We start from the raw sequence: 72,089 nt of genomic DNA on the forward strand, positions 1-72,089 counted from the left end.
GAGCGGGCGCCGACTGCGGGGAGTAGGGAGTGGCCATTTTGCTGCCAGACTGTGACCGTCGCTGATTGGTCGTGGCTGTTTTGCCGCGACGAATCAGCGACTTGGGATTTCCGTTACAGACAGACGGAAGTGCCCCTTAGACAATTATATATATAGATACAGCACTTACTACTTCAGGAAGGACGTGAACAATCCGCCACAGATCAGAGTAACACTAGTAAAGGTACCTTCACACGAAAGGCTAGCGATATCGTTTAGTTTGACACGCAGCAGCGATCAGGATCCTGCTGTGATGTCGCTGGTCGCTGAATAAAGTCCAGAACTTTATTTGGTCGTCAGACCGGCGTGTATCGTCGTGTTTGACAGCAAAAGCAACGATACCAGCGATATTTTACACTGGTAACCAGGGTAGATATCGGGTTACTAAGCGCAGGGCCGCCCTTAGTAACCCGATGTTTACCCTGGTTACCAGCGTAAAATGTAAAAAAAACAAACAGTACATACTCACATTCACGTCCCCCGGCGTCCGCTTCCTGCACTGACTGAGCGCCGTAAAGTGAAAGTGAAAGCACAGCACAGCGGTGACGTCACCGCTGTGCCCTGCTACTGCTGGCGCTCACACAGTGCAGGAAGCGGACACCGGGGGACGTGAATGTGAGTATGCGCTGTTTTTTTTTTTTTTACATTTTACGCTGGTAACCAGGGTAAACATCGGGTTACTAAGTGCGGCCCTGCGCTTAGCAACCCGATGTTTACCCTGGTTACCCGGGGACCTCGGCATCGTTGGTCGCTGGAGAGCGGTCTGTGTGACAGCTCTCCAGCGACCAAACAGCGACGCTATCGCTGCAGCGTCGTTTCGTGTGAAGGTACCTTAAAGGCCCCGTCTCACGTAGCGAGATCGCTAGCGAGATCGCTGCTGAGTCACAAGTTTTGTGACGCAACAGCGACCTCAGTAGCGATCTCGCTATGTGTGACACGTACCAGCGATCAGGCCCCTGCTGCGAGATCGCTGGTCGTGTCGGAATGGCCTGGACCTTTTTTTGGTCGTTGAGGCCCCGCTGACATCGCTGAATGGTGTGTGTGACACCGATCCAGCGATGTCTTCACTGGTAACCAGGGTAAACATCGGGTTACTAAGCGCAGGGCCGCGCTTAGTAACCCGATGTTTACCCTGGTTACCAGCGTAAATGTAAAAAAAAAAAAAACAGTACATACTCACCCTCTGTTGCCCGTCAGGTCCCTTGGCGTCTGCTTCCTGCTCTGACTGAGCCGCCGTAAAGTGAGAGCACAGCAGTGACGTCACCGCTGCGCTCTGCTCTCACTGTACGGCGGCTCAGTCAGAGCAGGAAGCAGACGCCAAGGGACCTGACGGGCAACAGAGGGTGAGTATGTAGTGTTTGTTTTTTTTTACATTTACGCTGGTTACCCGGGTGCTGCAGGGGGACTTCGGCATCGTTGAAGACAGTTTCAACGATGCCGAAGTCGTTCCCCTGATCGTTGGTCGCTGGAGAGAGCTGTCTGTGTGACAGCTCCCCAGCGACCACACAGCGACACAACAGCGACGCTGTAGCGATCAGCATCGTTGTCTGTATCGCTGCAGCGTCGCTGTGTGAGACGGGGCCTAAGACTACAGCCGAGCAGCAGGGGGCGCTGGTCACAGGAGCGAGCGCTGAGGAAACCGCAGTGTGTGCACTGCTTCACTAGCGCCGTATACAGGGGTAGAATGAGGCCTCACTGTACAGACCGGGAGCCAGGACTGAGCAAAATGTGATTTTATTTACAAAAAAACAGCCGGACCGGCCATCACTACGGGAACCGCTCCTTCTCCCGGTGTTTGCTATCATCACTGCTTCCCGCGTTTCCCGCACGTGACAACCCGAGCGACAAGCAGGGAACGCCGGGAAATGTAGTCCCGTGACTGTCAGCGGCACGTGACGGCAGGGGGCGGGGCCTCCGGGCGGCTGCGCAGTAGGAGGCAGCACACTGGCTGGTGGGAGGAGCTGGAGCCGCACAGTGCGGTCAGGACACGGCAGGGATCTGTGCTCTCCTCCCGGGTGAGCCCTGGGCTGTATGGCCGCTGCCTGCCCTGGCGGCTTCTCTGCCCGCACTAAGGACACGCCCCGGAAATGACGTCACATCTGGGAGGAGCCGCACAGTCTAGTGTTAGAAGGGAGCTCCTTCCTCCCCGTGGGTTCCCGGTGTCCGGTGTGCGGCTCTACAGGTGCTGTCCTCGTCCTCCTCCATGTGGGGGATTCCTCCTCCTATATCGCCTCCATACTCCGCCCCCTCACTATAGCGCTTATTCACACCTGGCAGTCCTGGCTGTGTCTGTGCAGTGAGGGCGTTTTCCTCTTTGTCTCCACACAGTAATGTCCTCCCGTGTACCGGCCACTGTAAGAATTCTCCCTTCTTCCCCCACATGGGAATATTCCCCTATTCACCTATTTGGCCCTCGTGTGCCCCCGTATATTACTACTGGTCCCTGTGTGCCCCCATATATTACTACTGGTCCCTGTGTGCCCCCATATATTACTACTGGCCCTGTGTGCCCCCATATATTACTACTGGCCCCTGTGTGCCCCCATATATTACTACTGGTCCCAGTGTGCCCCCCATATATTACTACTGGCCCCCGTGTGCCCCCGTATATTACTACTGGTCCCTGTGTGCCCCCATATATTACTACTGGCCCCCGTGTGCCCCCATATATTACTACTGGCCCCCGTGTGCCCCCGTATATCACTACTGGCCCCCGTGTGCCCCCATATATTACTACTGGTCCCAGTGTGCCCCCCATATATTACTACTGGCCCCCGTGTGCCCCCGTATATTACTACTGGTCCCTGTGTGCCCCCATATATTACTACTGGCCCCCGTGTGCCCCCATATATTACTACTGGCCCCCGTGTGCCCCCATATATCACTACTGGCGACTGTGCCCCCGTATATTACTACTGGCCCCCATATATTACTACTGGCCCCAGTGTGCCCCCATATATTACTACTGGTCCCTGTGTGCCCCCATATATTACTACTGGCCCCCGTGTGCCCCCATATATCACTACTGGCGACTGTGCCCCCGTATATTACTACTGGCCCCCGTATATTACTACTGGCCCCAGTGTGCCCCCATATATTACTACTGGTCCCTGTGTGCCCCCATATATTACTACTGGTCCCTGTGTGCCCCCATATATTACTACTGGCCCCCGTGTGCCCCCATATATCACTACTGGCGACTGTGCCCCCGTATATCACTACTGGCCCCCGTATATTACTACTGGCCCCTGTGTGCCCCCATATATTACTACTGGCCCCTGTGTGCCCCCATATATTACTACTGGTCCCTGTGTGCCCCCATATATTACTACTGGCCCCCGTGTGCCCCCATATATCACTACTGGCGACTGTGCCCCCGTATATCACTACTGGCCCCCGTATATTACTACTGGCCCCTGTGTGCCCCCATATATTACTACTGGCCCCTGTGTGCCCCCATATATTACTACTGGTCCCTGTGTGCCCCCATATATTACTACTGGCCCCCGTGTGCCCCCATATATCACTACTGGCCACTGTGCCCCCGTATATTACTACTGGCCCCCGTATATTACTACTGGCCCCAGTGTGCCCCCATATATTACTACTGGTCCCTGTGTGCCCCCATATATTACTACTGGCCCCCGTGTGCCCCCGTATGTTACTACTGGCCCCCGTGTGCCCCCGTATGTTACTACTGGCCCCCGTGTGCCCCCATATATTACTACTGGCCCCCGTGTGCCCCCGTATATTACTACTGGTCCCTGTGTGCCCCCGTATATTACTACTGGCCCCAGTGTGCCCTCGTATATTACTACTGGCCCCAGTGTGCCCCCATATATTACTACTGGCCCCCGTGTGCCCCCATATATTACTACTGGCCCCCGTGTGCCCCCGTATATTACTACACACGCAAAAAAATCCATCATCTACAGTCGAGCTCTGAGGTATATTCGGATCTGTTCAGACAGCAAAGACAGGGAACTACAGCTGCGATCACTGAGGAATACATTCATACAACAAGGATACATCCACTGGTAATAGATGAGCAGATCCAGAGGCCTACAAGGATCCCAAGAAGCCGCCTCCTGGATTACAGACCGAGAGAGGATAACAACAGGGTACCTCTTGTGGTCACATACAACCCCCACATGAGCATCCTAAGGAAAATTGGTGCTGATCTCCAACCCATATTCCACAGAGACCACAAATTGAGACCTATTCCCAGAACTACCACTTCTCTCCTATAAACAGCCCCCTAACGTAAGGAATCTCCTTGTCAGAAGTGTCCTCTCATCACCATCTGTGACTGGCACATTCCCCTGTAACAATAAAAAATGCAAAACGTGTCCCCACAAATTACCGACAAATATAGTCCATGTACCAAACACAAATCAGGACTATAAGGTCATGGGTGCCTTCTCATGCACATCCTCCAACGTGGTGACATGATCCAATGTACGAGGTGCCCTGGAAGTATCTACAGTACAGAGTAAGGCTGGAGTCACACATGGCGTAAGACAATACGCCACGTATTATACGTCCGTACTACGCGTTCAATACGCCAAAATGTCTCCGTAAGCGACTTCCGTAGTTCCTGCGTTGCTTAGGTGTGGTCGCGTATTTTGCGCATGTGCTTGTGCGTGTGTGATCCGTATGTGATCCGTATGGCGTATTTATCACGCACCATCACAAAATGGACATTTAACGGTTTTCAGGCCTGCAAATCATTTAAAACATCATTAACCACACTTTTTAAGCCCTCTACAACAGGTGGAGCCCTCCCATCTGCCCTATATGTTCTCTAGCATATTTTGGCTGTGGTGCTTGGAGATTACAAACATGTCTGGCCCTGTGTATTTAAGCACAACTCAGCGGGTGTTGCTTCACTGGGTGTTGTCTCGTCGCTTTGGCCAGCCATATCCGGTCAATGTGGATCCGCGAAGGAGGAGACGAAGATTGTGGGTACATCCTCTATTGACCCAACGCCAGAGTAAAGGCCATTTCCAGAGACTATATTCAGCTTTGAGGGCACATCCAGAGAAGTTTTACCAGTATACTCGCATGTCCATCCGGACTTTTTGACATGTTGTTGGAGATCTTATGTCCTGGGCTCACCTTTCAGGACACCTGGATGAGAAAAGCCATCTCTGCTGAGGAGCGTCTGCTCCTAACCTTACGGTATGTATTCCACATTTTAAAATACTGTCTTTTTTTGGGGATTCTTGCCAAATGTGTGGTGTTCTACTAGGTTTAATTAACTTCACTTTGACATTAAGCCACAAGCACATATAAAAGAATTTTGGCAATATTCTAGTCTATTTCTTTTGTCAACTGTAAATTTGGATACTGTAAATAATGTAATAGTAAATGAAATATACACTTTTGGCTTATTCCTTTGTTCGTCGTCCTCATGTTTTGTTCTTTTACCTTTTTGTTGTATTGCAGCTTCCTGTCGACAGGATTGTCCTATGCGGGTCTACACCTGGAGTTTCTGATTGGGCGGTCGACCATTTCAGGCATTGTTAGGACAACCTGTTCCCAAATCTGGCAGAAACTACATGAAGCTGTGTTGCCGGAGCCAAAACAGGACGATTGGCTGAAAATCGCCACAGGTTTCCGAAATAATTGTGACTTCCCTAATTGCATTGGAGCTGTGGATGGGAAACATATCAGGGTGCGTAAGCCGCCGAACTCTGGTTCCCAATTCTACAATTACAAGCAGTTTTTCTCTGTAGTTCTGTTAGCAGTTGCTGACAGTAACTACAGGTTTGTAATTGTAGACATTGGGGCCTATGGGCGAACTGGAGACTCTAGGGTCTTCAATTCGTCCATAATGGGTCGGCGGCTACGTGACAACCAGTTGAACCTCCCACCACCACAACAACTCCCAGGCTCCAATGCGGAAGCAGTGCCTTTTGTTTTGGTTGGAGATGAGGCCTTCCAATTGTCGAGGCACGTCATGAGGCCTTACCCCAGGCGCAACCTTGACCACCGGCGGAGGGTGTTTAATTTGAGACTTGCCAGGACACGGAGACTGGTTGAGTGCGCCTTTGGGATTCTTGTGGCCAAATGGCGTGTTCTTCAGTCTGCCATCCAGCTGAGTGAGGCTACAATCAATGAGGTGATCAAAGCCTGCGTCATTCTCCATAATTTCACAAGAATACATGATTGTTCCTATCCAAATTTTGAAGATAACCTCATTAACAATGTTCCTAGGCCTACCCCATATGTCCCTCCTCCGCGTCGTCCACTTTCTGGACTGAGAGTTCGTGATATCTTTACAAATTATTTTCTGACTCCTCAAGGTGCTATTCCCTGGCAAGACTATGCCTTTTTTCATGTGTAATTAATTAGCTCTCTAAAGTATGTGTTAATCAAGTTTCAAACTGTGTGTGTTGTATTTTCTTTTTTCACATATGGTTATCAGCATATCATGTGTGTGTGATGGAAGAATGAATCCAGCGCATACAGACGGTGATTGGTAGTAATAAAACGTTTTACTGAATAACTTTTTTTACTTTCTAGGTTCTGTTTTGTTCTGAACCTTTTTTTGGCCTTATAAAGGCCTATTTTTCTTTAGAACAAAAAAACAGCGCAAACAACCACATTAAAACAGGCTCTGTAGTGGCAATACAAGCGTAAATATTGTATCCAAATCATATTAAAAACAAAAAAACAAAAGTTTAAAGTAACAAGAAAAAATAAACAAAACAAAAACAAAAAAATTACAAGTCCTGGTAGGTTGGGGCAGGAGAAGTAGGTTGCTCATTGTCTGCATCAGGTGGCATTTGTAGGGCCAATTGTCCAGCACCCTGTGCAGATGTTGTAGTGGCCTGAGGGACATTTGCCAAGCTATGATGCTGGGAACTTGGAAGAGTGGGCCGAGGATTTGGTAGATACCCCTGCTGGTGATAACCATATTGCCGGGAATCATAACCCAACCCAAAATGACCATATTGTCCATACCCAGGTTGGGACCAGCCTCCAGCACTGGGTGTGGACAAGTGGCCATATTGGGATGGTTGAAGATATCCCGCCATATGTTGCTGAGGTGGCCATTGTGTGTTTGATGGGGGTTGGGGCTGAGGTGTTGGCTGTCGTGGAGGGGGTGCTTCAGATCCTTGTTGAGCTGCCAGGCCTTGTAATCTCTGAGGCCGCAGAAGATTTTCAGGTGACATCTGCCACTGTTCAATCTGATGCATGAGATTGTATGGGTTATTTGGGGGGGTGCATGCGTCAACAAGGATCTGAAAACACCCTCTCACACGAAGCCTTAACTCACGCTCTAGGGACCTTAAGTAATGGGCCATGCTCCTGGTAAATCCCTCCTCCCCATCATCGTCTCGAACACGGGCCAAGTAGCTCAGGACCCCAGCATCCACGTTTTGGTGCCTTTGGAGCAATTCTCTTCGGCGGCGTGCACGTTGTGGTCTGCCTGTGGGGATGGAGCCAGGGCAACAGTTGGGCTGCTGCTATTTCCAGGGTCTTCCTGGCTAGGTGGTGGTGCTGCTGATGAGGCAAAATGCGGGTCCTCAGGGTGTGGGACGGAGGCAGATGGAGCTGCCTGACCAGATGAGGATCCAGGAGGGATGGAGCCAGAGGGAGCATCAGATGGACCAGCCACCTCTTCAACTTCACCAACTGGGTCAATGACAAGTTCCGAGTCAGACCCTGTCTCCCTGTCAGTGAGGTTAGACTGAGTTCTGAAAATGAAAAAATTTTTTAGCTCAAAAAAAAGACAAAAACCAAAAAAATTTACAAAAATATGGTTACTTACGGCCTGAGGTCCATGCTGGGATTAAGAAAGTTGAGTCGGTCAAAATAAATGTATTTTTTTTTTTTTGGGAGGTGCCCCGGCTCCACTTCTCTCCCGCTGCTGCCTCTCCCTCCTGTACTGGTCGCGGATACTCCGCCACCTTGTTGTAACATCACCCACTGAAACAACAAAAAAAACACACATTCTTTAGGCCATTAATCAGTGAGCTCACAAAAGGTGGAACTGACTACAGAGATTTAAGTGTAGCATCCAAATAGGCCTTTGTGGAGAAGATTTACGAATAAATATACCCAAAAAACACAATTAGCAAGCAAAGCCACAAGGACAGAGTCCACTAACCTCTATCACAGAAAGGACAAATAATGGGAAACACTGTTAGTAAGTAAAAGGGACACCTATTCTAAACATTAATGAAATCCGTTTCTCATGTACAACACCATGTATCTACTGGTGGGCTTTCTAGTTCATTCATGACTATTTACTAAATTCGTGAAGAGAAATTCAAAGTAGTAAGGGCCTGATAATTCACAAGAACATTACATTTCAAACATGGGTGTACTTACTTATCTGTCGCTGTGCCTGACGTGGCTGCTGGTCATAATGTGGGAAGAGGGCCACACACACACTCCTCCATGCTGCCTCTTTTTGTGCCCTGTTTGCATAATTAGGGTCTCTTTGGTCCCAGAGGACAGGCCTCTCTTGGACCAAAATTATGAGCATGTCCGCGTTGACAATGTTTGCCATGCTGAATATCACTCCGTGGAGGCGTGCAGCAGACTTCCGGGTTCACTGTCTGGCTTTTTCAGCTAATTAGCATGTCTCACCTGCCTGATTGAGGCCTTTGGACATTTCAGGACATCTGCCAGTAAATCCGTATTTCGCGCAAGGCACACGCATGGTCCGTAAGCATTCCGTATTATACGCTCTCCCATAGACTTGCATTGGCGTATTTTTTGCGCGATACGCTGACAAACGCAGCATGCTGCGATTTTCTGCGCCCGTACAACTCCGTAAATTACGGATCCGTAATATACGCCTTATAGGACTAGACCCATTGAGAAGCATTGTGCCGTATGTAATGCGAGTTTTACGGACGTAGTTTTTGCGCTCTTACGTACGTAAAACACGCATGTGTGACCCCGGCCTAAAAGTATGGACACCTTCTCATTTAAAGATTTTTCTGTATTTTCATGACTATGAAAATTGTCAATTCACACTGAAGGCATCAAAACAATGAATTAACACGTGGAATTATATACTTAACAAAAAAGTGTGAAACAACTGAAATTATGTCTTATATTCTAGGTTCTTCAAAGTAGCCACCTTTTGCTTTGATGACTGCTTTGCACACTCTTGGCATTCTCTTGATGAGCTTCAAGAGGTAGTCACCGGGAGTGGTCTTCCCACAATCTTGAAGGAGTTCCCGGAGATGCTTAGCACTTGTTGGCCCTTTTGCATTCACTCTGCGGTCCAGCTCACCCCAAACCATCTCGATGGGGTTCAGGTCTGGTGACTGTGGAGGCCAGGTCATCTGGTGTAGCCCCCCATCACTCTCCTTCTTGGTCAAATAGCCCTTACACTGCCTGGAGGTGTGTTTGGGGTCAGTGTCCTGTTGAAAAATAAACGATGGTCCAACTAAACGCAAACTGGATGGAATAGCATGCCGCTGTAAGATGCTGTGGTAGCCATGCTGGTTCAGTATGCCTTCAATTTTGAATAAATCCCCAACATTGTCACCAGCAAAGCACCCCCACACCATTACACCGCCTCCTCCATGCTTCACGGTGGGAACAAGGCATGTAGAGTCCATCCGTTCACCTCTTCTACGTCACACAAAGACACGGTGGTTGGAACTAAATATCTCAAATTTGGACTCATCAGACCAAAGCACAGATTTCCACTGGTCTAATGTCCATTCCTTGTGTTCTTTAGCCCAAACAAGTCTCTTCTGCTTGTTGCCTGTCCTTATCAGTGGTTTCCTAGCAGCTATTTTACCATGAAGGCCTGCTGCACAAAGTCTCCTCTTAACAGTTATTGTAGAGATGTGTCTGCTGCTAGAACTCTGTGTGGCATTGACCTAGTCTCTAATCAGAGCTGCTGCTAACCTGCGATTTCTGAGGCTGGTGACTCGGATAAACTTATCCTCAGAAGCAGAGGTGACTCTTGGTCTTCCTTTCCTGGGGCGGTCCTCATGTGAGCCAGTTTCTTTGTAGCGCTTGATGGTTTTTGCCACTGCACTTGGGGACACTTTCAAAGTTTTCCCAATTTTTTGGACTGACTGACCTTCATTTCTTAAAGTAATGATGGCCACTCGTTTTTCTTTACTTAGCTGCTTTTTTCTTGCCATAATACAAATTCTAACAGTCTATTCAGTAGTACTATCAGCTGTGTATCCACCAGACTTCTGCTCAACACAACTGATGGTCCCAACCCCATTTATAAGGCAAGAAATCCCACTTATTAAACCTGACAGGGCACACCTGTGAAGTGAAAACCCTTCCTGGTGACTACCCCTTGAAGCTCATCAAGAGAATGCCAAAAGTGTGCAAAGTAGTCATCAAAGCAAAAGGTGACTACTTTGAAGAACCTAGAATATAAGACCTATTTTCATTTGTTTCACACTTTTTTGTTAAGTATATAATTCCACATGTGATAATTCATAGTTTTGATGCCTTCAGTGTGAACGTACAATTTTCATAGTCACGAAAATACAGAAAAATCTTTAAATGAGAAGGTGTGTCCAAACTTTTGGTCTGTACTGTATATTGGGGAAACTATGCAAAAACTACAAACTAGGATGAATCTGCACAGACACACAATCGGGAATGAAATGGACACACCTGTGGGAAAACATTTCTCTGGAACTGGACATTGTATGACAGACTTAAAAGTCTTAATACTAAAAGTTAATTTTAAGGATGACGGAAAGAAAAACTTGGGAATTCAAACTGATACAGATGATCAATTCGTTGACACTAGGACTCATCACCTGGATTTATACCTCACTACAAGGACACAATTCACACCTCCACCAGACTCCAGATACCTAAGAACATCATTCTCCATTTGTATGAAAATGCTTAATTAGATTTCCTTGGCTTATCTTTAGAAGGCACCAAACTTTCCCACCCCCCTGAACAAATGTCCTGCTGTACTATTCTCTAAATGTTGTGCTTGTTATTAATCTATTTGTAATCTAGCCTGAAGAAGGAGCCTCTGTGCTCTGAAAGCTGCAAACATATTTTCTGGTTAGCCAATAAAGGTATCACTCCTAGAATACTTCTGTCATCATTGGGCAGAAAAGTATTCACATCGATTTTTCTGGCTAACACGGTACCACAATACAATTTGTTATTGCACATCGTGGAACGGGAAAGAAATTGAGCACGTTTATTGCCAGTGGTTAGTCGTACCTTCTGTTCACTTGTGGCATATTTCTGCTGTCATCCTTTTAGAGCCATCCTTGCAGAGACAGACCTGTGGCTCTGAATTTATAACAGGCTAAGTGCACATGAAATAGGCCAGGTGTGATCAGGAGGGAGACTAATCCCAGACACAGGAGGGGAGAATAAGAAGTCAGAAGGGAAAATGCAAAAGGAAATAGAATCAAATGGAAAGATAAAGCCAACTGTGTGTTAGCATCAAAGAATTATGGTGGGAAAACGTGCAGGAAGCATAATAATAATAGTGAAGCATCTATAGCAGGAGGTTATTTTTCTGGCATATTTCTGCTGTCATTCTTTTAGAGCCATCCTTATATATACAGACCACGGTGTCATGAAGTAGTTATTTCTCATGTCGCGTGTAATGAATATCTCCTGCAGTATTGCTAATGCCGATTCCAGGGTCGGTAAATGAGACGAGAATTAGCGTTATGGAAGATGAGTCTATGAGGAACGTATTCAGCTGCCGACTCCGAGGAAGAAACTGCTTGTTGTCTGTGGCCTAAATATATAGGATTTATTAGTAGATGTAAAGAAGGAAACTAAATACTGTAAAATAATAACTCTCCTCATATGTTTCCCTTATTATCTCCAGTAATTGTATTATTACAGGATTCTTATGATGTTACATCGGCTCATCTTCTCATTCAGGTCTCTACAATATCGGATCCTCTCAGTGAAGATCTTCTACAGAAGAGAATTTTCCTGATTTACCCATCACAGATGGATATGGACAGAGACAAGATGGCGGAGAGGATATTACACCTCACCCTAGAGATCCTCTTCCGGCTTACTGGGGAGGTGAGAGATTCTGATGACGTCACATTACATCATTCTTATCTATGGGAATAACAGATGGACAGAACTGGAGAGGTGAGGACTCTGGAAATGTCTGTAGTGAGATTTATTAATGTGTCTCTCCATTACCAGGATTACACAGTGGTGAAGACCTCTAGTGATCGCTGTCAGGACCCTGTGTCTGAGGGATGGGGAAGACCCCTGAGCCCAATCACGGGGCCTCCACCTCACCCCCTGATCCATGAGGACATCAATGACCAGAAGATCCTAGAACTCACCTACAAGATGATTGAGCTGCTGACTGGAGAGGTGACAGTGCTGGGAATGCTGGGACATTATACAGTAACACTATGAAGGGATCGGGGGGATGACGGTATCATTGTATGTGTCAGGTTCCTATAAGGTGTCAGGATGTCACTGTCTATTTCTCCATGGAGGAGTGGGAGTATTTAGAAGGACACAGAGATCTGTACAAGGACGTCATAATGGAGGTTCCCCAGCCCCTCACATCTCCAGGTAATAGACAGGACTAAATACACACGGCCTATAATTATCTGTATGTAAAGAATGAATTCACTCCCTGTATGTGTTTCCTCCAGATCTATCCAGTAAGAGGACAACACCAGAGAGATGTCCCCGTCCTCTTCTTCCACAGGACTGTAACCAAGAAGATCCCAATGCTCCTCAGGATCATCAGGTAGATGGAGAGAAGGTGTCAGGAGATCTCCCCTATGATGTGTAGACGCCGGTGAAGGTCTTGTGCTCAGTCTTGTTTTATCCACCAGTATTACCGTATATACTCGAGTATAAGCCGACCCCCTAATTTTGCCACAAAAAAACTGGGAAAGCTATACAGTCATGGCCAAAAGTATTGACACCCCTGGAATTCTGTCAGATAATACTCAGTTTCTTCCTGAAAATGATTGCAATCACAAATTCTTTGTTATTATTATCTTCATTTAATTTGTCTTAAATGAAAAAACAAAAGAGAATGAAGCAAAAAGCAAAACATTGATCATTTCACACAAAACTCCAAAAATGGGCCAGACAAAAGTGTTGGCACCCTCAGCCTAATCCTTGGTTGCACAACCTTTAGCCAAAATAACTGCGACCAACCGCTCCCGGTAACCATCAATGAGTTTCTTCCAATGCTCTGCTGGAATTTTAGACCATTTTTTTTGGCAAACTGCTCCAGGTCCCTGATATTTGAAGGGTGCCTTCTCCAAACTGCCATTTTTAGATCTCTCCACAGGTGTTCTATGGGATTCAGGTCTGGACTCATTGCTGGCCACCTTAGAAGTCTCCAGTGCTTTCTCTCAAACCATTTTCTAGTGCTTTTTGAAGTGTGTTTTGGGTCATTGTCCTGCTGGAAGACCCATGACCTCTGAGGGAGACCCAGCTTTCTCACACTGGGCCCTACGTTATGCTGCAAAATTTGTTGGTAGTCTTCAGACTTCATAATGCCATGCACACGGTCAAGCAGTCCAGTGCCAGAGGCAGCAAAGCAACCCCAAAACATCAGGGAACCTCCGCCATGTTTGACTGTAGGGACCGTGTTCTTTTCTTTGAATGCCTCTTTTTTCTCCTGTAAACTCTATGTTGATGCCTTTGCCCAAAAAGCTCTACTTTTGTCTCATCTGACCAGAGAACATTCTTCCAAAACGTTGTAGGCTTTTTCAGGTAAGTTTTGGCAAACTCCAGCCTGGCTTTTTTATGTCTCGGGGTAAGAAGTGGGGTCTTCCTGGGTCTCCTACCATACAGTCCCTTTTCATTCAGACGCCGACGGATAGTACGGGTTGACACTGTTGTACCCTCGGACTGCAGGGCAGCTTGAACTTGTTTGGATGTTAATCGAGGGTCTTTATCCAACATCCGCACAATCTTGCGTTGAAATCTCTTGTCAATTTTTCTTTTCCGTCCACATCTAGGGAGGTTAGTCACAGTGCCATGGGCTTTAAACTTCTTGATGACACTGCGCACGGTAGACACAGGAACATTCAGGTCTTTGGAGATGGACTTGTAGCCTTGAGATTGTTCATGCTTCCTCACAATTTGGTTTCTCAAGTCCTCAGACAGTTCTTTGGTCTTCTTTCTTTTCTCCATGCTCAATGTGGTACACACAAGGACCGAGGTTGAGTCAACTTTAATCCATGTCAACTGGCTGCAAGTGTGATTTAGTTATTGCCAACACCTGTTAGGTGCCACAGGTAAGTTACAGGTGCTGCTAATTACACTAATTAGAGAAGCATCACAGGATTTTTCGACAGTGCCAATACTTTTGTCCACCCCCTTTTTTATGTTTGGTGTGGAATTATATCCAATTTGGCTTTAGGACAATTCTTTTTGTGTTTTTTTCATTTAAGACAAATTAAATGAAGATAATAATAACAAAGAATTTGTGTTTGCAATCATTTTCAGGGATAAACTGAGTATTATCTGACAGAATTGCAGGGGTGTCAATACTTTTGGCCATGACTGTATATAAGCCTAGGGTGGAAAATGCAGCAGCTACCGGTAAATGTCAAAAGTAAAAATAGATACCAATAAAAGTAAAATGAATTGAGACATCAGTAGGTTAAGTGTTTTTGAATATCCATATTGAATCTGGAGCCCCATATAATGCTCCTTATTAAAATATGCCCCATATAATCCTGCATAAAGGGTAATAAGGGCCCCATAAGATGCTCCATAGACACATTTGCCCAATATAATGCTGCACAAACGTTATGGCCCCATAAGATGCTCCGTACAGTCACTGCCCCTTATAGTGCTGCACAATCGTTATGGCCCCATAGATGCCCCATACAGTCACTGCCCCTTTTAGTGCTGCACAATCGTTATGGCCCCATAAGATGCTCCATACAGTCACTGCCCCTTTTAGTGCTGCACAATCGTTATGGCCCCATAAGATGCTCCATACAGTCACTGCCCCATTATAGTGCTGCACAATCGTTATGGCCCCATAAGATGCTCCATACAGTCACTGCCCCTTATAGTGCTGCACAATCGTTATGGCCCCATACAGATGCTCCATACAGTCACTTGCCCCATATGCTGTGGCTGCGATAAAAAAAAAATCACATACTCACCTCTCCGTCGCTCAGGACCCCGTCACTTTCACCTGCTCCTCGTTCGGGTGCGGCTCCGTCCTCAGCACTGACGTTCAGCAGAGGGCACGCACTGACCACGTCATCTTGCCCTCTGACCTGAGCGTCACAGCCAGAGGACGCTGATGACAGAGCCGCACCGGAACGAGGAGCAGGTAAATATCGCGCAGCGCTGCGCTCCCCTCCCCGTATACTTACCTGCTCCTGGCGCGGTGCAGTCCCTGGTTCTCCCGGCGCTGGATATTCTTCCTGTACTGAGCGCTATATGTGAGCGCTATATGTGACCGCTCAGTACAAGAAGAATATGCAGCGCTGGAAGAAGCAGGGACCGCGCCAGGAGTAGGTGAGTATAATTAGACAGCCCCCGCTCCCCCTCCCCTGCCGACCCCTGGGTATGACTCGAGTATAAACCGAGAGGGGGACTTTCAGCCCCAAAAAATGGGCTGAAAATCTCAGCTTATTCTCGAGTATGTACGGTATATATTTTATACTTGTGTAATAAGATCGGTGGAGATGGCAGGATTAGAGCTGATCATAGATGTGACATCTCCATCTGTCGGTGACTTTTATAATATTTGTTTCACACAGTATAATGTTTCCACAGTAGTGGCATCACTCGTAAAAAAGGTATTTCTCCAGTAACCCCCCACGACAGCACACCTGGAGGATGTTATCCCTTTCCTAATAGGGACAGGAAATGACCAAAAGGTTAAATACCCCTCCCCTCATTGTTTTTTCCTGTCCCTACTAGGGATGAAGAGGTCATCCCAGGTGTACTGTACCGGCAGCGGTCACCGGGGGGGAATAGCATTATTGCCGGGCAGCGGGGGATCGGACTTACGTCTCTTCCCCGTGTGCTGCTCCCGTCTCCTCCGACTCGGGACTCTTTGCCACTATTCCACACCTTCAGGCAAGGTCTGGGGCATTCTTCATCTGGAGACCTCTCTGAGCTCTCCAGTCCTTCTCCTCCGTGCGCGCGCGTGAGGACTTCCGGTCTGAAGCCGGCGGCAGGATGTGACGTCAGACGCCGGCTGGCTTCAGTGAAGTGGATGGTTCTTTTGCGTTCCAGGCTGGAACGCAAGGTGAACGGCGTGGATTATGTCGGCTGTCTCCCCCCACATACATCCGGACATCGGAGGAGGAGGTCCTCTAATGAGGACAGGTGCTGCGGTCCAGTCGCCTATATTAGGCCCCGGACAGGAAGACATCTCAGGTAAGACCACTGTGTGGTGTAGACCATGGAGATGTCCGCTACCTCGCGCTTTGCATCTGCAGATCCCAGCACCATCCCGGCCCCAGTGAGTAGTCTTGTCCAGGGTTCCACTCCCTGTTGCGGGTTGTAATCTGATGATTCCTTCTCCCCTTCTTTTTAGGTGGACAAGGAACCCGCATCAGGAGGCAAATCTAAAACTACCCACAAATGCGCAGTTTGTATGACGAAGCAGTCCTCTTCATACAAGAAAGCATTGTGCAAAGAGTGCACAGAGAAAATGATCAGGGATGAACAGCCATCTCTGATGGAAGAGATCAAGGGCTTAATCCAGCATGAGATTAAATCCTCTCTGGCCACCGTTTCCCAACCTACACCCTCTCCTAGTGCCCCTCCTGAAGCTAAGCTAAGAAAAGAAAACTTAATCCACAGGATGATGGGCAGGACGAACCCCCAGAGGAAGGTGAATTATCCCTTGACTCAGAAACATTCCAGCAAGAGAGATATTACTTCTCTTCGACTGATATAGAAGAACTCCTCACAGCAGTAAGGAAGACTATGGAAATTGAGGAAGAGAAAACGGCTCAGTCAGTACAGGAAGAGATGTTCGGGGGTCTGCGTTCTAAGAAAAGACAGGTGTTTCCCATTCATAAAAATATCCGTGATTTAGTCCTAGAAGAGTGGGAAACCCCAGAAAAAAGGCTGACTACTCCAGCGGAGATTAAGGATAGATTTCCGGTAGATGACGAAACAGCTTCATGTTGGTCGGAGGTTCCAAAAGTGGACGTCCAGATTGCTAGGGTAGGCAAAAAAAACCACGCTACCATTCAAGGATGCCTCCCAATTGAGAGATCCTCTGGAACGTAAGATGGACGGAATACTAAGGAAGTCATGGGAAGCGTCGACGTCCTTACTGAACATCAATTCCATATCTACCTGTGTGGCCGGGTCAATGCATCGCTGGCTGGGACAGCTAGAAGAACACTTGTCCTCGGGTACTCCCAGAGAGGATATTCTAGCCTCCTTACCTATCTTCCAAAAAGCAACAGGTTTTTTAGGGGATGCCTCTGCAGAATCTGTAAGGGTGACAGCGAAATCATCTGCATTGTCAAATTCAGTAAGACGAGCACTCTGGCTAAGATTTTGGTCTGGCGATATGACTTCTAAGATGAGGCTGTGTTCTATTCCCTTCAAAGGAAAGTATATGTTTGGACCTGCCTTGGATGATCTTCTGGAAAAGGCCTCAGACAAAAAGAAGACTTTACCAGAACCTAGAAACCCTAGGAAAAGACCCTTCCGCACTCAGCAAGAGCATACTCCTCAATACAAGGGGGAGGGCAAGAGGGGATGTTGGAGTTATCCAAAAGGGGGGAGAGACAGGAATCTTTTTCTTCCCCAACCCCAAAATCAGAGAAAGCATTGACGCCATCACAGTGTGTGTGTGGGGGGGGGGGATCTCAAACTTCCTCCCATACTGGCAAAAGATCTGTTTGGATCAGTGGACCTTAAGATTGCTCAGAGAGGGGATGAAGATAGAGTTTGTATCATATCCCAAAAGAGGTTAAAGACAACAACTTTATCTACACCAAAGCTACAATCCACATTGATATTTTATAACAAACACTGACCTTGCGGATATAATTGTTAGTGATGTAATCCCTTCTACTGGAAGTGCCCATTGCACTCTAACTGGGAGGGGAAGGGGCAGAACTCCCATATACATATATACCTATAAACTACCAAGAGAATAATGCCCCAGAACAAAAATGCATAACATCATCAGTTTCATCTAAAACATGTAAATTTTATTAACAAAGTACAAAAAAGTGAAACAACAAATATTGAGGATAAGGTGAATGACTAAAAGGCACACCAACATAGAGATGCACACGTAAAAAGATTGTAAGGGTGCAATCACATGACTGTATAGGGTATATAGTATGTCACATCAAGCGACAGTGGTGCAAAGAGTGTGTATATATATTGCAACCTGCCCATAAAGTTCAAATGTAGCTAAGCCACAGATCATGTGTTGCGCTTACCCATGTGTGCAGTCTCCTGTCTGGGCTGTCAGCCCCCCGAGGAAGCTCTAAACGCGAAACATGCGTCGGGGCTATCTATAGGACACCCCAGACAGGAGACTGCACACGTGGGTAAGCGCAACACATGATCTGTGGCTTAGCTACATTTGCACTTTATGGGTAGGTTGCAATATGGGTGGGTGTTAGGAAGGACAGGGCAGATTCCTACTAAAGGGTAATTGGTTATTTAACCTAAGACCACTGTTCCCTTCCCCATCTTAATATATATACACACTCTTTGCACCACTGTCGCTTGATGTGACATACTATATACCCTATACAGTCCTGTGATTGCACTCTTACAATCTTTTTACGTGTGCATCTCTATGATGGTATGCCTTTTAGTCATTCACCTTATCCTCAATATTTGTTGTTTCACTTTTTGTACTTTAATAAAATTTACATGTTTTAGATGAAACTGATGATGTTATGCATTATTGTTCCAGGGCATTATGCTCTTGGTAGTTTATAAGTATAAATCCACATTGATAGCGGGAGTACAGGATCTCTTAGTCAACAATGTGATCTCCACAGTCCCGGAGAACGAGAGGTACAGAGGTCATTATTCCAACTTATTCCTGATAAAAAAAAACAAATGGAACCCATCGGATAATAATCAACTTGAAATCCCTGAATCAATATGTAACCTACAGAAGATTCAGGATGGAATCCGTCAGATCGACAGTACCCCTAATAGGACAAGATTTTGTCATGGCGACTGTAGATTTACAGGATGCATATTATCACATCCCAATCCATCCAACTTATCGAAAATTCCTAAGATTTGCAGTCACCAGAGGGAAAGACATAGACCACTTTCAGTTCTCCCGTTTGGTCTAACCTCAGCCCCAAGGATCTTCACAAAGATCATGTCCGAAGTAATGGCCTACATCTGAGGTCGGCATCTACTATATAATTGTCTACGGGTCACTTCCGTCTGTTTGTCCTTCTGTCTGTCACGGTTATTCATTCGCTGATTGGTCTCGCCAGCTGCCTGTCATGACTGCCGCGACCAATCAGCGACTGGCACAGTCCGGAAGAAAATGGCCGCTCCTTCCCGTAGTCAGTGCCTGTCGCCCGCATACTCCCCTCCGGTCACCGCTAACACAGGGTTAATGCCGCGGGTAACGCACTCCGTTACTGCCGCTATTAACCCTGTGTGTCCCCAACTTTTTACTATTGACGCTGCGTATGCGGCATCAATAGTAAAAAATGTAATGTTAAAAATAATTTTAAAAATAAAAAACCTGCTATACTCACCCTCCGTAGTCGCTCGCGCCGGCAGCCATCTTCCGTTGCAGGTTCCTGTGGCAAAGATGGTATAGGAGAAGGACCTGCCATGACGTCACGGTCATGTGACCGCGACGTCCTCACAGGTCCTGCGCTCATACCAACCCTGGGACCGGAAGCTGCCGTGGACTACAAGGGCTCCCTCGGAAAGGTAATAATAATAATAATAATAATTTTATTTATATAGCGCCAACATATTCCGCAGCGCTTTACAACTTATAGAGGGGACTTATACAGACAATAGACATTACAGCATAACAGAAATCACAGTTCAAAACAGATACCAGTAGGAATGAGGGCCCTGCTCGCAAGCTTACAATCTATGAGGGAAAGGGGAGACACGAGAGGTGGATGGTAACAATTGCTTTAGTTATTTGGACCAGCCATAGTGTAAGGCTCGGGTGTTCATGTAAAGCTGCATGAACCAGTTAACAGCCTAAGTGTGTAGCAGTACAGACACAGAGGCTATTAACTGCATAAAGTGTATGAGAACATGATGGAGGAACGTGATTATGTTGTTGTTTTTTTATTAATAGGCCACACAGGGATAATTAGGTTAATGCGTTGAGGCGGTAGGCCAATCTGAACAAATGAGTTTTTAGGGCACGCTTAAAACTGTGGGGATTGGGGATTAATTGTATTAACCTAGGTAGTGCATTCCAAAGAATCGGCGCCGCACGTGTAAAGTCTTGGAGACGGGAGTGGGAGGTTCTGATTATTGAGGATGCTAACCTGAGGTCATTAGCAGAGCGGAGGGCACGGGTAGGTTGGTAGACTGAGACCAGAGAGGAGATGTAGGGTGGTGCTGAGCCATGGAGTGCTTTGTGGATGAGGGTAGTAGTTTTGTACTGGATTCTGGATTGGATGGGTAGCCAGTGTAATGACTGGCACAAGGTAGAGGCATCGGTGTAACGGTTGGCGAGGAATATGATCCTGGCAGCAGCATTCAGGACAGATTGGAGCGGGGAGAGTCTGGTAAAAGGTAGGCCAATTAGTAGAGAGTTACAATAGTCCAGACGAGAATGAATAAGTGAGACAGTAAGAGTTTTTGCAGAGTCGAAAGTAAGAAAAGGGCGAATTCTGGAAATGTTTTTGAGATGCAGATAAGAAGAGCGAGCCAGTGATCGGATGTGGGGGGTGAATGAAAGCTCGGAATCAAGGATGACTCCAAGGCAGCGGGCATGTTGCTTTGGAGTAATGGTGGAACCGCACACAGAGATGGCAATGTCGGGCAAAGGTAGGTTTGTAGAGGGAGAGAACACGAGGAGTTCAGTTTTTGACAGGTTCAGTTTCAGATAGAGGGAGGACATGATGTTAGAGACAGCGGTAAGGCAATCACTGGTGTTCTAAAAAGGTCGGCGTAATAACAGGAGAAGAGGTATATAATTGGGTGTCGTCAGCATAGAGATGGTACTGGAAACCAAATCTACTGATTGTTTGTCCAATAGGGGCAGTATACAAAGAGAAGAGGAGGGGGCCTAGGACTGATCCTTGAGGAACCCCAACAGTAAGGGGAAGGTGAGAGGAGGAGGAACCAGCAAAAGATACAGTGAAGGATCGGCCAGAGAGATAGGAGGAGAACCAAGAGAGAACGGTGTCCTTGAGGCCGATGGAGCGGAGCATAGTGAGGAGGAGCTGATGATCCACAGTGTCGAATGCTGCGGAGAGATCCAAGAGAATTAGCATGGAATAGTGACCATTAGATTTAGCTGTTAGTAGGTCATTAGAGACTTTAGTGAGGGCAGTTTCAGTAGAGTGTAAAGAGCGGAAACCAGATTGAAGAGGGTCGAGAAGAGAATTATCTGAGAGATAGCGGGTAAGACGGGAGTGGACCAGGCGTTCCAGGAGTTTAGAGATGAAGGGAAGATTAGAGACAGGTCTATAATTAGCGGCACAATTTTGATCGAGGGAGGGCTTTTTAAGTAGTGGATGTATGATGGCATGCTTAAATGAGGAGGGAAAAATACCGGAAGTGAGGGAAAGGTTGAATATTTTTGTTAGGTGAGAGGTGACAGCCGGGGAAAGGGACTGGAGGAGATGCGACGGAATGGGGTCGCTGGTGCAAGTGGTCGGGCGAGAAGATGCAAGGAGCCTGCTTACTTCTTCTTCTGTAACTGGTTCAAAGTCAGAGAGTGAACTAGATGCAGTGGGGGAGGGAGGACAGTGCTTGGTATGAAGGTGACTATATGTTTATTTTTTAACCTGTGACAAACCTGGCTGGGCAATATACTATGTAGCTGGGCAATATACTACGTGACTGGCCAATATACTACGTGGCTCTGTGCTGTATACTACGTCGCTGTGCAATATACTATGTGGCTCTGTGCTGTATACTACGTCACTGGGCAATATACATCACTGGGCAATATACTACGTAACTGGGCAATATACTACATGGCTCTGTGCTGTGTACTACGTCACTAGGCAATATACTACGTCACTGGGCAATATACTACGTGGCTGGGCAATATACTACGTGGCTGCGCAATATACTACGTCACTAGGCAATATACTACGTAACTGGGCAATATACTACGTGGCTGCGCAATATACTACGTCACTAGGCAATATACTACGTAGCTGGGCAATATACTACGTGGCTGGGCAATATACTACGTCGCTGGGCAATATACTACGTCGCTGGGCAATATACTACGTAGCTGGGCAATATACTACGTAGCTGGGAAATATACTATGTGTCTGGGCAATATACTACGTCACTGGGCAATATATTACGTGGCTGGACAATATACTACGTGGCTGGGCAATATACTACTTGGCTGGGCAATATACTACGTGGGCTGTGCAATATATTACGTGGACATGCATATTCTAGAATACCCGATGCATTAGAATCGGGCCACCATCTAGTATATGCATAATCCCGTACCTCGACGACCTCTTGGTAGAGGCTCCCACAGTTCCAATTCTACAGGAGCATCTTCAAACGACAGTCCAGATCTTGTTGTCTCTAGGCTGGGTAGTAAACCCCAAAAAATCGGATATGGTTCCATCAACAACAAAGATCTTTTTACGAGTCCTGTTAGACTCTCACAACCAAACATCTTTTTTGCCCGAACAAAAACGGACCTTGCTTACATCAAAGATAAGAATGTTGCGGGACAAAAAGATAGTATCTTTAAGATGGGCCATGTCGGTTCTGGGGACCATGACATCATGCATCCAGATGGTGGCATGGGCACAAGCCCACACCAGAATACTCCAAACTCCTATTCTGTCAAACTTGGATGGATCCCCAGATTCTCTAGACAAAAAGATCCGAATACCACCGCAGGTAAAGTCCTCATTGACATGGTGGCTACAAAAGGAGAACTTCATCAGAGGAGTTCCCTGGTTTCAGGACCCAGCGGTGACTATAAGAGTAGATGCCAGCAGAAAAGGTTGGGGAGCTACGGTAGACCAACACATATTCCAGGGATACTGGCCAACCGAGATAAGCCAACGATCCTCGAATTTCAGAGAACTAAAAGCGGTAGAGGAGGTTCTCAAGGCAGCAGTAACTCTTGTTCAGAATTCACATATAAAAATATACTCAGACAACATGACAACAGTTGCCCACCTTCGCCATCAGGGAAGTACGAGACACGAGGATCTAAAAACAATATCATCCAGAATATTTTTGTGGGCCGAGGAACATGTTCTCTCTCTATCTGCCCTACATATAAAAGGAGAAATAAATATACAGGCCGACTTCCTGAGCAGGGCAAAGATCCATCCAGGAGAATGGAGCCTAGACCCGGAAGTTTTTCAGATACTGACCAGAAGGTGGGGACAGCCAGAAGTGGACCTGTTCGCAAACGATCAGAGCACAAAGGTGGACCAGTTTTTTTTCTCGCTAGATCCAACCAATCCGGGGCTAGGTGTGGACGCATTGGCCCAACCATGGACATTCACACTGGCGTATGCTTTTCCTCAATTACCAATTCTACCAAGAGTCCTACAAAAGATAAGGACAGAGAAAGTCAGGGTGATCTTGGTGGCTCCATTTTGGCCCAAAAGAAGCTGGTTTGGAACCATCATCAGCCTAAAAATAGATGGACTGATAACACTACCTCCGGTCAAGAACCTTCTCTACCAAGGGCCAATACTTCATCCAGATCCCGAGAGATTACACCTGAATGCCTGGCTTCTGAATTCTCAATTCTGAGGACCAGAGAGCTATCAAAGAACGTCATTAAAACACTACAAAAAAGCCGAAAGACAGTAACCAATTCAGTCTACCAAAAAATTTGGAAGACCTTTATCACATGGAGTGCTCCTGAACGGCCTAACCCAGACCGGCCAAACCTAGCCAGGATCCTGGATTTTTTTCAGGATGGGCTGGAAAAAGGTCTCAGACCCAGCACCCTCACGGTACAGGTGGCAGCCCTGAGCCCGTATTTTGACCAATCTTTAGCCGAGATGATTTATGACGGCGGCATCCCACATGTCTCCAAGACCCATAAGCATAGTCCCATTCTGGGACCTCAATATAGTCCTGAAGTGTCTTACACTTCCACCTTTTGAGCCCTTGTCATCAATAAGTATGGATAAACTCGCCTGGAAGACCACCTTCCTGGTAGCAATAACTACAGCCAGAAGAGTAGGTGAACTACAAGCCCTGTCAATCAATGAGCCCTACATGAAAATTCTACAACAGGCTTATCCTGCGATTGAATCCATCCTTTCTCCCAAAAGTCGTCTCTGATTTCCACAAGTCACAGGAGATAATTCTTCCCTCCTATCAGGAACCAAAGAATGAGGAAGAAGAACAATTCCATACTTTGGATGTTCGGAGAATAATACTTTATTATCTTCAAACTTCAGAGAAAATTAGAAAGGATCAGAATCAGTTTATTCATCTTCTCGGCCAGAATAGTGGGAAGAAGACTTCCAAATCTTCAATTGCGAATTGGATCAAAAGAGCAATCTTGGAGGCTTATCAGATTCAAGACCTTCCACTGCCAGAGAAATTCACAGCTCATTCTACTAAGACAACAGCTGTCTCCTGGGCCGAGAAAGCCAGTGCTTCCATTGAGCAAATATGCAGAGCTGCTACGTGGTCCTCGGTCCATATTTTTTCCAAACATTACAGGCTGGACCTGATGTCAAAAGAAGACTTGGCCTTCGGAGAAAAAGTCCTTAGAGCTATAGTCCCTCCCTAAATGTTACTCTTGGGTACTGCTCCAGGTGTGCCATTGTGGGGGGTTACTAGAGAAAATAAAATTATTCTTACCGTTAATTCGGTTTCTAGTAACCCACCACGACAGGAGGAGTAATCCCTCCCTTTGCTTGATATATGTTCGAGAAAGAATAAATATAATTTGAAGCATTACTTCTCCTGTGGTCCTTTATAATAACACTGAGGGGGAGGATGAGGGAGGGGTATTTAACCTCTTGGTCATTTCCTGTCACTATTAGGAAAGGGGTTAACATCCTCCAGGTGTGCTGCCGTAGTGGGTTACTAGAAACCGAATTAACGGTAAGAATAATTCTATTTTTCACACTACCGCCATACCCCACACATAGCATAATGTTCCTACAGTACCTCCATCCCACCACACAGTATAATCTTCTCATAGTACCGCCATACTCCCACACAGTATAATGTTCCTACAGTACCTTCATTCCACCACACACAGTATAATGTTCTCATAGTACCTCCATACCCCCACACACACAGTATAAAGTTCTCACAGTACCTCCATACCCCCACACACAGTATAAAGTTCTCACAGTACCTCCATACCCCCACACACAGTACAAAGTTTCCACAGTACCATCATCCCACCACACACAGTATAATGTTCTCATAGTACCGCCATACTCCTACACACAGTATAATGTTCCTACAGTACCTTCATTCCACCACACACAGTATAATGTTCTCATAGTACCGCCATACCCCCACACAGTATAATGTTCCTACAGTACCGCTATACCCCCACACACAATATAATGTTCTCATAGTACCGCCATACCCCCACACAGTATAATGTTCCTACAGTACCGCTATACCCCCACACACAGTATAATGTTCTCATAGTAGTACCGCCATACCCCCACACACAGTATAAAGTTCTCACAGTACCACCATACCCCCACACATTATAATCTTCTCACAGTACCGCCATACCCCCACACAGTATAATGTTCGTACACTAGCGACATATCCCCCCCACACAGTATAATCTTCTGATAATACCGCCATACCCCCACACACAGTATAATGTTCCCACAGTACCATCCCACCACACACAGTATAATCTTCTCATAGTACCGCCATACTCCCACACACAGTATAATGTTCCTACAGTACCTTCATTCCACCACACACAGTATAATGTTCTCATAGTACCGCCATGCCCCCACACAGTATAATGTTCCTACAGTACCGCTATACCCCCACACACAGTATAATGTTCTCATAGTACCGCCATACCCCCCACACATTATAATGTTCTCATAGTACCGCCATACCCCCACACACAGTATAATGTTCTCACAGTACCGCTATACCCCCACACACAATATGTTCTCACAGTACCGCCTTACCCCCACACACAGTATAAAGTTCTCACAGTACCATCATACCCCCACACAGTATAATCTTCTCATAGTATCGCCATACCCTCACACAGTATAATGTTCGTACACTACCGCCATATCCCCCACACACAGTATAATGTTCTCATAGTACCGCCATACCCCCACACACAGTATAATCTTCTCACAGTACCTCCATCCCACCACACACAGTATAATGTTCTCATAGTACCGCCATACCCCCACACACAGTATAATGTTCCTACAGTACCTCATCCCACCACACAGTATAATGTTCTCATAGTACCGCCATACCTCCACACACAGTATAAAGTTCCTACAGTACCGCCATACCCCACACACAGTATAATGTTCCTACATTACCGCCATCCCACCACACACAGTCTAATCTTATAGTACCGCTATACCCCCACACACAGTATAATGTTCCTACAGTACCTCCATCCTACCACACACATTATAATCTTCTCATAGTACTGCCATACCCCCACACACAGTATAATGTTCTCATAGTACCCCCATACCCCCACACAGTATAAAGTTCTCACAGTACCTCCATCCCACCACACACACAGTATAATGTTCCCACAGTACCACCATACCCCCACACACAGTATTTTGTTCCCACAATAGTGGCTTCCCACAGACACAGGACAATGTTTCCACGGGACTGGCATCTCCCTCACACAGTGTAATGTCCCCATAGTACTGCCATCCCCCCACTTTCTAATGTTCCCACAGTACTGCCCCCTACATGCACAATATGGTACCATCCACCTCACTGACTACCTCCGACCTCCGACAATTAATAAATACTAATGAACCCAGGATCTATGAGATATTTACCATACAATAGTTGGATAGGCAGGAGTGTATCATCCATAAAGGTAGCCCACTCGGTTGCTATGATGCCTATGAATTGACAGGGCTCGGTGGGGTGTGGTATTGGTCACCCTCTCCTTCCCACCATCACAATTTCAGCGATATCCACATTCCTGTCGGGGTCGTCACGACAATAACCCTCATTCACCAGTCATTCCAAATTAAAGTATGAGCCAAGCATCTGGTACTGAGTAAGAATGAGTCAGACAGGAGCTGGTTCAATCTTAGTTGATGCTCGTGCGTCCACAAGTGTTGGCAGCGATTACAGCAACTGCGTTTATTTCAGAACACACAGTACTATATCGAATGTTAGGGGAAGGCGTGCATTAGGCGGGGTTTAAGCAGTGTATGTCTAGTGTTCAGTCTCCTGATTTGTCCTGACATCTCCTGGCGAATCCTCCTTTCTTCTCATTCCTTAAGTTTCGATTTCAGAAGAAATGATACTTGACTCCTCGGAAACGAAACTAGAGCAAAGGTGAACACTAGCAGCCATTTTAAATACAGTTTCATTAATATCTGCAAGCGAGGGAAAAATCTTATTGTTTCACAGTATAAGATATATATAAAAGTGCAAAAAGTATATAAAGAAATATATTTTCACCTTGACATTCCCATGACGGTGATACTGCTGAATAGATTAGTGAATCAGGGAGTCGAATGCTCCTGATCCACCATTCACCATATACCCATCTTACACATCCTCCTTCCCATAGTCCAGTGCCCATATACCCATCACACATCCTCCTTCCCATAGTCCAGTGCCCATATACCCATCATATATATCCTCCATCCCATAGTCCAGTGCCCATATACCCATCATACATATCCTCCATCCCATAGTCCAGTGCCCATATACCCATCATACCTATCCTCCATCCCATAGTCCAGTGCCCATATACCCATCATACATATCCTCCATCTCATAGTCCAGTGCCCATATACCCATCACGCATCCTCCATCCCATAGTTCAGTGCCCATTTACCCATCATACATATCCTCCATCCCATATTCCAGTGCCCATATACCCATCACACATCCTCCATCCTATAGTCCAGTGCCCATATACCCATCACACATCCTCCATCCCATAGTCCCGTGCCCATATACCCATCACACATCCTCCATCCCATAGTCCAGTGCCCATATACCCATCACACATCCTCCATCCCATAGTCCAGTGCCCATATACCCATCACACATCCTCCATCCCATAGTCCAGTGCCCATATACTCATCATACCTATCCTCCATCCCATAGTCCCGTGCCCATATACCCATCACACATCCTCCATCCCATAGCCCCGTGCCCATATACCATCACACATCCTCCATCCCATAGTCCCGTGCCCATATACCCATCACACAATCTCCATCCCATAGTCCCGTGCCCATATACCCATCACACATCCTCCAACCCATAGCCCCGTGCCCATATACCCATTACACATCCTCCATCCCATAGTCCAGTGCCCATATACCCATCACACATCCTCCATCCCATAGTCCCGTGCCCATACACCCATCATACATCCTCCATCCCATATTCCTGTGCCCATATACCCATCACACATCCTCCATCCCAGTCCCGTGCCCATATACCCATCATACATATCCTCCATCCCATATTCCTGTGCCCATATACCCATCACACATCCTCCATCCCATAGTCCAGTGCCCATATACCCATCACACATCCTCCATCCCATAGTCCCGTGCCCATATACCCATCACACATCCTCCATCCCATATTCCTGTGCCCATATACCCATCACACATCCTCCATCCCATAGTCCCGTGCCCATATACCCATCACACATCCTCCATCCCATAGTCCCGTGCCCATATACCCATCACACATCCTCCATCCCATAGTCCCGTGCCCATATACCCATCACACATCCTCCATCCCATAGTCCAGTGCCCATATACACATCACACATCCTCCATCCCATAGTCCCGTGCCCATATACCCATCACACATCCTCCATCCCATAGTCCTGAGCTGGGTGGCGCTGAGCAGGGAGTTCCTGGAGATGTGCTGTTATGTAACCTGGCAGTGCGGCTCTGTGTGCGGCCGCTGATGATGCGATTTTCTACGCCGGTAACAATAGAGCGCGGCAGTAATAGAGGGGGATTCATTTCTGTCATGTGCTCTCTGCTCCTTTCTGGGGGGCAGACAATGGCTGGAGCTTATGTTCCCAGGGATGCGAGATTTCTCCCACCCGGTCAGTGTCTGCTGAGGTGTTGTGGAGCGGGAAAACTGTTACTCATAGCAACCAATCACAGCTCAGTCTTTATAAACAGCTCTGGTGAATGAAAGATGCTTAGTGATTGGTTGCTATGTGGAATGGGTGTGGCTTGACACACACACATACATACATACACTCAGCTTTATATATATAGTTTTTTTTCTTTACATTGTAGGGCCCAATTCCAGCTGTTGCTGTCGGACCTGTGATTTCTATCTCCTCCACTGTGTACAGGATAATAGAGTATAATAAAGCAGTTATGGACGAGACGTAACTAACATTGTGCAGTGACGCTGCTTTCCATATAGTGATGGATATTTCTTGTTGTTAAAATTATGATGGTTTTCACTTAAACAATTGTTAAACCCCTCTGATAAGTGCGATCATACAACATACAAGCCTCTGATGGCTCCGGTGATGCCCTGTACTACTGTAACGTGATAGCAGATTACAGTGCGGGGAAGACGGGAAACCTTCATATAGACGGCCGGTGGTGATGGAGTCAGTGACCGACTCTGGCCACATATGTCTCTAGAGCCGTAGTAGAAGATGAAGATGTCGTCCTCATCATGAAGTAGTTATTTCTCATGTCGCGTGTAATGAATATCTCCTGCAGTATTAATAATGCCGATTCCAGGGTCGGTAAATGAGACGAGAATTAGCGTTATGGAAGATGAGTCTATGAGAAACGTATTCAGCTGCCGACTCCGAGGAGGAAACTGCTTGTTGTCTGTGGCCTAAATATATAGGATTTATTAGTAGATGTAAAGAGGAAACTAAATACTGTAAAATAATAAATCTCCTCATATGTTTCCCTTATTATCTCCAGTAATTGTATTATTACAGGATTCTTATGGTGTTACATCGGCTCATCTTCTCATTCAGGTCTCTACAATATCGGATCCTCTCAGTGAAGATCTTCTACAAAAGAGAATTTTCCTGATTTATCCCTCAGAGATGGATATGGACAGAGACAAGATGGCGGAGAGGATATTACACCTCACCCTAGAGATCCTCTTCCGGCTTACTGGAGAGGTGAGAGATTCTGATGACGTCACATTACATCATTCTTATCTATGGGAATAACAGATGGACAGAACTGGAGAGGTGAGGACTCTGGAAATGTCTGTAGTGAGATTTATTAATGTGTCTCTCCATTACCAGGATTACACAGTGGTGAAGAAGACCTCTAGTGATCGCTGTCAGGACCCTGTGTCTGAGGGATGGGGAAGACCCCTGAGCCCAATCACGGGGCCTCCACCTCACCCCCTGATCCATGAGGACGTCAATGACCAGAAGATCCTAGAACTCATCTACAAGATGATTGAGCTGCTGACTGGAGAGGTGACACTGCTGGGAATGCTGGGACATTATACAGTAACACTATGAAGGGATCGGGGGATGACGGTATCATTGGATGTGTCAGGTTCCTATAAGGTGTCAGGATGTCGCTGTCTATTTCTCCATGGAGGAGTGGGAGTATTTAGAAGGACACAGAGATCTGTACAAGGACGTCATAATGGAGGTTCCCCAGCCCCTCACATCTCCAGGTAATAGACAGGACTAAATACACACGGCCTAAAATTATCTGTATGTAAAGAATGAATTCACTCCCTTATGTGTTTCCTCCAGATCTATCCAGTAAGAGGACAACACCAGAGAGATGTCCCCGTCCTCTTCTTCCACAGGACTGTAACCAAGAAGATCCCAATGCTCCTCAGGACCATCAGGTAGATGGAGAGAAGGTGTCAGGAGATCTCCCCTATGGGTACCGTCACAATAAGCGACGCTGCAGCGATAGCGACAGCAATGCCGATCGCTGCAGCGTCGCTGTGTGGTCGCTGGAGAGCTGTCACACAGACCGCTCTCCAGCGACCAACGATGCCGAGGTCCCCGGGTAACCAGGGTAAACATCGGGTTGCTAAGCGCAGGGCCGCGCTTAGTAACCCGATGTTTACCCTGGTTACCAGCGTAAAATATAAGTACATACTTACATGCGTCCCCCGGCGTCCGCTTCCTGTAATGACTGAGCGCCGGCAGTAGCAGGGCACAGCGGTGACGTCACCGCTGTGCTGTGCTTTCACTTTCAATTTGCGGCGCTCAGTCAGTGTGGGAAGCGGACGCCGGGGGAAGCATGTGAGTATGTACTGTTTGTTTTTTTTTACATTTTACGCTGGTAACCAGGGTAAACATCGGGTTACTAAGCGCGGCCCTGCGCTTAGTAACCCGATGTTTACCCTGGTTACCAGTGTAAAATATCGCTGGTATCATTGCTTTTGCCGTCAAACACGGCGATACACGGCGACCTAGCGACCAAATAATGTGCAGACCTTCTAGCAGCGACCAGCAATTTCACAGCGGGATTCTGATCGCTGCTGCGTGTCAAATACAGCGATATCGCTACCTAGGACGCTGCAACGTCACAGATCGCTGGCGACGTTGCTTAGTGTGACGGTACCTTATGATGTGTAGACGCCGGTGAAGGTCTTGTGCTCAGTCTTGTTTTATCCACCAGTATTATATGTTTTATACTTGTGTGATGAGAACGGTGGAGATGGCAGGATTAGAGCTGATCATAGATGGGACTTCTCCATCTGTCGGTGACTTTTATAATATTTGTTTCAGGGTGAAGATCTGACCCATATTAATACTACAGAGACATATGTGAGGGGGGATGAGTGGTGTAAAGAGGAGATTCCCACATATGACTACCCAGGTGAGTAGTGACCACTAAATGCAGAGAAGTCACAGATTCTTCTCATCACCGGCTGTGGCTGCTTTATCGGTGGTGTAGTCTGGCCGTATTACCATGATCACCATTTTGCCTTAGACCACAACATTCTCCTTCTATACACTGACCTGAGAGGCTTCCTGATCATCACTGCGCATGACAGGAAGCCTCTCAGGTCTGGAGCCCCAGATGTCATCATGACTACATTGGGTCTCCATGGCAGCGATCGAGACCACGCGTCACACCACTGGGTCTAGGATTCAAAGGCAGAGGAGCTGTCGGCCCATGTAGTGAGGGACCAGCGACCTGTCATAAGCCAATACGAATGCATATGTAATCAGCGCACCACATAAAGCCCCGCCCCAAAGCACCACATAAAGCCCCGCCCCAGAGCACCACATAAAGCCCCGCCCCAGAGCACGAGAATCTCATTAACTGAAAACTACAAATACAGATTAAACAACAACCACAAGACGGATTTCATCACCAGGTATCAGTGTAATCAGTATAACAGCACCGACCTGACAGTGTCTGTAGTCACTGAGCACAATCCTGCTGACAGGTTCCCTATAAGACATCTCCGCTCCGCACTATTATACACAGTTCTCTATAAATGTGTAATATTTCTTCTTGAAACTCATCTGACAATGTATTGGGAGCACTGTTCATGGTCAACTGGCAGCTCAAAAGATCTACACCATGAACATGCTTGGCACTATCTTCTCTGCTCTCCATATCACAAGGATTGCCTTGCTCATCGCCCTTTAACACCATTACATGGATCTGGACTTACACTGGGACCCCTAGGCTTGGACCATGGTGTTACCTGCTATTCTGTGTTATTAGATGGCAAGAAGAATAGTCAGGTAGCTGTGACCGAACCGGAAGGACAGAATACAGAATCAGAAGACACAAGAGTAGTCAGTAAGGCTACGTTCACATTTGCGTTGTGCGCCGCAGCGTCGGCGCCGCAGCGCACAACGCAAACAAAAACGCAGCAAAACGCATGCACAACGCTGCGTTTTGCGCCGCATGCGTCCTTTTTTTCATTGATTTTGGACGCAGCAAAAATGCAACTTGCTGCGTCCTCTGCGCCCGGACGCGGGCGCTGCAGGGACGCATGCGGCGCAAAACGCAAGTGCGACGCATGTCCATGCGCCCCCATGTTAAAGGGGCGCATGACGCATGCGGCGACGCTGCGGCGCCCGACGCTGCGGCGCCGACTGCAAATGTGAACGTAGCCTAAGCAAGTCACAGTCACAACAGGAAACAAATACACAAGCCGCAAGCTGAGCACGGAGGACAGAACCAGAGGAGAACAACGCTGATTCTGGCAGATTCCGGCCATGTGCTTTGAGCTTTAGTAGGGTGTGGTACTTTCCAATTGGCTGAAGTAGGGAGCAGATTACTCCAGCTGGACAGCAGGAACAGATCCCAGATGAGATTGGACACACCATATGCAGAAGCCCTAATATGACTAAATGGCAGAAAATCCAGAAGAGTTGAAATCCCCATAAAGTGATTGCATTTTACAAATTAATTCACTGAGGGTTATAATCTATACATATGTGGTCAAAATTGTTGGTACCCCTCGTTTAACGACAGGAAAACTCACAATGGTCACAGAAATAACTTGAATCTGACAAAAGTAATAATAAATAAAAGATCTATAAAAATGAACAAATGAAAGTCAGACATTGCTGTTCAACCATGCTTCCACAGAAAAAATAAATAAATAAAACTCATGAAATAGGCCTGGACAGAAATGATGGTATCCCTGAAAATAATGTGACAAAAGGGACATGTTAAATCGTGGTGTGTCCACTAACTAGCATCACAGGTGTCAACAATCTTGGAATCAGTGAGTGGCCTGTATATAGGGCTACAGATACTCACTGTCCAAAAAGAGTTATTTCATAAAAATAACAAAGTTTATTGAAAACATATTACAGGAAAATCACCAAACAGTCATGATAAAAACAGCTTATCAATGACAAGGCACATGGAGAGCTTCTGTGTGAAGGACACAAAAACCGTGGCACTGAGAAAAAGCAGACTGGACAAGCAAACAGAGGTCATAAATCTCCACCTCAATAGACTTCAATGCAATAGCAAAAAAGTGCATAGTGCAAATAATGTGCAAACATTATACCAATTATCCGAAAACTAGAGGGCTTAATGTGGGACAACATACATCACTGTAAATAAAGCCATTAGCCAAATATCACTACCCTAGGGAAAAAAGTGACAATCAAACAAAGTCCTGCTTACCCATGTCGCCTGTCAGCATGTGTCCAAGGCAGCTCCTACGCACGTTCATTAGGCAGCCTCCCGAAGAAGCCCACACGAAACGCGCATCAGGGCTGCCCTGGACACACGCTGACAGGCGACATGGGTAAGCAGGACTTTGTTTGAGTGTCGCTTTTTTCCCTAGGGCAGTGATATTTGGCTAATGGGTTTATTTACAGTGATGTATACTCTCCCACATTAAGCCTAAAAAAGTGGGCTGAAATTCTCGGCTTATACTCGAGTATATATGGTAATTCTTTTTGGACATTTACTCTGTGTTTGTGCAGGAATTATCTACTTCTTTATCGCTTCATTGGAGAACACAGGTAACCATGGGTGTATGCTGCTGTCACTAGGAGGCTGACACTACGCAAAAAAAGGAAACTAGCTCCTCCTCCGCCGTATACACCCACCGACAGGCACAAAGTACCTCAGTTTAAGCTTAGTGTCTGAAGGAGGCAGACCTGGATCTGATCCCAGATCCGTCTTTTCCTTTTCAGGTCACCTGTTGTGTTTTATTAATCTTTCTCCGTTGTCTTTCAGGTTTCTTCGTCTTCAGGGTTACAGGGTGTAATGTCTCACCCTGTTTTCCCACACTTATGTGACCGAGAGAGCAGTGTGGTGTCACCCTCATCACCCACTCTCGGACCCGCAGGCAGGACTTTATCCCCTGTCACCTTTACGGGTGTTTCAGGGTGATTACTGGTGGCTCTTCCTTGCCTTTTCCCCTCCTCACCCATCTCCTTGGGTAAGGGGTTGATGCCGTCTTCTGCACCGTCCTGAGATGGTACGGGAAGGAGGATCCCGGATTCCAGTGATCCTCACCCACCCTGAGGGCTCCTGATGTGATCCTCGTCAGTGAAGAGGGATTCGGGACTCGCCTTTTACAGGTATGTCCCTTTCTCTATCCCCGGCAGCTACCCGCCTGCCTCACCGTGTACCCGCCAACGCTGCAGAATATGGCGTCACTGAACGACAACTGCCATCTTCAGCTAGTGCTTCGTTAACGCCCCCCGCATTAAGCACGCGTATTTATCACACGCTTTTCTCCCTGTCAAGGGGCCTCCTCTCCCTGCCCGGTGCACTCCTCTGGTGCCACAGCCAATAGGAAGGACTCCTGACTAGGACCTTCATTAATGCCATTTCCGGTCCTGTCACTGCGGGTGCCGAGGCTTCGCATAATTCCATGTCCTCCATTTATTTAGCCAATGGCTTTGGGCCCCTGATACCGTCAGACGTGGCCAACTTTCATACCGGACTAGGACCTTGGTTAATGCCATTTTCTGGTCCTGTCATTGCGGGCGCCGAGGCTTCGCATAATTACATGTCCTCTGTTAATTTAGCCCCCGTCTTTGGTGCTGTCTCCCGGACTCTGTGTAGCCACACCTGCTTACTGGGCCCCGGCCAATAAGCGGTCGCCCTCCGCTTAGCCACGCCCCCTTGCTGGACTCTCGGCTCATTAGAGCACGCCGTACGCTGAGGCTCCGTCTCCTGGCCTAATAAGAGAGTGTTTTTTCTCTATCCCTCTCTCCTGGGACACGCCCCCCGCAGGGGGGACATAGTGTGTCCCTGCCTGCAAAGTTTGTGAAGATTCGAAACCGTATGAAGAATTGTGCAGTCACCGTTGTCTCCCAAAGGGCACAACAGGCGTCCATTCTGGATCTTAAGAACACTGCAACCTGAGCAGGACAGCGCCGTCTCTGTTATCAGGTAGGACCAGCCCAGGCTGGTTAATTTCTCTCTTCATAAGAGCTTAGCTCTCTCTAGATGTAGCCCTAGTCTATCACTTATGCTCAAGCTCAGGGAGGCCTATTCCTGTCCCTATAATCCGCGACGCCTGTGCCATCTGTAAAACAGAAGTGGCATTCAGAGAAACCCTCCAACGCCCTGGACAAGAGCACATTCCCTCCATCCGGAGTGGGCTGTTGCCGTGTCAGTCGGACTCAGATCTGACTAAAGTCCCACAGTCCCAGGTCCAGGTCCTGGAACGACATCTACATTCGTATTCTGCCACCAGTGCTCCGAACACCTCTCACGGTGATTCGCACGCACCTGACCGCGACCTTCACAGGGACAAATTGGGTATAAAGCAAAGGAACCTGCGGTTCCCTATACTTTCTCCTGGATGCACTCCTCATCCCATACCCCTCCTCAGAGGTCGGCTTTTGGGTCAGATATGGATTCCCTGTCTGTCTGAGTTCGGTACGGACCAGACCTGGAAGATGCAAGATATGCTCAATAGCCTCATCTTGGCAGATTACAAAAATTCTGAACCTAAGGGAGGATGAGGCACCTGCTCAGGAACACTCCGTTACTTTCAAATGAGTAAAATGTCCTTCCCAGAGTTTTCCCTAATCACAGGGAAGTTGTCATAATTATGTCTAAACACTGGGAACATCCTGAAAAGCGCTTCCTGGGTAGGAAGACGCAACACAATAAATGGGCAGAATCCCTAATGTGGATCTGCCGGCTTCTCGCCTGTCTTCCAAGAAAGCCTTGTCTTTACTGATCAGTGCATCGCTTAAGGATTCTTCAGACAGACAGATTGAATCCTTGGCTAAGTCAGCCAGATCTGGCAGATAAGATTGCCATGCCGGCATATCTCTCGTGATCGCTCCGTTTTGATGCGGCTGGTTCATCCACCACGGCTACCAGCAACATCATTGCTATACGCCGCACTCTCTGGCTTCACTGGCTTTGCTTTCCAAGGCTGTAGACCTTTTGGATCCGAGCTGGGTCAAATAGTTTTGGATGCCACCGGCGGGAAAAGCACCTCGCCTTCCCGTTCCAAGTTTAAATGTCCTTTTTAATAGGAAAAGGTTGATTCATTCTCAAGAGATATAGCCGCTACGGCTGCCAGCAACATCGTTGCTATATCCCGCATTCTCTGGCCTCACTGGCTTTGCCTTCTAAAGTTCTAGTCCTTTTGGAACCAGGCTGGAACAAATAATTTCGGATGCCACCGTTGGGAAAAGCACCTTGCTTTCCCGGTCCAAGTCTAAATGTCCTTTTAATAGGAAAGGTTGCTTCAATCTCGAGAGAGATAGCGACTTTCGGCTACAAAATCGACCTTTTTTCTTCTCCAGGAAGAAGTTTCCTTCTGTTTTCCCCCACCAAGACATACATAGCAGGCTCCAGGAGTTCTTGAGGCTGTCCTTTACCCTATCTTTTCAGGACAAAGTCACATCGTTCAGTAATTACTTCTATGGACTTGGGAGAATTTCTTCACATCCTTTTGACCTAGCCTCTGCTCCCAGACTATTGACGTCATGGCAGCGGTCAGGGATATCCTTCTCTCCAAGGTTTTTTTTTTCCTATTTCCAGCCGTCCCGCCAACACTGCAACCAGAGTCTTCAGTTTACTCTAGGTATCCTGGTCCATCTCAGCTAGATTATAAACAGAGAGAAGTTCTCCCTCACCTTTGCTCAGAACCGGGGTATTCTAGTTATAAGGTTCGACACGACCCAAGCCCGTGTCTTCTTTCCAAAGGAGAAGGTTTTCATTACTGTGCCAGGGGTTCCGTACTCTAAAGCTACCAGTTTCTCTCTGATACGGTCCTGCATATGAGTTCTAGGGGAAAGGGATTGTCGCCACGGAAGCCATTCCTTTTGCCCAGTTCCATACCCATCCTCTTCAGTTGGCCCTCTGGTCATCTCCCCGGATGATCCCGTGCTTCTACCTCTCAAGGTGAGGCAGTCCCTCACCTGGTGACACTGACGGCATCAATCCTATGAAGGAAGTCCTTCCTTCTCTCTGGTGGCAGGTCTTTGCCACCAACGCCAGTCTCCTCATTTTTTCTTTGTCACACAGCGCAGGGCCACTGGAATGTCAATCTCCTGGAGATCAGGGCAATTTTCTTTGCTCTTTACCACTGGCATTCTCCCTTTCCGAGACAGCCAGTCTGGACAACACCACGGCCGAGGCTTACATCAATCATCAAGGCGGAACTCACAGCAAATATGCTGAAAGGGGCTCTTTGGACGTCATCCTCATGGCATCTCGGATAAACCACGAGGTTCCTTGGTTCGTAGCCAGGTCCCGGGACCAGCTACCCATCTTATTTAGATGCCCTAGTAATATCGTGGTCACAATTCCAACTGCCTTATACTTTTCCGTCTCTCCCCTTGTCTCAAGAGTCATGAAAAGGATAAAGGAAAAAGGGGTCCTGAGAGTCGTGAAAAGGATAAAGGAAGAAGGGATCCCTATATTCCTGATAGCTTCGGACTGGCCAAGAAGGGCCCAGTGAACATGTTCAGGGATGTCCCCTGGAAGCTTCCAGGCCGTCCAGATCATCTCTCTCTCAAGGTTCCCTCTTCCTCCAGAGTTCATAGTCTCTGGGTTTAACAGCATGGCCGTTGAGGCCATAGTCCTGAGGGAGGCTGTTTTTTTCCCATCTGGTCATTCAGACCATGATTGGGGCCAAGAAACCAGCATCCTGGTGTATCTACTACAAATACTGAAAGGCCTTCTTCTAGTGGAGTATGGACTGGGGTTTGGTCCCTATGTCCTATTCTTGTCTTTTACGCGCTGCAGCGCGCCACTGTTGAGTCCGTTCAAGGCATCACATTTTTTCTCTTCTCTGGGACAGTTGTCTTCTTAGTTAAATTATGTCCATCAGGAGAGTTTCCGAGTTAGCGGCATTTTCCTGCCGTTCCCCGCCCCTGATTCTATATCAGGACAAGGTAGTTCTCAGGCCTGTTCCTCCCTTTCTACCCGAGGTGGTATTTTCATTTCTCATTGATGAAGTTTGTGTCCTTCCTTCTGTGTCTCTCCGGTCCATCCCCTGGAGACGTCCCTCTACAGGCTGGATCCCGTCACAGCTCTCCGAGTCTACTTTCAAGGGCTGCTCCCTTTTGCCACTCTGATGCCCTGTTCGTCATCTCTGAAAGTTACTTTAACCCCTTAGTGACGGAGCCAAATTTTTAAAATCTGACCAGTGTCACTTTATGTGGTAATAACTCTGGAACACTTCAACAAATCTCAGTGATTTTGAGATTGTTTTTCGTGACACATTGTACTTTACAATAATGGTAAATTTAGGTCGATGTGTTTTGTGTTTATTTATAAATAACATCAGAAATTTGAGAAAAATGTAAAAAAATTAGCAATTTTCAAACTTTGAATGATTATCCCTTTAATCCAGATAGTCATACCACAGGAAAATATTAATAAATAACATTTCCCACATGTCTGCTTTACATCAGCACCATTTGTAAAATGTTATTTTATTTTCTTAGCATTTTAGGAGGTTTAAAAATGTAGCAGCAATTTTTCATTTTTTCAAGGAAGTTTACAAAATTTATTTTTTAAGGGACCTAGCCAGGTTTGAAGTGCCTTTAGGGGTCCTATATAATGGGAAGCCCCCAAAAGTTAAACCATTTTAAAAACAGCACCCCCTGACATATTGAAAACTGCTGTCAGGTAGTTTATTAACCCTTCAGGTGCTTTTCAGGAATTAATGCAAAGTGGCATGACATAAATGAAAATGTGAATTTTTACCACCTAAATGCCGTTAACTTCTCAACAGATTATTATAGCCGTCAGACTCTAAGGCCGCTATTTGGTCGTGAATTGCCATGGCAAACATCAGGACCACAAAATCATGAACTGAGGGCACCAATTGGGATAAAGCGGAAGCCCCTATACTCTGTTAATTATTTATGATGATGTAGTCACTATTGACAGCAGAATCTAAGGGGTTAAATAGATATGGATGGTGCAAACACTAATCGTGGCTGATGCAGCAAGTTGTTAGCTATAGTGTACAGCCGACAGCTGCTGGCTTGTCACCTGTATGGGGAGGCTATTCTCTTATATCTCAGGTCAGTTAAAAGACGTATTGGCTGTCATTAAGGGGTTAATGGGCTCCTAGCTTCTAATTTCACTATTGATGTGAGGCATTCTGCGTTCAGGACAAACAGCCTCTTCCGGCGGTGCAGGCTCACTCCGCTCTGCGGGGGGGGCCTCCTAGGTTTTTTTGTCACCAGGTTTTGGCTTCCAGATTGTAAGACCGCAACCTGGTCATCTTTTTCCTCTTTTGCGAGTTTTTTTGTGGGGTTCATACCCATGCCTCGTCTGATGCAGGCCTGGGAAGGAAGGTGCTGCAGTCGGCTGTTTTCCACCGACCAACCTGAGCCCATTTATTCCTTGGATCTTCCTGTTTCCCACCCTAGGGACTGCTTTGGGACGTCCCATGGTTACCTGTGTCCCCCAATGAAGCGATAAAGAAAGAGGGATTTTTGGTACTTACCGTAAAATCGTTCTTGGAGCCTTCATTGGGGGACACAGCAGCCTCCCTAGCTGTTCGTACCATTATTTGGTCTATGTGCTTTTGTTGTTGGATTGGTACATATGTTGAGCTTTTAGTTGCTTCTCCTACTGCTTTAACACAAACTGAGGTACTTTGTGCCTGTTGGTGGGTGTATACTGCGGAGGAGGAGCTAGTTTCCTTTTTTTGCATAGTGTCAGCCTCCTAGCGACAGCAGTATACACCCCTGGTTACCTGTATTCCCCAATGAAGGCTCCAAGAAAGATTTTATGGTAAGAACCAAAAATCCCTCTTTTGGAGTGTCCTTGATCATATTGATCTAGTCCCTTGATAAGGTATGTAATCGGACCTGTTTAATTAGTATGTATCAGTGGTTTTTGTTCTCAGATAATCATTGTGCTCTCTGGTGACATGGACCAAGGGAAGCGAAGGAAAGACTTGTCTCCGGAGATTAGTAAGAAAATTAAAGACAGGCATGTTAAAGGTAAAAGTTATAAGACCATCTCCAAGCAGCTTGATGTTCCTGTGATTACAGATGCACATATCACTCAGAAATTTAATATCCCTGGGACTGTAGCCAACCTCCCTGAACGTCGCCGCAGGAGGAAAATTGATGGCAAATCAAAGACGGATAATACGAATGGTAACAAAAGAGCCCAGAAATACTTCTAAACCGATTAAAGGTGAACTTCAAGCTCAAGGAACATTAGTGTCAGATCACACCATCTGTCGTTATGAGTCAAAGTGGACTTCATGGGAGACAACATTGTTGAAAAAAAATCTTAAAAAAGCCAGACTGGAATTTGCCAAACTACATGTTGACCAGCCCCAAAGCTTCTGGGAGAATGTCCTATGGACAGGTGAGACAAAAATGACCTTTTTGACAAGGCACATCAGCTCGATGTTAGCAGATGGAAAAATGAAGCATATCAAGAAAAGAACACAGTCCCTACTGTGAAACATGGAGGAGGCTCTGTTTTGTTCTGGGGCTGTTTTGCTGCATCTGGCACAGCGTGTCTAGAATCTGTCCAGGGTACAATGAAATCTCAAGACTATCAAGGGATTCTAGAGAGAAATGTGCTGCCCAGTGTCAGAAAGCTTGGTCTCAGTCGCATGTCATGGGTCTTGCAACAGGATAATGACCCAAAACACACAGCTAAAAGAACCCAAGAATGACTAAGAGGAAAACACTGGACTATTCTGAAGTGGCCTTCTATGAGCCCTTACCTAAATCCTATTGAGCATCTTTGAAAAGAGCAGAAACAAGCCGTCTGGAAAAGGCAACCTTCAGAAACGAGACAACTGGAGTAGTTTGCTCCTGAGGAGTTGGCCAAAATACCTGTTGAGGGGTGCAGAAGTCTCATTGACAGTTACAGGAATCGTTTGATTGCAGTGATTGCCTCAAAAGGTTGTGCAGCAAAATATTAAGTTAAGGATTCCATCATTTCTGTCGAGGCCTATTTCATGAGTTTTATTTTTTTAATTCTGTGTAAGTATGGTGGAAAAATAATGTCTGACTTTCATTTGTTCATTTTCATAGATTATTTATTTATTATATAATACGGCACTCCGGAGTGGAGCGTGCGGCCGCATAGCAATACATGGAGCCGCACACTCCGCTCCGGACTGTAGGCGGCAGGGCCTGGTATTAACATGCAAGACTCGCCCGTATATCTCGCATGTGTGATCCCGGCCTAATATTGCTAAATACAGGGATCCTAAATGTTGTTTGAGCACACTGCAAGACTCTGAAGTGAGAGCGGATTTTGCTGGATTGGCTTATAGAAACTGGTACTTTTCAACAGCCTTTTGAGCCACTAAGTAGTTCGGGAACCTCTGTTTTTCCATTGACAGATGATGGACCTGTGTGGGATGAGAATTGGCATTATTTTCGCCTACATAACATTGATTGGTTTCTTTTTATTCTATATTTGGGAGGCAGAAAGAACAAACAAACAGTTGAACACCACACACTACTGGCTCATCCAACAAGGTTTTCTATTGGACTGTGAACAGTCCTTGTCTTGGTTAATAACACCATGGAACACAATCTTTGTTCCTGGCTTCCAAGTGTAATATTTCAACTGCTTATGTTTAAAGACTATGGAAAAACGACTACAGTCAAAAATCTCTCAAAAAGGTTCAGAAATGAGTAGGTGTTCTAGATTTGCGAGTGTACTGCAAATCGCTTTCTCAATGAAGCCCCCAAATGTAGTCCCCCATCATGTATTCGTTATACTGTCCTTGGTAACGACGTTCAAACTCTAATATATCTAGATGAAAGCACTCGCCTTGCTCCTCTGAGTTTTCTTGTTCTCCTTGAACTTGTCAAGATGATCATCAAGTATATGGACTTTGAGAGACATTCTGCATCCCATTATGGCATAATTCTTTGAGAGTCTGAACCAACTGCACATAGTTTTCAGCCTTGTGATTACCCAGGAAGCCATGAACCACTGCAGCGAAACTGTTCCAAGCCGTTTTCTCCGTGCTTCTGAGCAGCTTGACAAACTCATCACATTCTATGATCTTCTTGATTTGCTGTCCAACGAAGATACCAGCTTTGACCTTTGCCTCGGACAGCTTTAGGAAGAGAGTTTGGAGATACTTGAAAGCTGCTGACTCCTTGTCAAGTGCCGTGACATATTGCTTGGTGAACCCTAACTTGATGTGCAGTGGTGGCATCAGCATCTTGAGAGGTTCTATCAGCAGCTCCCACTTAACGTTGCTCTTCCCCACAGAGAACTCGGTCCGCTGTGGCCAGTCCTTTCTGTGATAGTGCGCCTTTGTGTCATGGCTGTCCCAGAGGCAAAGGAAATTTTGTGAAACCGTACTAAATCTAAATAATTGAAATGACACAAAATAAAGCACTGCCATTTAAATGAGCAGCAATTGTTCACCTTACCTTCAAGAGTTTTCTTGCAATATTCACATGTGAAATGAGGTGCCCAGGACTTGTCTTGATCCACGACAGGCATGCCGAAATATGCTTTGTAGGCCTCGCACATCTTACGACATGCTTTCATGGAATACTTTCTCACTCTTGTCTTTATAAATTGTCCACACACATAGCAAAATGCATCTGCTGGGCGCAAACAACCTCTTGATGCCATCTAAAAAAAATAATTGCTCTTTAACTACTATTTGTTATTCTCTTACCCAGCAATAACAAACCGAAATGTTGGTTCGAGTCACCTGTGCTTTTATACTTGCATGACTACTATTGAACAGTCCTAGAATGTTCTTGAAAGTTCTAAAAGTTTCTAGAAACTTCTAGATAATTCTGGAAAATTGTAGAAACCTCTGCACAATTCTAGCAGTTCAAAAATATTCTAGAAGACTACTCGGTATTGAATAAGAATCGAGATTTTTACAGAAAACAGAAAAATTTCAAAATTTCATTGTCTTGATCACAGAAGCAAAGTTTTGGTGGAACAACAACTATTTTCTATTTGTTTTAGGGTTAGGAAAATACACTGTCGAGGGGGCGTGGCCTAGGACTGCTATGGAGTAGTCGTGTGGTCCTGGAGCTCCTGAGGGACACCTTCTAAAATCAACATCGTTCCTCAGAGCAATCCTATCACCAAGTTTTAGGTGGGATCGCATCCAGTGCCTCATCTGGGTCACTGAGAGGCCTAAATTGCCCTATTTAAGAATATAAATCTTAAAATATTGCCCTTCACAAGTTGGGTCCTACAGAGCACATGGCAGAGACCGTCCTGCCTTAGGAACTCAGATCCACAGTTCCGGGTGCTTTTGCAATCAACATTAGCACTGAAGACCTCTACATCAGATTTATTCTGAGGATCACAGCCTGCTCCGTTATCCTAATTCAAGAAGAGCTCAAGAAATCAGCCACAGCGGCCCCCTGCAGCAGAGTGAGGTCACTTTTTTACAAGCGCCACATAACCGGGCAGTCAGCGGGGAGGCATCCCTGAAGACGCGGTCACATCCCCGTCCTAGAGGCGGCTGCTCCCAGCTTAGTGAGAGGCGCTGCTGACATCCCCCTGCTTACTGCCGACATGCGTTCGGCAAAGACCGGCGGATCCCGACTATCAGATCAAGCGCTGCGGGGAAGATCCTTGGACAGCCATTGCCGCAGGAGCGGCAGAAGAGGCCGCGGCGGGAGATCCATCGCGACAGAGGCAAGCTCTATTGATGACAGCGCGGCGCGGACCTACAAGCAGGTCACAGCTCCACTGAGGCTCGGAAATCGCCCCGGAGCCCCTGCACAGCCAAGCCAGGCAGGCTTCACATTCACTGACTAGCAGAACAATCGAGGTGAGACCCGATGAACTTCTGTTAAGGTCGACTCTATTTAAAGTGTCCCCAGAACATCATAAGAAGGGGGACATTTTAAGTTTAATTGCAACCACGGCAGGCTTCACTTTTTGTACTATAACGCTTTTACGCATATCATCAGTCCCTTTGAGTATCTTCAAGCTTCTGTTTATTATAGTTCCTATAATTCAGACTTTATACCTTATATAGACTGTATACAAAGAAACTTGGAGCAGTTTTTCTTCCTTTTTGGCAGTGGCTGACTCCAGCTTAATACAGGGACAATAGCTTTTTCCCACTGTCAGAATATCCCGAGTCTCTCTATCATTACGAACCATTTCAGTCTACCCTCCTGGATAGCAGACCTGTATGGTCTGTGATATTTCATACGCTATTGTTTGCTTAAAGTTATTACATATTACGTGATTTATTGTTCTGCTTATTAATCTATTGATACATAGATACCTCAGTGCTAAAAAATTATAGGTAGCTGGTACATTTCTCATCTAAACACCTATCAATAGGGTTTTGCAAAACAGTTTACCTTAATTTACTCTATTGTTGGCTTACCATACTGTTCTGTAGAGGTGAATGAAAGTATTGTATCCTAATATTATTGAGGAGAACAATTTTATTAGTGCCAACTACCAGTTTTATCCTACTTTAAACAAATTACTGCTTCATTGGTTTAAGGGGAAAGTATAACTCACTCCCTATTATCTGAGACTAGCATAGCTACTCATTTGCTTAGTGTTTTATTTAGCATGCTCTACACTCTCGCATATTAGCCTTTTTGACTATTTTGGCCGCCTGGGCAAACCATTTTGATCCAGTCACTTACTGTGAAACTATACAAGCTACTTGCTGATACAGCGAATTGCTTGATTATATGCTGATAACTATTACTGTTACTTTTACAATTATATTACCATAATTGATCTCCTTCTTGACAATTAAAGACAGAGGGTCCATTCTTATATCTTTAAGCCAGCATTAATATTGCTTGGGACCACTTTGTGGGGATTTCTTACATATCAGAGCTAACCTTATTAGTTTCAGTTCCCTGAAAGAAAAATTTTAAATTCCCTCCTCCGCTTTTTTTCATTATATATTACTGAAAGAACAAGCTCAAAATGTCATTATTAAAAAAAACAAAAAACTCTTTCAAGCTACCATTAACTTACTAAAAAATCCTAAATCCTAAAAATGTAAAACCTGTCCATTTATAATGACCACGGACATGATAAAGATCCCCAATTCACATCAGGACTACAACGTACCAGGTACTTTCTGCTGCGTCACTTCTAATGTGGTGTACCTAATTATATGTACTAAATGTCCAACTGGGGGTCTGTATGTGGGGGAGACCGGGCAAAAGCTTAGAACAAGAATGAATTCTCACCGCCACACAATAAGAGAAAAAAGAATGGATCTATCTGTGGCAATACATTTTTGTCTCCCAAATCATAACATTATGGACATGAAATTACTTGTGTTTAAAGGTAGCTTCAAATCTCAGAGAGACAGAAGAGTATGGGAATATAAACTGATGACGACCTTTGACACTCTCAGCGAAGGAATGAATGTGTCGCATGGATTTATGTCTTTTTACATCAACTAAGGAACTTGCCCCTCAGACTATGAGGGGTCATCACAACAGAACCAGACCCCAATAAAACAATCCTTATCTAAGAACTGGCCCAATATTTATGGACATAACTGTTTATCACTCATGGTAATTGTGCTTCATGTCACCTGTCTTATCCATGGTCTGTCTTATCCATGGTTTTTCCCTTTTTTTTCTGTGCTATGTTGTGCATAAATATGTGATTCTTCAGAATTTGTTTTAGTCTTTGCCTGATGAAGAGACCTGTGTAGTCTCGAAAGCTTGCAATTTGTTACCATCTTTTCAGTTAGCCATTAAAAGGTATCAACCACTGAGGAATCTCAATTCTAAATATTTTTCTATCTACTGGCTAACACAGTACCAAGATATATTTCTTTCCTTTATCAAAATGGAGGATACCAGAATGTACCGCATCTTTATGGAACTAAAACCACTTCTGAAGAAACGTGCACAAATGGACAGCGACATTTTTTTCCTATCTAAATGCAAAAAGGAGAATCTAATTCCCAAAGGACTCTGGATTACAAACCCATTTCTTCATACCTACAATACCCATTATGCACAAAACCTGTGTCACAGGTCTTCTGAGAGATTAAGGAATCATCTTTTGAATGTGCTACGGCATAGAGTAAAGTCCAAGGGCAACTTGAAACTCTGAGGAAGACACTTACACATGACACAGAGCAAAAATTTCAACAATACTGCAACAAACTACGGGCCTTTCTGATTCATATCAAGGAAAAGAAACTGCACAGATTGCGCCTCAATTCAGGACTCTATGCAAACAGATACAAAACAAAGCCAAAACCTGACAACTTGGACACCCACTCCATTCCAGACACAAAAGCATCTATCTGTGTCATTAATCTCTCAGATTATAAACCCAACAAAGTGGAACTAGCCATGCTTTCCAGAGGACTCTCATTTTGTCCTACTAAGGCCCTGGATAAAACTGAACTCTGCAGTGATATGGAACATTTTTTCAGGAGACTGCACCTGAGGGAATATTTCAATGATGCAGAAGATTTAGAACCCACCTGGACTGAAGGAAAAGGGATCCTAACAACAAAGAAGAGGTCAGACTGGACACCTCCACCTGGACGCAACCCTCATTTGGATAACTATATAGACTCCTTCAGACATTTGATAAATCCACCATCATAGATACTAACAGGACACAAGCTTCCAACATCAGTACCCAGGAGAGAAAGGCCATACAGTCTCTGAAAACTAACAAAGAAATCATCATCAAACCTGCTGACAAGGGAGGTGCAATAGTCATGATGAACACATCAGACTATATGAGGGAAGCAAACAGACAACTTATGGACACACGCTACTACAAAAAATTGGAGTCGGATCCTACACAGGATTATTACAAGGAACTAAACAAGTTGGTATCTTGTCTGCCCGACGAATCCATAAGAGCCAATAACCTGATACCAGAAAGTCCAAGAACAGGGACATTCTACATGCTTCCCAAAATCCACAAATCTGGAAACCCAGGAAGACCAATTATCTCATGTGTGGGCACCCTTACTGAGCAGATATCTGGATGGGTAGAGGGTATTCTTAAACCCCTGGTAAAGGAGACACCCAGCTTCATTCAGGACACAACTGACCTATTGACTAAACTATCAGCAATAGGTCCTCTACCAGAAGGAACCATCCTGGCCACCATGGATGTGGAATCTTTGTACTCCAATATCCCACACCAGGATGGATTAAGTGCCTGCAAATTCTTCTGGAAAACACAGGGACTGATGCAAATTCTGTGGTGAAACTTATAAAATTCATCCTCACCCACAATTACTTTGAATTTGACAAGAAGATCTATCTACAGGAGACTGGCACAGCAATGGGAAGTAAAATGGCCCCACAGTATGCAAATCTTTTCATGGCCAAGCTTGAAAGTTACTCTTTGTCCTCATGTCCCATCAGGCCTCTGGCCTACTACTGCTACATTGATGACATTTTAATCATCTGGACGGAGTCTGAGCCACAGCTAAAGACATTCCATGAACAGTTTAATCAATTTCATCCCACCATCAACTTGACACAACTACTCCAGCACTGAAATTAACTTTCTGGACACCATCATTAAGCTGCAGAACAATGAAATAGACACATCCCTGTATCAGAAGCCAATCGACCGTCCAACATACCTTAAATGGGACAGTTTCCATCCAAAACACATAAAAAACTCCATTGTCTACAGCCAAGCCATCAGATACAATCGTATATGTTCCAACCCAATGGATAGGGATAAACACCTTGGTTGCCTCAGAAAGACCTTTTTGAACCAGGGCTACCATCCAAGAACAATTGAAAACCAGATCACAAGAGCCACCAGAATATCAAGGAATCACCTTCTACATTACAAAGCTAAAGAAGAAAATAACCGGGTGCCTCTAGTGGTCACCTACAATCCAAATCTGGAGGCGCTAAGGGGAGCTGCACGGAAATTACAACCTTTACTGCAAAAAGATGCCCGAATACAATCCATATTTCCAGACCCCCCACTACTGTGTTTTAGGCAGCCCCCAAATCTAAGAAGCATCATTTTCAAGAGCTCCCTGTCCTCTCCAACAGCTGCAGGTACCTTTCCTTGCAACCAGAAAAAATGTAAAACCTTCCATTTATAATGACCACGGACAAGATAAAGATCCCCAATTCACATCAGGACTACAAGATCCCAGTTACTTTCAGCTGTGACACTTCTAATGTGGTGTACCTAATTATTTGTACTAAATGTCCAACTGGGGGTCTGTATGTGGGGGAGACAGGGCAAAAGCTTAGAACAAGAATGAATTCTCACCGCCACACAATAAGAGAAAATAGAATGGATCTATCTGTGGCAATACATTTTTGTCTCCCAAATCATAACATTACGGACATGAAATTACTTGTGTTTAAAGGTAGCTTCGAATCTCAGAGAGACAGAAGAGTATAGGAATATAAACTGATGATGACCTTTGACAGTCTCACTACAGGAATGAATGTGTCGCATTGATTTATGTCTTTTTACATCAACTAAGGAACTTGCCCCTCAGACTATGGCCCAATATTTATGGACATAACTGTTTATCACTCATGGTAATTGTGCTTCATGTCACCTGTCTTATCCATGGTCTGTCTTATCCATGGTTTTTCCCTTTTTTTTTCTGTGCTATGTTGTGCATAAATATGTGATTCTTCAGAATTTGTTTTAGTCTTTGCCTGATGAAGAGACCTGTGTAGTCTCGAAAGCTTGCAATTTGTTACCATCTTTTCAGTTAGCCATTAAAAGGTATCAACCACTGAGGACTCTCAATTCTAAATATTTTTCTATCTACTGGCTAACACGGTACCAAGATATATTTCTTTCCTGTAAAAAATCCTAAACATTATTTATTCTGGAGTAATAAATTTATAAGTGGTTCAATAATGACACAGAATTTGATAAATTACCTTACATGAGTAAATGGGAAAACGATCTGAACACGACTTTTATCCCAGAACAATGGGAAAATGCTATTCATTTTCCTTACTCATCAAATATTTGCATGACACTGCAAGAATTATATTTTAAAATCCTCACAAGATGGTACTTCACACCGACTCATCTCTCCCACCTACCTTTGGGAGGGTCTCCCTTGTGTTGCAGAGAATGCGGAGAATATGGGAGTTTGTTACATGTTTTGGAAGTGTCCAAAGGTGAAACCCTTATGGAGACAGGCCACAAAATTAATTAATAAAATACTAAAAGACAACATCGTAGTCACTCCAGCAATGGCCTTGTTGTCTTTACAATGGGAAAATGTTAGCACAAATGCGAGACCTATTACAATTCATATACAGTGGGGCAAAAAAGTATTTAGTCAGTCAGCAATAGTGCAAGTTCCACCACTTAAAAAGATGAGAGGCGTCTGTAATTTACATCATAGGTAGACCTCAACTATGGGAGACAAACTGAGAAAAAAAAATCAAGAAAATCACATTGTCTGTTTTTTTATCATTTTATTTTCATATTATGGTGGAAAATAAGTATTTGGTCAGAAACAAAATTTAATCTCAATACTTTGTAATAAATCCTTTGTTGGCAATTACAGAGGTTAAACGTTTTCTGTAATTCTTCACAAGGTTGCCACACACTGTTGTTGGTATGTTGGCCCATTCCTCCATGCAGATCTCCTCTAGAGCAGTGATGTTTTTGGCTTTTCGCTTGGCAACACGGACTTTCAACTCCCTCCAAAGGTTTTCTATAGGGTTGAGATCTGGAGACTGGCTAGGCCACTCCAGGACCTTGAAATGCTTCTTTCAAAGCCATTCCTTCGTTGCCCTGGCGGTGTGCTTTGGATCATTGTCATGTTGAAAGACCCAGCCACGTTTCATCTTCAATGCCCTTGCTGATGGAAGGAGGTTTGCAATCAAAATGTCACGATACATGGCCCCATTCATTCTTCCATGTACCCGGATCAGTCGTCCTGGCCCCTTTGCAGAGAAACAGCCCCAAAGCATGATGTTTCCACCACCATGCTTTACAGTAGGTATGGTGTTTGATGGATGCAACTCCGTATTCTTTTTCCTCCAAACACGACAAGTTGTGTTTCTACCAAACAGTTCCAGTTTGGTTTCATCAGACCATAGGACATTCTCCCAAAACTCCTCTGGATCATCCAAATGCTCTCTAGCAAACTTCAGACGGGCCCGGACATGTACTGGCTTAAGCAGTGGGACACGTCTGGCACTGCAGGATCTGAGTCCATGGTGGCGTAGTGTGTTACTTATGGTAGGCCTTGTTACATTGGTCCCAGCTCTCTGCAGTTCATTCACTAGGTCCCCCCGCGTGGTTCTGGGATTTTTGCTCACCGTTCTTGTGATCATTCTGACCCCACGGGGTGGGATTTTGCGTGGAGCCCCAGATCGAGGGAGATTATCAGTGGTCTTGTATGTCTTCCATTTTCTAATTATTGATCCCACTGTTGATTTCTTCACTCCAAGCTGGTTGGCTATTGCAGATTCAGTCTTCCCAGCCTGGTGCAGGGCTACAATTTTGTTTCTGGTGTCCTTTGACAGCTCTTTGGTCTTCACCATAGTGGAGTTTGGAGTCAGACTGTTTGAGGGTGTGCACAGGTGTCTTTTTATACTGATAACAAGTTTAAACAGGTGCCATTACTACAGGTAATGAGTGGAGGAAAGAGGAGACTCTTAAAGAAGAAGTTACAGGTCTGTGAGAGACAGAAATCTTGATTGTTTGTTTCTGACCAAATACTTATTTTCCACCATAATATGCAAATAAAATGATAAAAAAACAGACAATGTGATTTTCTGGATTTTTTTTTCTCAGTTTGTCTCCCATAGTTGAGGTCTACCTATGATGTAAATTACAGACGCCTCTCATCTTTTTAAGTGGTGGAACTTGCACTATTGCTGACTGACTAAATACTTTTTTGCCCCACTGTATGTTTAGTTGTTACATTATTACATTACAAATCATAGCCTTCCACTGCAAAATCCAATTTTACCGGCTTTTATTGAAGTCATAGTGCAAATTAATTTACATAAATCGTATGAAGAAAATTTCGCAATTGCAAACTACTATAAGAAATATGATAAGAAATGGGTTGAGATATTCAGAATTATCACATTAAAAGGAAAAGTGACACTTGTATATTTGTGAAGAGAACACATGTTAACTTGTTGTTAGTTAATCCGATTACAATTGATTCTGTTCTGACTGGACGGCGTGCCCACAATGTTTGTGCGTTGATTCTTTCCCTCCCTTCCTCTTCCCCCCCCCCCATTCCCTTTTTTTCCCCATTTGATATGCATAAATAAAAATTATCTGAAAGTTCGTTTTTCGCTCCCCTCCTTCCCAGAGCCATAACTTTTTTATTTTTCCGTCAATTCGGCCATGTGAGGGCTTATTTTTTGCGAAACAAGTTGTACTTTTGAACGACACCATTGGTTTTACCATGTCGTGTACTAGAAAACAGGAAAAAAATTCCAAGTGCGGTGAAATTGCAAAAAAAGTGCAATCCCACACTTGTTTTTTGCTTGGCTTTTTTGCTACGTTCACTAAATGCTAAAACTGAGCTGCCATTATGATTCTCCAGGTCATTACAAGTTCATAGACACCAAATATGACTAGGTTATTTTTTATCTAAGTGGTGAAAAAAAATTCCAAACTTTGCAAAAAAAAAAAAAATTGCGCCATTTTCCGATACCCGTAACGTCTTCATTTTTAATGATCTGGGGTCGGTTGAGGGCTTATTTTTTACGTGCCGAGCTGGCGTTTTTAATGATACCATTTTGGTGCAGATACATTCTTTTGATCGCCAGTTATTGCATTTTAATGCAATGTCACAGCGACCAAAAAACGTAATTCTGGCGTTTCTAATTTTTTTCTCGCTACGCTGTTTAGCGATCAAGTTAGTGCTTTTTTTATTGATAGATCGGGCGATTCTGAACGCGGCGATACCAAATATGTGTAGGTTTGATTTTTTTTTTTATTATTATTTTGAATGGGGCGAAAGGGGTGTGATTTAAACTTATATATTTTTTTCACATTTTTTTTACTTTTGCCATGCTTCAGTAGCCTCCATAGGAGGCTAGAAGCTGGCACAACTTGATCGCTTCTGCTACATAGCAGCGATCATTAGATAGCTGCTATGCAGCAGAAATGCAGGTGTGCTATGAGCGCCGACCACAGGGTGGTGCTCGCAGCTACCGGGGATCAGTAACCATAGAGGTCTCAAGGACCTCTATGTTTACTAAACAGAAGCATCGCTGACCCCCGATCATGTGACGGGGGTCAGCGATGCGCTCATTTCTGGCCAGAAGCGCCGGTTAAATGCCGCTTTCAGCATTTGACAGCGGCATTTAACTAGTTAATAGCGGCGGGTGTATTGCGATTTCACCCGCCGCTATTGCGGGCACATGTCAGCTGTTCAAAACAGCTGACATGTCCCGGCTTTGATGCGGGCTCACCGCCAGAGCCCGCATAACAGCGGGGGTTCTGACCTCGGACGTACTATCCCATCCAAGGTCAGAAAGGGGTTAGTTTTTTTTTACATAGCTTGCCATTTTTATGGATAGTTTAAGTAGAAATGTTCAAAAATATAAATCTCAAGGATAATTTATTAAAAATAATTGTTTTTTTATATCTTAGCAGATGACTGTACCAGGAGATCAGAGGGACAGCTGACATCTTCAATTTTTAAATCTGATGATCTTGAGATCCTACAAGATACAACTGAAGTGAATGCCATTACTCCAGATGTATCATCATCATCCATTCACAGCAAAGATCTGTCATCTGATCCTATGAAACAGGTCCCATCTTCTGATTCATTACTGACTACTAAGGAAAATCAAAGTCACAAAGGAGGCATTAAAAAACAAACTGCTCCTAAAGCAAAGAAGTCATTTTCCTGTTCAGAATGTGGGAAATGTTATACCCTCAAAAGGCATCTTGTTAGACACCAAATAACCCACACAGGGGAAAAGCCTTTTTCATGTTCAGAATGTGGGAAATGTTTTGCACATAAATCAGCTTTGGTTGATCATCATAGAATCCACACAGGAGAGAAGCCTTTTTCCTGTTCAGAATGTGGGAAATGTTTTATTCACAAACATAAACTTGTTGGACACCAAAGAACTCACACAGGAGAGAAGCCTTTTACCTGTTCAGAATGTGAAAAATGTTATGCACATAAATCACTGCTTGTTAGACACCATAGAACTCACACAGGAGAGAAGCCTTTTACCTGTTCAGAATGTGGAAAATGTTTTGCACATAAACCACTGCTTGTTAGACACTATAGAACTCACACAGGGGAGAAGCCTTTTTCCTGTTCAGAATGTGGAAAAATTTTTGACCATCAATCAGCTTTGGTTACTCACCAGAGATCTCACACAGGAGAGAAGCCTTTTTCCTGTTCAGAATGTGGGAAATGTTTTATCCTCAAAAATAAACTTGTTACCCACCAAAGAACTCACACAGGGGAGAAGCCTTTTTCCTGTTCAGAATGTGGGAAATGTTTTAACCAGAAATCAGATTTGGTTACTCACGAGAGAACTCACACAGGGGAGAAACCTTTTACCTGTTCAGAATGTGGGAAATGTTTTGCATATAAATCACAGCTTGTTAAACACCATAGAACTCACACAGGGGAGAAGTCTTTTTCCTGTTCAGAATGTGGGAAATGTTTTGCATATAAATCACAGCTTGTTAATCACCATAGAACCCACACGAGAGAGAAGCCTTTTTTCTGTTCAGAATGTGGGAAATGTTTTCCATTCAAAGAGAATCTTGTTATACACCAAAGAACTCACACAAGGGAGAAGCCTTTTACCTGTTCAGAATGTGGGAAATGTTTTACATATAAATCACTGCTTGTTATACACCAAAGAACTCACACAGGGGAGAAGCCTTTTACCTGTTCAGAATGTGGGAAATGTTTTACATATAAATCACTGCTTGTTAGACACCATAGAACTCACACAGGAGAGAAGCCTTTTTCCTGTTCAGAATGTGGGAAATGTTTTATCCGTAAAGGGAATCTTGTTAGTCACCAGAGAACTCACACAGTGGAGAAGCCTTTTTCCTGTTCAGAATGTGGGAAATGTTTTAAATGGAAAGTGGTTCTTGTTAGACATCAGAGCAGTCACACACGGGAGAAGCCTTTTACCTGTTCAGAATGTGGGAAATGTTTTGCATATAAATCACTGCTTGTTAGACACCATAGAACTCACACAGGGGAGAAGCCTTTTTCCTGTTCAGAATGTGGGAAATGTTTTGCACGTAAATCACTGCTTGTTACTCACCATAGAACTCACACAGGGGAGAAGCCTTTTTCCTGTTGAGAATGTGGGAAATGTTTTGTACACATAAATCACAGCTTGTTACTCACATGAGAATTCACACAAGGTAGAAGCCTTTTTCCTGTTCAGCCTTTTTCCTGTTTAAATGGAAACAGCTTCTTGTTAGACATCAGAGCAGTCACACAGAGGAGAAGCCTGGGAAATATTTTACTTGGAAATCAACTGTTAATAAACATCAGATACATCGCATAAGGGGAGAAGCCTTTTTTATGTTCATAATGTTGGAATAGTTTTAACCAAAATTGAATCTTCTTAAATGGGTTGCCTCTTGTCATTCCTCATGTTTGCTGACAAAAGGATAAAACAAAACTTTATTAATTCCAAATGTAAAACTATACCCATAATTCACCCCCTGAAGGTTAGTCAGTAAGTGACTAATAGAAAAAACATGTACCCCACAGTTCAGTATATAGGGTGAGGTGACGTATACACACTCACTCTCCAAGCCTCTCATTTCTACGGGTTTCATTGTCCTCACCAAAGGCGACTCATCAGGAGATTATTTAATATTGAACTATATTCAAGCAAGACTAGACAAAAAAAATAAAATCATGTTATCCGAAACAGACAGAAAACCAGCCACATATTTGCAGATGCCAGACCTCACACTATATACTTTGTAAGTTTATAAGCCACTCCAGTGTCGGAATAGATAGTAGGTGAAAATACAGTACAATTCTTGCCCTAGTTTGGTAATGTAACAGGTGTTAATTAGTAGTGCAGACAAATTGTCCTGGACTAAACTCCGTTTTCAGATGACCCAATATGTACCACTCAGGGAAAACTTACCTGCTCCAAAGATCAATAGCAGCGTCTAACTAATGGCCATGCTGCGGTCTGTCAAGGACCACTCTTACCCTTGATAAAGCCACTGCTGTGGCGACACGCGTTGGGTCTTTGACCCTCTTTTGGACCCCCTACTCGGTTTGCATACTTTTTGGGCATGTCTGAATGATATTTTCACTATGGCTATTCTTTTCGTTTATTGTAAACATTCATGGAGCTAGAGGTTTCCGGCTGGTCATTTTTCATCTCTTTTTTTTTTCCCTCCACTGAGTATTGTACTATGGTTGCATTTAACAGCTTGACAATAATAAGTCTTCCTACTATGCATACTATACATGCCATTACCTGTCCTAACATTTATCATAGGGCTTTTTATTGATGTATACATATATTTTCTTTGGACTGTTATGGTAGCCTATTGTGGAGGTATATGTGATCTTTTTTGTCAAAAGCAGGTTGGCCTATGCTCATTTCTTCTATGTAACCACATTATATGTGGTTTGCTATATACTGCTTAAATTTCCTGTCATGATTGTTATCCCTGTCATGTCCATTTGATATAAGATTTTCTTGGATATTGCAATACCAAAAATAATGTAGGTTTGGGTCCTAGGGGGGGTCTACCTCTTTATGGGGTTTTTGTCTATTGTTTTTAAATGTTTTTATCTATCTTTATATGTTTTGGACTCAAATAAATATTTAACCCCTTAACGACCGCCGATACGCCTTTTAACAGCGGCCGCTAAGGGTACTTAAACCACAGCGCCGTTAATTAACGGCGCTGTGGAAAAAGTGTATAGTGCCCCCCACAGTCCGATTTTCTCCGGGGTCTTGGCTGCCGGGGGTAGCCGAGACCCCAGAGAACATGATTCGGGTCGGTTTTTACCGACCCCGCTTTTGCGATCGCCGGTAATTAACCGTTTACCGGCGATCGCAAAAAAAAAAAATCCGGTCTTGCATTTTCTTTTTCTCCCCTCTAATGTGATCGCACATTAGAGGGGAGTGAAATAGGGTCCCCCGAGCCCCCCACGGTACCTTATGTACCGACAAAGCTCCCCATCCGGTCCCCGACCCTCCTCCTTCCTAGGGCTCCAAAATGGCGGGCGCATGGGCAGATGCGTCCGCCAAAGCATAGCTGCGGCCGCCAGAACCAAGCTTCCCCCGCAGTGTATTGGGGTCGGTTTTTGCCAACCCCTGGAGCGATCGCAATCCCGGGGGTCTTTACAGACCCCCGGGGTTGCGATCGCTGCATATAGTTTGTAAAAAAAAAAAAAAGTTTGCTTTGCATTTCTCTCCCCTCTGATGTGATCGTACATCAGAAGGGAGAGAAATAGAGTCCCCCGAGCCCCCCACCATACCGCCTGTTCTGTCCTCGGTCCCAGGTCTTCAGCCCACAGCTCCCGGCCCCCCTTCTTCTCTGCTGGAAGAAAATGGCGGGCGCATGCGCAGTACGCCTGCCATGATCTGCCAGCAGAGACCCAGCAACCTGTGAGAATTTTCTCATAGGCTGCTGGGTTTTGATTACTGTGATCTGTCCTATCACAGTGATCAAAACCCCAAATGTTTGATAAACATGGCAGCACTTGGGATGTACCTCTCTCTTCTCTCCTTGTAGTTGTTCTGGGAGAGAAGAGAGAGAGACTACATTTCAAGCGCTGCCCTGTCAGTGATAAAAAAAAAAACATTTCTATATCCGCCAGCATCGAATTTACCCACCCCCGTTCTCCGTAATCCCTGCATCATAAGCAGAGGATTATAAAAAAAAAAAAAAAACTATAATTTTTTTTTAAATTTTTGGTTAGGGTTGGAAATAAATAAAATGGCCCGCAGAACTTTCAGCTCGGAGCAAGCTTACAGCCTGCTTTGCTCCGGCAGCTCCGGCAGTGAAACGGAATCTGCCTCTGAAGCTGAGCAGCTTTCAGACAGTGATGACGACTCTTCGTCCACGGGATCCCCCGGCCCGATGGTAGCGGAGTCGGTCACTGCTGAAGCTTCAGAGGCAGGACCAAGTACTCCAGTCCCCCCACCGCTGTGGTATAATGACACCTCATTTTCCCCTCAAATTCCCCCTTTTTCTGCAATCCCTGGAATAAAAGTAGATGTCGCCAATTTTACCCCCATTGATTTTTTTGAAATTTTCATTAGCCCCGAAGTCCTGCAATTAATCGTCCACCAAACTAACCTATATGCCCGGCAGTATATTTCCCAAAAACCCAATGCCTTTCGTTCCTGGATCCCCACAAATGTCCCCGAAATAAAAAAAATTCTTAGGCCTCACCCTGAATATGGGTATAGTAAAAAAAAAACCACTCTCCGCTCTTACTGGGCAACAAAAGCTGTCCACTGCACCCCTGTATTTGCAGCCATCATGACCCGAGTCCGTTACGAAGCCCTGATGAGATTCCTCCACTTTAGTGACAATTCTCAAGCCCTCCCAAGAACTGACCCCAACTATGATCGGCTAAATAAATTAAGACCCCTAATTTCCCTCCTAAAAACCTTTCTAAATTCCTATACCCCAGAGCAAAATGTGGCAGTCGACGAGTCCTTGATGAGCTACAAGGGCCATCTGTCATTCTGCCAATTTATTCCCTCCAAGAGAGCCAAATACGGCGTAAAATTATACAAAGCTTGCGAGAGCTCATCAGGGTACACGTCAACCTTTTTAATTTATGAAGGTAGGGACCGCCAAATAAACCCCCCAAACTGCCCCCAGACAATTTGTATCCCAGGCAAAATTGTCTGGGAGCTAATGATGCCCTTTCTCAATCAAGGGTACCACGTGTATACGGACAACTAGTACACGAGCATCCCCCTATACAAATCCCTCCATGCTGCAAATACAGGGGCCTGTGGGACAGTGAGGAAAAACAGAGTGGGGCTTCCGTCACAGTTGGTGTCCAGACGCTTGGAGAGGGGGGCGTCATTCTCACTTGCAAGCGACAAACTTCTTGCAGTGAAGTGGAAAGACAGGAAGGACATCTACATGCTTTCCACACTGCATACGGACACCACTGTGACGGTCAGAGAGAGGGGTGCCACCAGGGACAAAGAAAAACCTGTCTGCGTCACAGACTACAACAAACACATGGGTGGCGTAGACTTATCAGACCAGGTTCTGCAACCATACCTGGTCAAGAGGAAGACCAGGGCGTGGTATAAAAAGGTGGCAATCTATCTAATTCAAACTGCCACATATAACAGTTTTGTCCTATATAAAAAATCACAAGGATCACTTGCGTTCCTGCACTTTCAGGAAAAAGTTGTAGAGAGCCTCATATTTGAGTCCATGACACCGGGGGAAGCCTTCGACTCTGAGGATTCCCGGAGACTTTCAGAACGCCATTTTCCTCACCCTGTCCCTGTCACTCCCACCCAAAGGTATCCTCAAAAAAGATGCCGAGTCTGCAGAAAGCATGGCAGATGGAGTGATTCCCGATTCTATTGCCCCACATGCCCATCCCAACCAGGCCTTTGTATCTCCCCTTGTTTTGAGACCTACCACACCACCTACAATTATTAGTTTGTTTTTTTTTCAATAATTTTTATTTTCTGCTTAGTGGCCCAAGTAGTACAATTTGGAACAATTGATTAGTAGATCCCATTTTACCCCATTTCATAATTCCAGAACTTGATCAATCCCATACCAAACTACTATCCCAACAAATTCTCATCCACGTACCCACGTCTGTACGCTCTAGAGAGTGTGGACCCCACAAATGTTCTTGCAAAGTCAGGTCATCTGAAAATTCTAGGACTTGATCAATCCCATGCCAAACTACTATTCCAACAAATTCTCATCCAAGTACCCACGTCTGTACGCTCTAGAGTGTGGACCCCCCAAATGTTCTTGCAAAGTCAGGTCATTTGAAAGTTCTAGGACTTGATCAATCCCATGCCAAACTACTATTCCAACAAATTCTCGTCCACGTACCCATGTCAGTAAGCGTTAGAATGTGGACCCCAGAAATGATCTTGAAAAGTGAGATCATCTGAAAATTAATTCTAGGACTTGATTACTCACAAACATTTTGACTGTCTTGCTACACAAAACTTTGGCTTCCATTTATATTACTTATATTTATGTTGATGATACGGGCATGATCATTTTATTGTAGGATTTCTAAAAAAATTAGGACGTTCCATACTTATACACTATGGGCTTTACTTTATGGTTCTTGCCGAACCTCTGGTACCAGACAATACTTTCTATAGAGAACTGGTTGTTTTGTGCATATAGCGGTTCTGACCTTGGCGGGTGGGAGCTTGCTATGGTGTACCACGTCTATTGGCACGTTTGTCCCCATATAGGGATTGATGGATCTAAAAGGACGTTGTACGACCAGTCTCTGAAAGTGTCTGCCATTCTAGCCCTGATGGTGTTCTTTCATCTTTGGAACAAACTCCGCTTTGCCACATAGTTGGCTGCATTTTCCTACACATTTTGCCCTTCATTCCAGTACAGTTTATTCTTCCTGCGCAAATGCGGGACAACTGTTTTGTTAGCAAGACCAATTTTATAGTCAGCCAATGTGTTTTAGGAGCATGCCTCCCTCTGTGAGTAATAATTCCTGGAAGGATTTTCTTTTTTGCTCAATGTCTCTAGAAGCTTTGAATGGGTCCTGGATCTTCAATTTCAAATAAAGCCAAATTTGTCACATTGTGCCCCTTTCTGTCCAAGCCCTGCCATTTGTCCAAACAGAACTTTTTGACTACATATGGGATATCGCTACGCTCATAATAAAGTGGGTAACGAATTGGGGGGTCCACTTTTTGATGTTATTTCTGAAAAAGTGAGACATTCAGGTCTAAAACAAGATTCTCGTGGAAAAAAATGATTTTTTTCAATATGACGACCTAATGTTATCAAACTCTGTGTTGTACATGTGGGTACAAATTGCTCAATATACCCCTGACTAAAATCTTTGAGGGGTGTAGTTTCCAAAACGGGGTCAGTTGTGAGGGGTTTCTGCTGTTAGGCACATCTACAAACCCAAAATGGCGTCCACTCTCACAATTAAGAGATTAAAAAGTCAAACGGCGCTCCTTCCCTTCCAAGCTCCGCAGTGCGCCCAAACAGAGGTTTACCCCCACATACGGGGTATCGACATACTCAGGACAAATTGCACAACAACTTTTGGGGTCCAATTTCTCTTGCTACCCTTGGGAAAATAAAAAATTGGGGGTGAAAAGATCATTTTTGTGAAAAAAAAATGAGTTTTAATTTTTTCCGCTCTACGTTATAAACTTGTGTGAAGCACTTGGGGGTTCAAAGTGTTGACCACACACCTAGATAAGTTCCTTAGGGGGTCTAGTTTCCAAAATGGGGTCACTTGTGGGGGGTTTCAACTGTTTAGGCACATCAGCGGCTCTCCAAACGCGACATGGTGTCCGATCTCAATTCCAGGGAATTCTATGTTGAAAAAGCCAAATGGCGCTCCTTCCCTTCGGAGCTCTACTGTGCACCCAAACAGAGGTTTACCCCCACATATGGGGTATCGACATACTCAGGACAAATTGCACAACAACTTTTGGGAACCAATTTCTCTTGCTACCCTTGGGAAAATAAAAAATTGGGGGTGAAAAAATCATTTTTGTGAAAAAAAAATGATTTTTAATTTTTTCCGCTCTACGTTATAAACTTGTGTGAAGCACTTGGGGGTTCAAAGTGTTGACCACATACCTAGATAAGTTCCTTAGGGGGTCTAGTTTCCAAAATGGGGTCAATTGTGGGGGGTTTCCACTGTTTAGGCACATCAGCGGCTCTCCAAATGCGACATGGTGTCCGATCTCAATTCCAGGGAATTATATGTTGAAAAAGCCAAATGGCGCTCCTTCCCTTCGGAGCTCTACTGTGCACCCAAACAGAGGTTTACCCCCACATATGGGGTATCGGCATTCTCCAGACAAATTGCACAACAAATTATGTGGTTCATTTTCTTTTTTTACACTTGTGAAAAGAAAAAACATTTGTTCTGAATAAAATGTTTGAAAAAAAGTAAAATGTTCATTTTTTCCTTCCACATTGCTTCAGTTCCTGTGCAGCAACTGAAGGGTTAATAAACTTCTTGAATGTGGTTTTGCGCACGTTGAGGGTTGCAGTTTTTAGAATGGTGTCACTTTTGGGCATTTTCTACCACATAGACCCCTCAAACTGACTTCAAATGTGAGGTGGTCCCTAAAAAAATGGTTTTGTAAATTTTGCTGTAAAAATAAGAAATTGCTGGTCAAATTTTAACCCTTATAACTCCCTAATAATAAAAAAAAAATTCTTCCAAAATTGTGCTGATGTAAAGTAGACATATGGGAAATGTTATTTATTGACCATTTTTTGTGACATATCTCTCTGATGTAAGGGAATAAAAATTCAAATTTTGAAAATTGCAAAATGTTCAACATTTTTGCCATATTTCCGTTTTTTTTTAATAAATAAATGCAAGTAATATCGAAGAAATGTTACCACTATCATGAAGTACAATATGTCACGAAAAAACAATCTCAGAATCAGCGGGATCCATTGAAGCGTTCCAGAGTTATAACCTCATAAAGTGACAGTGGTCAGAATTGTAAAAATTGGCTCGGTCATTAAGTACCAAATTGGCTCTGTCACTAAGGGGTTAAAAGATTAAGATACATATTTGGTGTTCCCCATTTTAGGTATGTGTCTTTTCCTTTTTGCTTGGTCTGTCAAGGAATGAGTGCAATATCGTATAAGGACTAGGGATGTGTGCAACTATAATGTCTGGAAGATCTGTGCCATTATTTAGTATGAATATGGAGATTATCTCTGATAGTTGTGTTCCCTGAGCGGTATATACTGTATTGTCACATACTATGTATTCCTGACACTGGAGTGGCGTATACACTTACGAAGTATATAGTTTGAGGTCTGGGGTCTGCCAATATGTGGCTGGTCTTCTGACTGTTTCCGATAACATGATTTTAGTTTTTTTTTGTCTAGTCTCACTTGAATATAGGTCAATATTAAATAGTCTCCTGATGAGTCGCCTTTGGTGAGGACGATGAAACCCATAGAAGTGAGAGGCTTGGAGAGTGAGTGTGTATACGTCACCTCACCCTATATACTGAACTGTGGGGTACATGTTTTTTCTTTTAGTCACCTACTGACTAACCTTCAGGGAGTGAATTGTGGGTATAGTTTTACATTTGTAATTAATAAAGTTTAGTTTTATCCTTTTGTCAATGAATCTTCTAATCATGGGATCATTTTATATATAATTATATCTTATTAGTATTTTTTTCTCAGTGAACTCATTCCTCATGTTTGGCCTCATTAAAATAAAAACACTCATACTCGGCTGGCGGCCGGCTCCACTTCAGCGGTGTCGAGACTCACTGTCCCGTGGCTTATGTGAGGTGGTTACATCACACGAGCCCTGCACCCGATCAGCGTCAGCTTCACTGTTCCTTCCTTCGGACGTATTGAACATGAACAGGAAGCCAGGGTCACGGCTGCTCTCTGACTCATGATGCTTGATTTGTCAGAAGGTGGGGACAGTGACCTCAGCGCTGATTGGGCACAGGGCTCACATGACGTAAAAACCTCAAAAGAAACCCAAGAACACAAGCGCCAACACCAGTGAAACGACACCACCATGGGAGGTTTGTATAAGTGTTTTTATTTTAACAGGACCAAACATGAGGAATGAGAAGGGCTTGTCCAACTAGTTGTCAACCTTTATAAACATCAAAAATCCCACACAGGGAAAAGCCATTATTATACCTAGAGGGTGAGAAATGAATTACAGGAAAATCGTATTTTGTTGACCTTCAAAAATAACTGACGGGAAGAACCTATATATATATTATTGACAAATTGTACAAAACATGATGGGCGCGGTGTGCGTTCAAGGTGAGAATATTATATGGGAGTTTTATAGGATAAACCAAACACCAACAGAAAATAAACGACCCAAAACAAACATTTATCATTAAAAATAACTCCTCTTTATTAGGTGAAGTATAAAAGAACATACAATTAAAAACCAAGTTCAACCCCTTAACCAACAGAGGTATTTCAGTTTTGCATTTTCATTTTTGATCACCTTCCCAGAGCCATATCTTTTTTCTTTTTTTTTTTTAGTCAAAATGGTCATGTGAGGGCTTGTTTTTTGCTGCACGAGTTGTACTTTTGAACACCTTTGTTTTTAACATAACGTTTTCTGGAAAATGAGAACAAAAAATCATCTGCGGTGAAATTGCAAAAAATAGTGCAATCCCACAGTTGTTTTTTTGTTTTTTTTACCATGTTCACTAAATGCTTAAACTGACCTGCCGCTATGATTCTCCAGGTCATTATGAGTTCATAGACACCAAACATGTTTAGGTTCTTTTTTATTGAAGTGATGGTAAAAAATTCCAAGTTTGTTGGAAACTTTTTGTGTTGGATCAGGGCTTATTTTTTGCTTTCCGAGCTGATGTTTTTAATGATACCATTTTGGTGCAGATAAAAGCTTTTGATCGCCCGTTATTGCATTTTAACGCAATGCTTTGGCGACCAAAAAAAGTAATTCTGTCGTTTTGACTTTATTTTCTTTACGCTGTTTAGCAATGAGGTTAATTCTTTTTTCATATTGATAGATTGGGCGATTCTGAACGCAGCGATACCTAATATATGGATGTTTGATTCTTTTTATTGTTTTATTTTGAATTGAGGTGAAAGGGGAGGGTGATTTGAACTTTTTTTTTTCCTTACTTTTGGCATTGTGAAGACAATAAACATTGTATCTTAAATAACCAGAAGACTAATTTTAGCAAACGAAGAATAATAGAATGTTATCTGTATGTTGGCTTTCAAATTTAAGTGTTGATTTCTGGTTGGTCAAGAAAACAGACTTGTTTAAGGGTACCGTCACACAGTGGCATTTTTATCGCTACGACGGCACGATTCGTGACGTTCTAGCGATATCGTTACGATCTCGCAGTGTCTGACACGCTACTGCGATCAGACACCCTGCTGAGAATCGTACGTCGTAGCAGATCGTTTGAAACTTTCTTTCGTCGCTGGATCTCCCGCTGTCATCGCTGGATCGTGTGTGACAGCGATCCAGCGATGCGTTCGCTTGTAACCAGGGTAAACATCGGGTTACTAAGCGCAGGGCCACGCTTAGTAACCCGATGTTTACCCTGGTTACCAGCATAAAAGTAAAAAAAAACAAACAGTACATACTTACCATCTGATGTCCGTCAGGTCCCTTGCCGTCTGCTTCCCGCTCTGACTGTCTGCCGGCTGGAAAGTGAGAGCAGATCACAGCGGTGACGTCACTGCTGTGCTGTGCTCTCACTGTACGGCGGCGCTCAGTCAGAGCAGGAAGCAGACGGCAAGGGACCTGACGGACATCAGATGGTGAGTATGTACTGTTTTTTTTTTTTTTTTACTTTTAAGCTGGTAACCAGGGTAAACATCGGGTTACTAAGCGCGGCCCTGCGCTTAGTAACCCGATGTTTACCCTGGTTACCAGCGAACCTCGGCATCGTTGGTCGCTGGAGAGCGGTCTGTGTGACAGCTCCCCAGCGACCACACAACGACTTACCAACGATCACGGCCAGGTCGTATCGCAGGTCGTGATCGTTGGTAAATCGTACAGTGAGACGGTACCCTAAGCCTGTAATATTAACTTTTATTGAGCTCTTATCCTTGATCACTAGTGATGTTTGCTGATACGCTAAAAATGCATTGTGTTATGGAGCCAGTTTGTTGACTTCTAAAGCAGAGAAGGAAAAACTATGCAAATAGTTTAAATAAGTAATGCTACTTGATCTTGTCTCCATTCCTACCCTTTATGTAAATACTGAATGAGGGACACTTGTTAAGTCTAAAAATAGGTTACATGCCTTTGTATAAAGAGTGAGAGTGAAATAGCCAGATAGATTCTGCCAAGACATCCATACATATGAAAAGGACCAGAGACAGGACAGCAGCCATTTTACATCATGGCTCCATCATGAGGAACACTGAGCTAATATTCTACAGGAAACAACCTAGGTGTTTTCGGCCTCGGTTGGAAGAATACAGATCTGCTCTATTGGCCATCGCTGAACCATGGATACATTTGAAGAAGCAAGGTTGTGATCCTCGGCGTAACAGGCCTTGTACCTTGTATGGACTTAATGGACTGTCATCTTCCTACACTTGTTGTTGCCTCCTTTTTTTACGTGCCTCAAGTGGAGTAACTGATCCTGGAAGATGAAGCCAGGTTTTAGTCCTTGGATCAACTGGCCTTGTATGGACTGAATGGATTGTCATCTTCCTACTCTAGTCGTTCCCCTCTCTGTGTGTGTGTCACAGGTGAGGTAGCGACCCTGGAAGATCTGAAGTCACAACTGCCATTATCCCGGCGAGACTCTAATGTGCACCATCTTGGGTATTTTGCTGGGCCTGTTCTGTGTTGAGATTCTTACCCATATGGTTTGTGCTGAAGTCTGTATCCTCTATGCTTAAAAGTTTGTGAATAAAGAAAACTCTTTTTTACGGATTCGGTGAAGCTGGACATTCTTTTCTTTTTTGGACTCTATACGCCTGGACACAGCGGGTCCGTGCTCCCGAGGATTGGATTATACATCACGGGTGAGCTGGTTTATATTCCTTCTTTCCAACTGTTCTGTGTTACCTGCCTGTTTTGTAGTTCAATAAAGCATTGCCACACTGTTATACCCTAACCCTGTGTTGTCTGAGTAGTGTTTTGCCCATGTTAAAAGGAATGCGGGTACGGCGGGATGATCCCTGGTCCATGCAGTTTCGGCTAGGCCCCGAGTCTCCCCAGGCATGCTTCAGTAATCTCCTTGGGAGACTAGAAGCTGTCATAACCGATCGGCTCTGCTACATACAGGCGATGATCAGATTGCCTGTATGTAGCAAACTTGATCACTTGCTATGAGTGCCGTCCACTGGGCGATGTTCATGGCAATCTGGCAGTAACAGCCACAGAGGTCTGCTGGAGACCACTGGTTGTCATACCAACCCATCGGTGACCCGTGCTGGAACAGATGTGGGCTCAGCGCCGGACCCCACCTCAAAGGGAAGGGAGTCTGTTGTGAATTTGGATTCTGGGCTCCCCCGGTGGCCGCTTGTGGAATTGGACTTGTCATCCTCTTTCCTGTTTCACCTGGTTCCATCAGTAGTGGGTGTCGCTATTTAAGCTCATTTCTCTGGTGGTTTCTTGCCGGTCAACAATGTTATCTGATGCCTCTCAGTGCTTGTTCCTGCTTCTAGACAACTTCTAGATAAGTTGGACTTTTGTCCATGTTTTGTTTTGCCTATTTGTTCCAGTTCACAGCTGAAGTTTTGTTACTGTGTCTGGAAAGCTCTCGTTGATCAGGGATTGCTACTCTGGCGTTATGAGTTAATGCCAGAGTTTAAGGTAATCTCTGGATGGTGTTTTGTTAGTGTTTTTCTGCTGACCATGAAAGTATACTATCTGTCTTCTGCTATCTAGTAAGCGGACCTCAAATTTGCTAAGACTATTTTCCTGCTGCGTTTGTTGTTTCATCTGAACTCACCGTCATTACATGTGGGGGGCTACTGTCTTCTTTGGAATATTTCTCTAGAGGTGAGCCAGGTCTTATATTTCCCTCTGCTAGCTATTTAGGTCTTAGGCCAGAGCTGGGCATCTAGCGATAAATAGGAAATGCTACCTGGCTATTTCTAGTTGCGCGGCAGGCTTAGTTCATGGTCAGTATAGTTCCATCTTCCGAGAGCTTGTCCCTCTATAGGCTTGCTATGATCTCTGCCTGCAGAGATCATGAAAGTTTGACCGGCCCATAAAGTGTTAAAGACCCAGGTTGAGAAAGGAGAGTTATAAGAAGTCTGCTGGAATTTTTTTTTTTTTTTTTTTTTTTTTTTTTCTCCAGTCTGCCTTGCTGCAGTCTTTTTTCTCTCTCTCCTCCTAATCTCTGTATGCTCTGTGTGCACCTGACAATAATGGATCTCCAGAGTGTAACTGCGGGTTTGAATAATCTCATCACGAAAGTACAAAATTTACAAGATTTTGTGGTACATGCTCCGGTATCTGAGCCGAGAATTCCTTTGCCGGAGTTCTTCACAGGGAATAGAGCTAGCTTCCAGAATTTCCGAAATAATTGTAAGCTTTATTTGTCCCTGAAGTCTCGTTCAGCTGGAGACCCTGCTCAGCAGGTTAGGATTGTGATTTCCTTGCTCAGGGGTGACCCTCAAGATTGGGCCTTCTCATTGCCAGCAGGGGATCCTGCGTTACGCGATGTGGATGCGTTTTTTCTGGCCTTGGGCTTGCTTTATGAGGAACCTCATTTGGAACTTCAGGCAGAAAAAACTTTGATGGCACTATCTCAGGGGCAAGACGAAGCTGAAGTTTTCTGCCAAAAATTCCGTAAATGGTCTGTGCTTACTCAGTGGAATGAGTGCGCCTTGGCGGCAACTTTCAGAGAAGGTCTCTCTGATGCCGTTAAGGATGTTATGGTGGGGTTCCCTTTGCCTGCAGGTCTGAATGAGTCCATGACAATGGCTATTCAGATTGATAGGCGTCTGCGGGAGCGCAAACCGGTGCACCATCTGGCGGTGTCTATGGAAAAGACGCCAGAAAGTATGCAGTGTGATAGAATTCTGTCCAGGAGCGAGCGACAGAATTTTAGACGGAAGAATGGATTGTGTTTCTATTGTGGGGATTCTACTCATGTTATATCAGCATGCTCTAGGCGTACAAAGAAGCTTGATAAGTCTGTTTCCATTGGCACCATTCAGTCTAAGTTTATTTTGTCTGTAACCCTGATTTGTTCTTTGTCATCCATTGCCACGGACGCCTATGTTGACTCTGGCGCCGCTCTGAGTCTTATGGATTGGTCCTTTGCCAATCGTTGTGGTTTTGATTTAGAGCCTTTGGAGACTCTTATTCCTCTGAAGGGGATTGACTCCACCCCATTGGCTAATAATAAACCACAATACTGGACACAAGTAACCATGCGTATCGATCCGGATCACCAGGAGATTATTCGTTTCCTGGTGCTGTATAATTTACATGACGATTTGGTACTGGGATTGCCATGGTTGCAGTCTCACAACCCAGTCTTGGACTGGAGAGCAATGTCTGTGTTGAGCTGGGGATGTAAGGGTATTCATGGGGACGTACCTTTGGTTTCTATTTCGTCGTCCATTCCCTCTGAAGTCCCTGAGTTCCTCTCTGATTATCAAGACGTCTTTGACGAACCCAAGCTTGGGTCGTTACCTCCGCACCGTGAGTGCGATTGTGCCATAGATTTGATACCGGGTTGTAAATATCCAAAGGGTCGTTTGTTTAATTTGTCTGTGCCGGAACATGCTGCTATGCGGGAATATATAAAGGAGTCTTTGGAAAAGGGACATATTCGTCCATCTTCTTCTCCCTTGGGAGCTGGGTTTTTCTTTGTCTCAAAAAAAGACGGCTCTTTGAGACCATGTATTGATTATCGGCTTCTGAATAAGATCACTGTTAAGTATCAATACCCATTGCCATTGCTTACTGATTTGTTTGCTCGTATAGAGGGTGCTAAGTGGTTCTCTAAAATTGATCTTCGTGGGGCGTATAATTTGGTGCGGATCAGGCAGGGGGATGAGTGGAAGACCGCATTTAATACGCCCGAGGGCCACTTTGAGTATTTGGTCATGCCTTTTGGTCTTTCTAATGCCCCTTCAGTTTTCCAGTCTTTTATGCATGATATTTTCCGCGATTTTCTGGATAAATTTATGATAATATATCTGGATGATATTCTGATTTTTTCTGATGACTGGGACTCTCATGTCCAGCAGGTCAGGAGAGTTTTTCAGGTTCTGCGGTCTAATTCTTTATGTGTGAAGGGGTCTAAGTGCGTTTTTGGGGTCCAGAAAATTTCCTTTTTGGGGTATATTTTTTCTCCCTCTTCCATTGAGATGGATCCCGTCAAGGTGCAAGCTATTTGTGACTGGACTCAGCCCTCCTCTCTTAAGGGTCTTCAGAGATTTTTGGGCTTTGCCAACTTTTACCGCCGATTTATTGCTGGTTTTTCGGATGTCGTTAAACCACTGACTGATTTGACCAGACAAGGCGCTGATGTTGCTAATTGGTCCCCTCATGCTGTAGAGGCCTTTCAGGAGCTTAAGCGCCGTTTTGCCTCTGCCCCTGTGTTGCGTCAGCCTGATGTGAATCTGCCTTTTCAGGTTGAGGTTGACGCTTCGGAGATCGGAGCTGGGGCAGTGTTGTCGCAGAAAGGTTCCGACTGCTCCGTCATTAGGCCTTGTGCCTTCTTTTCTCGCAAATTTTCGCCCGCAGAGCGGAATTATGATGTTGGGAATCGGGAGCTTTTGGCCATGAAGTGGGCTTTTGAGGAGTGGCGCCATTGGCTCGAGGGGGCTAGGCATCAGGTGGTGGTATTGACTGACCACAAAAATTTGATTTATCTTGAGACTGCCAGACGCCTGAATCCTAGACAGGCGCGCTGGTCTTTATTTTTTTCTCGCTTTAATTTTGTGGTGTCATACCTACCGGGTTCTAAGAATGTTAAGGCAGATGCCCTTTCTAGGAGTTTTGACCCGGACTCTCCTGGTAATTCTGAACCCACAGGTATCCTTAGGGAGGGAGTAATTTTGTCGGCCGTTTCTCCTGATCTGTGGCGGTCCTTGCAAGAGTTTCAGGCGGATAGACCGGATCGTTGTCCACCTGATAGACTGTTTGTTCCGGATGATTGGACCAGCAGAGTCATCTCTGAGGTACATTCTTCTGCATTGGCAGGTCATCCCGGAATTTTTGGTACCAGGGATTTGGTGGCAAGATCCTTCTGGTGGCCTTCCCTGTCACGAGATGTGCGAGTCTTTGTGCAGTCATGTGACGTTTGTGCTCGGGCCAAGTCTTGTAGTTCTCGGGCTAGCGGACTGCTGTTGCCCTTGCCTATTCCTAAGAGGCCTTGGACACACATCTCGATGGATTTTATTTCAGATCTGCCTGTTTCCCAGAAGATGTCTGTCATCTGGGTGGTCTGTGACCGTTTCTCTAAAATGGTCCATTTGGTTCCTCTGCCCAAGTTGCCTTCTTCTTCTGAGTTGGTTCCTCTGTTTTTTCAGAATGTTGTCCGATTGCACGGTATTCCTGAGAATATTGTTTCTGACAGAGGTACCCAATTTGTGTCTAGATTTTGGCGGGCATTCTGTGCTAGGATGGGCATAGATTTGTCTTTTTCATCTGCTTTTCACCCTCAGACTAATGGCCAGACCGAGCGGACTAATCAGACCCTTGAGACATATCTGAGGTGTTTTGTCTCTGCTGACCAGGATGATTGGGTTGCTTTTTTGCCATTGGCAGAGTTCGCCCTCAATAATCGGGCCAGTTCTTCCACCTTGGTGTCCCCGTTTTTCTGTAATTCGGGGTTTCACCCTCGATTTTCCTCCGGTCAGGTGGAATCCTCGGATTGTCCTGGAGTGGATGCGGTGGTGGAGAGATTGCATCACATCTGGGGGCAGGTTATGGACAATTTGAAGTTGTCCCAGGAGAAGACTCAGCGTTTTGCCAACCGTCATCGTCGTGTTGGTTCTCGGCTTTGTGTTGGAGATTTGGTGTGGTTGTCTTCTCGTTTTGTCCCTATGAGGGTCTCTTCTCCTAAGTTTAAACCTCGGTTCATCGGCCCTTATAGAATATTGGAGATTCTTAATCCTGTTTCTTTCCGTTTGGACCTCCCTGCGTCCTTTTCCATTCATAACGTTTTTCATCGGTCGTTATTGCGCAGGTATGAGGTACCTGTTGTACCTTCAGTTGAGCCTCCTGCTCCGGTGTTGGTTGAGGGTGAGTTGGAGTAC

General features: G+C 44.9%; 1 protein-coding gene across 1 annotated transcript; it reads left to right on the forward strand.

Moving 5' to 3' along the window:
• Positions 1–1,799: 1,799 nt before the first annotated feature.
• LOC143766949 (uncharacterized) lies at positions 1,800–55,785 on the forward strand. The gene is made up of 11 exons (XM_077254965.1): positions 1,800–2,221; positions 11,914–12,063; positions 12,193–12,369; positions 12,453–12,576; positions 12,660–12,757; positions 30,332–30,481; positions 30,611–30,790; positions 30,873–30,996; positions 31,079–31,176; positions 32,072–32,162; positions 53,796–55,785. The coding sequence occupies exons 2-11, from the start codon at positions 11,986–11,988 to the stop codon at positions 55,490–55,492; spliced, it is 2,817 nt and encodes a 938-aa protein (XP_077111080.1). The 5' UTR covers positions 1,800–2,221; positions 11,914–11,985; the 3' UTR covers positions 55,493–55,785.
• Positions 55,786–72,089: the final 16,304 nt, after the last annotated feature.

Source organism: Ranitomeya variabilis, chromosome 4, assembly GCF_051348905.1.
Source record: "Ranitomeya variabilis isolate aRanVar5 chromosome 4, aRanVar5.hap1, whole genome shotgun sequence".
Lineage (NCBI taxonomy): Eukaryota > Metazoa > Chordata > Amphibia > Anura > Dendrobatidae > Ranitomeya > Ranitomeya variabilis.

Excerpts from the sequence above, each read along its gene's own strand:
- LOC143766949 (XM_077254965.1), top strand. The coding sequence starts at position 11,986 with ATGGATATGGACAGAGACAAGATGGCGGAGAGGATATTACACCTCACC. Across the intron at positions 30,482-30,610 it reads TCTTCCGGCTTACTGGAGAG|GATTACACAGTGGTGAAGAA; the intron begins GTGAGAGATTCT and ends CTCCATTACCAG. Across the intron at positions 30,791-30,872 it reads TTGAGCTGCTGACTGGAGAG|GTTCCTATAAGGTGTCAGGA; the intron begins GTGACACTGCTG and ends TGGATGTGTCAG.